A 72089-nucleotide genomic window follows, 5' to 3' on the forward strand; every position below is an offset into this window, starting at 1 on the left:
CTGATTTTCTGTTGGGCCACACACTTAGCTACTTTGCTGCAGATGAACACACATCTTGTAAGACTTTACTACTGCCCTGATAGCTGATTCTTTCTCTGGAAACCTCAACCTCTGGATTGGGAGAGTCTCTGTGATAGAAACCTCTGCCCACCAGGTGCCAGTCATACCCTGCCCCCGTTGTGACAATCAAAGAAAGGTTTTAGATATTACTAAGGAATCTCAGAAGAGGGGTTCCAAGCTCCCTTACCCTCTAAAGTGATACTCAAGAGGGTGCTGTGATTTACAAAACATGAGAAAGGTCCCCTCTTTTATGCCACTTTGGTGGGTTTTTGTTAGACTGAGTGAAAATGGCTAGATTTAACCAAAGGTCTGTGGATATTTGTTGTCTATCTTGATTGGTTGCATGGCTACAGAGAAAAATTCTTTCAGCTGGAAGCAGAGGCAGTATGGCAGGGCTAGGTTCACTTCTTGCTAAGATCCTATCGTAAGCTCTGAAAACTATAGCCATCTCCCATCAATCAGTGGTTTTGAGAAGATTGACTACTTTTGGTTATCCATATGACCACTCTGTCTTCCTTGCTTAGTCCTTTCCAACCTATAATTGTAACCATATTCAGAAGCATGGATAGAAAGCACTCTTTTCTTGTAGCTCTTTAGAAAGAAGCTCAACTACCCCAGGAGTTAACTTTGAATATTTTTCTGTCTTAATTGGAAGCATAGAAGAGTGCGTAGTAAACTATAGCCCATGGTCAGATTCAGTCTACACCTGTTTGAGAATATAAACCTTACTGGTACACAGCTAGGGTCATCAGCTTATATCTTGCCTACAGCTGCTTGTTCATGTAGTTTTCTCTGTGGCTGTTTTTGTGCCACAGTGGTAGAGTTAAAGTAATTGCAAGAAAAAACTGACCTTTACCCAAAAGTATTGCTGGCTCTGACTTAGAATAAATTAGAGTCAAAAAAAGCTATTAGACACCAAAGAAAAATCTCTCTCTCTTATTCTAGGTTAAAAAAAAAAAAACATGAATAAATGCTTTAAATACAGATGCCAGAAGAGGCATTGTATACTGATGGAATAAAATAAGCTTTTTAAAATGTTGCTTTCCGGGCTGGAGGGATGGTTCAGTGGTTAAGGGCACTGAGTTCACAACCATCTGTAATGAGGTCTGATGCCCTCTTCTGGTGTGTCTGAAAACAGCTACAAATGTTGCTTTCCTCTTTGTCCAACAATTTAATTTGTACCAGAAACACCCATCTTTTGTTTTGTTTTGAGACAGAAGTCTCACTCTGTATCCCAAGCTAGTATATCACTAACTATGTAGCCCAGGCTGACCTTGATCTCTCAATAGTTCTTCCAAGGCTTCTCAAGTATTGGAATTCCAGGTGTGTGCCATGATGTCTGGTGAAACATTGGCCCTGATTTAATGTTCATAGAGGTTTAAATGAGTTGATGTGGCTCATAATCTCAGCACTCTAGGGTGTGGTGGGGGTGTGGTAGGAAGATTGCCTGGGCTATGTTCTGAGTACCAAGCCTTTTAGTTCTGAGGCTGCCATCACTTGCCATGCACTGATCTGGGGAAATGAGAAAGGGGATAAATAAATTCTGTTGGGAGTTGCTGTGCTAAAACAAGCATATACACACAGTACACACACATGAAGACACATGGATAGTTATACCTGCCTAGCTTAAACAGGTCCTGCCACTGGGACATCAACCCTGGGTATGGAAGTGCAGCATAGTTGTGGGAAGGCTTGTTGCAAGCAGGAGTCCAGAAGGATCTGTAGAAGGATAAGCCATGGCAACACAAAAAGAAAACAGACTTTCTCTATGTGCAAAAAAGAGCATCTGCAGGTTTAACTGTCCATGGGCCACACTGAAGGTGTCGGGAAGAATTCATGTATCCACTTTCTCTATTTCAAGTTGGAGATTTGGTTGTTCCTTGTTTGTTTAATTTTCTTTTTGAAATTTTAATGTTTGTCGGTTTTTAGAATCATGCACTTTGTAAAGATGAACATTCCTCTGTGATTAGACGAGGCCCCATCTATTTATAGCCAAAGTCACATTCTTTGCTTTAATTTGATCCCAGGTGCTCCTTTTTAATTGCATTTCATATTCAACTGTGTAACCATCCCCTTCTTTGAGAGAGGGCTGGCCCCTAATCACTACAGTGCTTTTCCCCCTGCAGCTGGGACTTCAAAGGCCCCAGAAGTCATATTGAAATACGAGCTCCAAATTGTCCCTGAGAGGGAGCCCAGACAAGCATTGTCAGTCAGGACTCATCAAGGGGATAGGGGGTGGTGAACAGGGTACCTCTGCATGACATGGAGCTGAAAGAATACAACATCATCCTCAGTCCTCTCGCCTCCTGGTCCAGTGCATTGCCACTGCTGATGAAAACCCCATTGGAGCATACATAATGCAAGGCCATACATCGGTAGCCCAGAGTGTGGGGGACAGCCGCCTGTGCCCAGGGAAGAATGTTTGTTTCATGCAAACGTTCACAGCAGCAGCTGCCAATGGGAGAAAAAAGCAGAGAGGCGGGACTCCCGCAGACTGACATGGGAAAGTATAAACAATGATTACAGGCTCTGCAAAAGGGCTGTTGTTGGGTAAAATCACATCATCTGATTCGGGTTTTGCTTGTGTAATTACCAGACCTAGAGAATGCAACTGCAAAGCATATGCTGTTTCCAGAATGGGCAGGACCACGTGAGCTCCTGATGGTTTCAAGTCTGCACTTTGACATTCCTGTTGGGCTCCAAGAGCTAACAAGAGTAGGCCCTGCTTTAAATAGAAGCTTCATTTTAAGTTCCAAAGCACGGGCCCTGAAAGCAGATGGGGCAACTTACACTTCTATTTGCTGTCTTCAGCCTGGAGCTAATACAGAATATTGATTCCTAATGTGCAAGTTCTGAGAGTACAGAACTGGGATCAGCTTTCTTCATCAAATTGAAGAGTTTCTCAAGGGCAAGGAACTATGCTTTCAGTGTTAGCTTTAGCATTTCATATATGGCTGATTATCAGTGCTTGGTTTTAAAGGATGGATAAAATGTTGAACTCTTGTTCTTTAGCTGTGACCTTTTTTGATACATCAGGGAATCCATCTTGGCAGAGTTTTCTGGAAACATGGTCTACTTTCCCCAAAGAGTTTCATCTGCCTTCATGTAAAATATCACATAAAGCACTAAATTCCAAAGGAAAATGAGATGGGCTTGGTATTGCATGGTCTGAGAGTAATTCCTTAGTTGAGAACCTGGACTTCCAAAGGATAACTATTCCAGTGGAGCCTGAAGATACTCTGTGCCCTGCTATATGTTTGATCAGAGTCAACCTACAGAAGAGGTATGGAAGGTTCTAAACGCCTCAGAGACTAAGTATTCAGGAAATCCATGCCAGTGACTTTACTGAACATGTCACATCAAAGGCAATAAAAAAGCCCCACTAAAAAGTTCTTTTGCTGTTAAGTGTTAAGAGAGAAAAGAAACAAGATTACATTTCAGTATTTCTGGATTTGGTTACTAGATGCCCCTCTCTATAAGAACTATAAGAGAGTTAATTTTGTTTTACTAGAAAACTTGACAAAAGTACATCTAATAACCAAGACTAAAGAAGATAAAAACTATAGTTGTGCTTTCAAAGAATCAATCATCACCTTCAACGAAGTCACCCAAAACATTTTTTTTTACTTTTATCTGCATTTACCTTATTCTGAATTTATTTCTGTGTCTTAAGTTTTTATTTTTCAAGTTTCTTCTGGAGCATCTTTTACTTTAGTACAACCTTCTCTTCTGGCTTTGGTACAATGTAATATTTTTTTTTAGTGAGGAGCATCTTGGTGTGGCACAGAGAGCTCATGCATGGACTAATCTAGCCATGAACTCTGAAAATACTTAGGTGGACGTTCAGTGCTTTGTTCACAGGTTGTATTCAATGACTGGAGAATATACATCTAAACCTTCGACTTCAGCATTACTCTCTGCATTGTTAAGCATGTGCAGCAAAAATTCAGCACGCTTTTTGGGCCACTGACCCTGTGAATAGCCATCCATTTTGGCTTGATGGTACCTACTGATACCACCATCATACTAACAAACTGCACACATCTAAAGAGACATCTTTCAGATACTTGGTGACTTTTTGTATATACATACCCTTGATGGCCTGGGCAATTTCTTGGGTGTTTTAAATGTAAAATGGGGGTTTGAAACTCTTCATTTGTATGACTTTGTAAAGTTTTCTGGGTCAAGAGTAGTGAACCATCTTCATAGGTTCCCATAGGAGCAGATCCTCAGGAGTCATTTTCTGCTCAGATCACCCAGTGCCTAGGGCTCATTCCTGTCACCCTGTCCCTTTGCTCGTGCTGCTCTCTTGCCCAAAGAGGCAACTGGACTTGGGACTCCAGGTCATACTCAAAATGTTTTTCTTTTTGTTGTTGTTTGTTTGTTTTGTTTTTTAGTCTTCAAATATCTTTTATTGGAAGGTCATGCGTGGCCTTCATTTCTTGTATTTGAAATCACTGTACAGCTACTTTTGTGAAAACACTGCCTGCATTTTCTAGTACAGAAAAACCTAAAAATTGTTTCAGGGATGTAGAGAAATATCCAACTTAAATAGCAAAAAAAAAAAAAAAAAAAAAAAAAAAAAAAAAAAAAAAAAAAAAGGCATCATAAATACTGCTGCATTGCAGTTATTTCTGCACTTTCTGTGTTTCTTAAATAACTATCTTGTCTGATAACACACAATATAAAGATCAATTATGAAAACCAGACATTTACATATACCTCTAAAGTCTTAGTGAGAATACCCTGTTGGCATTGGATAGCCAATCATAGGCACAGCAGCTGCAGTAGCAGGTTATGCATATGCTTTTGGTTCATACCATTTTGCATATTTGCAACATTACTTCCATGTTGCTGAGTGCTATCATAACCATTCTGGTAAGTCCCTGTTGGATTACCAGTCCTAAAACTGGTCTGTATACCAGCAAATACAAAATTATTTCCAAAGCTCCCTTTGGTGTAATTGGCAGCACTGTAAACACCATTCTGAGTTTCAGCCCCCAAATCTCTCTTAAGTAGACTAGCGTAGCCTCTGTCATAATTATTCTCCATGTTTCTAAAGGTATTAAATCCACACCTTTTGCCACAGAGTATCTTTCACGATGTTCATCCTTCATGGTTCCTCTACCCTGAGAACAACCTGAACCTCTGTTTTTGACCAAATGAAGCAATTTGAGATTAACGGCTTGATTAGCTTCTCGAAGCACAGAGATAAAGTCACTCACTTGTTTGATGTTATTAGGTGGAAAGAAAGCGTATGCTGTGTGTGTCTTGGTACTGGGAGCACTTCTTTCAATTCTATGAATATAATCATATGAGGAGTTAGGGTAGTTATAATTGATGACAAATTTCACATCTTCCACATCTAGCCCTCTGGAGGCCACATCGGTAGCAATCAGAATAGGAGTTTTTCCATGTTTCAATTCATTTAGAGCCCAGTCACCTTCCTGCTAACTCTTATCACCATGGATGTTCATGGCAGACCACACATCTCTCCCCATTTTGCTGATAAGTTCATCACATCTTCTTTGGGTTTCAACAAACAGTGGTTTTATTCTCCTTTTCACCATGATTTCTTCCATTAGATGAATCAATTTTTCATCCTTCCAGACATCATGGCATATGTCCACAATCTGAAGAATGTTATAGTTTGCACTAAGTTCCAGTGCACCAATATTGATATGAATGTATTCTTTCAAGTAATCTTCAGCGAGCTGTCTTACTTCTTTTGGCCAAGTTGTAGTCTGCATTAGTGTTTGCTTACCAGGTCTTATTTGATCTACAGTTTCCCTTATTTGGGGTTTAAATTCCATATCAAGCATCCTATCAGCTTCACCAAGGACAAGGTAAGTTGTTCTCAGATTGGTTTCCCCACACTCTAAAAGGTCAGTCAGTCTTCCAGGTGTCGCAATACAAATCTCCACATCTCTTCCATTTTTCAAGAAAAAATTATTGGATGTTCTCTGTACATTACAAATGTTATTCCCGTCCCGCCCCACTCCTATTCCCCTCTCCTCTCCTTGCTTCCATGAAGGTGCTCCCTCTCCCAACCACGTTCTCCCAACTCAGTGCCTTGGGGTTCCTCTACACTGGGAAAACACACCTTCACTGGATCAAAGGTCTCTCCTCCCATTGATGCCAGAAAATGCCATCCTCTGCTACATATGCAACTGCAGCCATGGGTCTCTCCATGTGTACTCACTGGTTGGTGTTTTAGTCCCTGGGAGCTCTGGAGGGTTTGGTTGGTTGATAATTTTGTTCTTCCCATGGGGTTGCAAACCCTTTCAGTCCTTCCTCTAGGTCCTTCATTGGGGACCCTGTGTTCTGTCCGATGGTTAGCTGCAAGCATCCTCAACTGTATCTGTATGAGTCTGGCAGAGCCTCTCTGGGGCATCCATATCTGGCTTCTGCCAGTAAGCACTTCTTGGCATCAAAAAGTGCCTGGGATTAGTGGCTGCATATGGGATTGATCCCATGGTGAAGCTGTTTTTGGATGATCTTTTCTCAAATCCCCTGCTCCTTTATTTGTCCCATTATTTCCTCCTGTGATGATTTTGTTCTCCCTTTTAAGAAGAACTAAGACACCAACATTCTGGCCTTTCTTCTTTTTGAGCTTTATAAGGTTTATGGATTGTTTCTTGGGGATTCCAAGCTTTTTGGGCTAGTATCTGCTTATCAGTGAGTGCATACCATGTATGTTCTTTTGTGACTGGGTTACCTCACTCAGGATCATAGCTTCTAGTTCTATCCATTTGCCTAAAAATTGTATAAAGTCATTATATCTAGTAGCCGAGTAGTACTCATTTGTGTATATGTACCAAAATGTCTGCATCCATTTCTCTGTTGAAGGACATCTGGGTTCTTTCCAGTTCTGGCTATTATAAATAAGGCTGCTATGAACAAGGTGGAGCATGTGTCCTTGATAGATGTTGGAAACTCTTTTGGCTATATGCCCAGGACCCTACTTATTCAATATAGTACAATATAAGTCCTAGCCAGAGCAATTAGACAACAAAAAGAAGTCAAAAGAATACAAATTGGAAAGAAGTCAAAATATCACTATTTGCAGATGACATGATAATATAATTAAGTGACCCCCAAAATCCCACCAGAAAACTTCTACAGCTAATAAACAACTTCAGCAAAGTGGCTGGATATAAAATTAACTCAAACAAATCAGCAGCCTTCCTCTACTCAAAGGATAAACAGTCTGAGAAAGAAATTAGGAAAATGACACCCTTCACAATAGTCACAAAGAATATAAAATACTTGGTGTGATCCTAACCAAGCAAGTGAAAGATCTGTATGAAAAGAACTTTAAGTCTCTGAAGAAGGAAATCAAGATTTCAGAAAATGGAAAGATCTCCCATGCTCATGGATTGGCAGGATTAATATAGTAAAACTGGTCATCTTGCCAAAAGCAATCTACAGATTCAATGCAATTTCCATCAGAATTTCAACTCAATTCTTCATAGGGTTGGAAAGAGAAATTTGCAAATTCATTTGGAATAACAAAAAAATCCAGTATAGCGAAAACTATTCTCAGCTTCTAGGAAATCACCATTCCTAACTTCAAGCTATATCACAGATCAATTGTGATAAAAACCGTATCGTATTGGTACGTAGATTGGCAGACTAGATTAATGGAACAGAATTGAAGACCCAAAAATGAACCCACATACCTATGGTCACTTGATCTTTGAGAAAGGAGCTGAAAACATTCAATGGATAAAAGACAGCCTCTTCAACAAATGGTGTTGGTTCAACTGGCACTCAGCATGCAGAAGAATGCAAATAGACCCTTTCTTATCTCCTTGTACAAGTTCAAGTGGATCAAAGATCTCCACATAAAACCAAGTACACTGAAACTATTAGAAGAGAAAGTGGGGAAAAGCTTAGAACACATAGGCACAGGAGAAAATTTCCTGAACAGAACACCAATGGCTTATGCTCTAAGACCAAGGATCTACAAATGGGACCTTGTGAAGTTGCAAAATTTCTGTAAGGCAAAGGATATTGTCAATTGGGCAAAATGGCAACCAATAGATTGGGTAAAGATATTTACCAATCCTACATCTGATAAAGGGCTAATATCTAATATATACAAAGAAATTAAGAAGTTAGACTCTAGAGAATCAAATAATCCTATTAAAAATGGGGTACAGAACTAAACAAAGAATTCTCAACTGAGGAACATGGAATGGCTGAGTAGCACCTAAATAAATGTTAAACATCCCTGGACATCAGGGAAATGCAAATCAAAACAATCATGAGATTCCACCTCACACCAGTCAGTATGGCTAAGATCAAAAACTCAGATGACAGCAGATGCTGGTGTGAATGTAGAGAAATAGGAACATTCCTCCATTGTAGATCAATTGATCATTGTTCAAGCTAGTACAACCACTCTGGAAATCAGTCTGGAGGTTCCTCAGAAAATTGTATATAGTACTACCTGAAGACCCAGTTATTCCACTTCTGTGCATATACCCCAGAGCCACTCCAACATATAACAAGGACACATGCTCCACAATGTTCATAGCAGTCCTATTTATAATAGCCAGAAGCTGGAAAGAACCCAGATGAATGGATACAGAAATTGTGGTACATTTGCACAATGAAGAACTGTTTCTTAGTAAGTTTTTCTCTGTCTCGGTAAGTCTATCTGTCCATCTGCCTTTATAAGTCTTTTTGTCTGTTCATCTATATCTGGAAGTCTGTCTCTTTATATGTCTGTCTGTCTCTGGAAGTCTGTCTGTTTGCACAAAAAGTCTGTCTGTACCTGTTTGTCTCTGTAAGAGTGTCTCTAAATGTCAACCTCTGTTAGTGTCTGTCTTTCTTTTTGTCTCTCTGTAAGTCTGTCTATATTGTGTGTCTGTCTCTGTAAATCAGTCTGTCTCTATCTAAGTCTGTCTGTAACTGTGTTTGTCCATCACTCTGTAAATCTGTCAGTTTGTCCATCTGTCTCAGTCCGTCAGTCAGTCATTCAGTCTGTCAGTTAGTCTGTCTGTCTGCCGCTACGTCTGTCGGTAACTTTCTGTTTGTCCATTTGTATCTGTGAATCTGTTTCTGTCCCTGTAAATATGTTTGTAATTGTGGTTCTCCATCTGTCTCTGTAATTATGTCTCTAAGTCTCTCAGTAACTGTCTTTTTGTCTGTCTATCTGTAAGTCTGTAATTTTTTGTTTTTCCATCTCTCTGTAAGTCTGTCTGTTTGTCCATCTGTTTCTGTGAATCATTCAGTCTGTCTGCCTCCTTAAGCCTATTTGTAATTATACGGTTGTCCATTTGGTTCTGTGAATCTGTCTGTCTGTTTCTGTAATTCTGTCTGTAATTGTGGTTGTCCATCTGTCTCTGTAATTATGTTTCTATATCTGTCTATGACTGTTTGTTCATCCGTCTCTGCAAGTGTGTCTCTCTGTCCATCCCTCTGTCAGTCAGAAAGTCTGTCTGTATCTTCCTGTTTGTCCATCTGTCTCTGTGAGTCTGTCTGTCCATCTCTGTGTCTGAGTCTGTCTGTAACTGTCTGTCCATATGTCACTGTAAGTCTGTTCATCTAAGTCTGTCTTTAACTGTCTGTTTGTCCATGTCTCTGTCTGTCTCTAAGTCTGTCTGTAACTGTCTTTTTGTCCATCTGTCACTTTAAGTCTACCTGTCTTTATGTCCCTGTAAGTCTGTGTGTCCATCTGTGTCTAATTCTGTCTCTGCCTGTTTGTCAATATGTCTCTGTAAGTCTATCTGTAAGTCTGCCTGTAACTGTCTGTTTGTCCATCTGTTTCTGAAAATCTGTCTGTAATTGTCTGTTTGTCTGTCTCTTGCAATTTGTCTTTCTGTCAGTTTGTAAGTCTGTCTGTCTCTTTAAGCTTATCTCTAATCGTCTGTTTGTCCATGTGACTCTTGAAGTCTGTCTGTCCATCTTTCTGCAAGTCTGTCTAACTCTGTTACCTTAGTCTGTACCTAATATTCTGTTTGTCTATCTGTCTCATTATGTTTGTCTCTCCATCTGTCTGTAAATGGCTCTATCTCTGTAAGTTTGTATCTATCCATCTTTCTCTGTCTGTTTTTAATGGTTTGTCCATCTGTCTCTGTAAGTCTGTCTGTAACTGTCTGTACATCTGTCTGTCTATAAGTCTGTCTATCTGTCTGTCCATCTGTCTGTAAGTCTGTCTGTAACTGTCTGTTTGTCCATCTGTCTTTAAGTCTGTATGTAACTGTCTGTCCATCTGTCTGTCTGTAACTGTTTGTCCATCTGTCTGTATGTCTGTCTGTAACTGTCCATCTGTCTGTCTGTAACTGTCTGTTTGTAACTGTTTGTCCATCTGTCTGTAAGTCTGTCTGTAACTGTTTGTCCATATGTCTATCAGTCTGTAAGTCTCTATGTAACTGTCTGTCTGTCTATCTCTGTCTGTCTGTAACTGTCTGTTTTTCTGTCTCTCCATCAGTCTGTAAGTCTGGCCGTAACTGTCTGTCCATCTGTCTGTAAGTCTGTCTGTAGTCTGTTTATCTGTCTGTAAGTCTGTCTGTAACTGTCTGTCTGTCCATATGTCTATAAGTCTCTCTGTAACTGTTTTCCATCTGCCTGTCCATCAGTCTGTAAGTCTGTCTGTCTGTCTATAAGTCTGTCTGTAACTGTTTGTCCATCTGTCTGTCTGTCCATCTGTTGGTAAGTCTGTCTGCAACTGTCTGTCCATCTGTAAGTCTGTCTATAACTGTCTGTCTATCTGTCTGTCTGTCTGTCTATAAGTCTGTCTGTAACTGTCTGTCCATCTGTCTGTCTGTTTGTCCATTTGTCTGTAAGTCTGTCTGTAGTTTTGTTTATCTGTCTGTAAGTCTGTCTGTAACTGTCTATCTGTCTGCCTGTAAGTCTGTCTGTAACCATCTGTTTGCCCATCTGTCTGTCCATCAGTCTATAAGTCTCGCTGTAATTGTCTGTCTGTCCATTTCTGTCTATCTCTCTGTAAGTCTGTCAATCTGTCTGCCTGTCTTTAATTGTAAGTCTGTCTGTAACTGTCTGTTTGTCCATCTGTCTGTAAGTCTGTCTGTAACTGTCTGTCCATCTGTCCATCTGTCTGCCTATAAGTCTGTCTGTAACTGTCAGTTTGTCCATCTGTCTGTAAGTCTGTCTGTAATGGTCTGTCCATCTGTCTGTAAGTCTGTAACTGTTGTTCATCTGTCTGTCTGTCTGTCCATTTGTCTGTAAGTCTGTCTGTAGTTGTTTGTTTATCTGTCTGTAAGTCTGTTTGTAACTGTTTGTCCATCTGTCTGTATGTCTGTCTGTAACTGTCTGTCTGTCCATCTGTTTGTCTGTCTGTCCATCTGTCTGCAAGTCTGTCTGTAACTGTCTGTCCATCTGTCTGTCTGTCTTTAAGTCTGTCTGTAACTGTCCATCTGTCTGTCTGTATATAAGTCTGTCTGTAACTGTCTGTCCATCTGTCTGTCTGTCTGTCCATTCGTCTGTAAGTCTGTCTGTAGTTGTTTGGTTGTCTCTCTGTAAGTCTGTCAGTAACTGTCTGTCTGTCCATCTGTCTGTTTGTCCATCTGTCTGTAAATCTGTCTGTAACTGTCCATTTGTAAGTCTGTAGTTGTCTGTCTGTCCATCTGTAAGTCTGTCTGTAACTGTCTGGCCATCTGTAAGTCTGTAGTTGTCTGTCTGTCCATCTGTCTGTAAGTCTGTCTGTAACTGTCTGGCCATCTGTCTGTCCATCAGTCTTTAAGTCTGACTGTAACTGTCTGTCTGTCTATAAGTCTGTCTGTCCATCTGTCTGTCTTTCTGCAACTATCTGTTCATATGTATGTGTAAGTCAGTCTGTCTGTAAGTCTGTCTGTAACTGTCTATTTTTCCATCTATCTGTAAGTCTGTCTGTAAGTCTGTCTGTATCTTTCTGTTTGTCCATCTGTCTCTGTGAGTCTGTCTGTCTTTTAGTCTGTAACTGTCTGTTTGTCTGTATGTATCTGTAATTCTGTCTGTCCATCTGTCCCTGTAAGTCTGTCTATCTGTGTATATGTCTGTCTGTAACTGTTCATATGTCTCTGTAAGTCTGTCTGTCTCTAAGTCTGTCTGTAACTGTCTGTTTGCTCATTTGTTTGTAAATCTGTCTGTGAGTCTGTGTGTCACTGTCTGTTTGCCCATTTGTCTCAGTAAATATGTCTCTGTAAGTCTGGCTCTGTAAGTCTGTAACAGTGCTTGTCTATGTAAGTCTGTAACTGTATGTCCATCTGATTCTGTGTTTCTTTGTCTCTGTAAGCCATTCTGTAACTGTTTGTTTCTTTAAGTCTGTCTCTTCACTGTCCTTTTCTACACATCAGTCTCTGTCTGTTTATGTAATTCTGTCTGTCTGTCTGTCTGTCTCTGTAATTCTGTCTGTCTGTCTTTATGTCTGTCTCTCTGCTGTTTACTATCTGCCCCTTGCTGCAAGTCTGTCTCTGTCTGCCTCTATGTAAGTCTGTTTGTCTGTTTACTTCTCTGTATGTAATTGTGTCTGTCTGTCTCTGTCCCTTTCTGTTCTCTCTTTCTTTCTCTCTCCCCCTTTCTTCACCCCCCCCCTCTCTCTCTCTCTGTGTGTGTGTGTGTGTGTGTGTGTATCTTCCCCTCTCTCTGATGGTCCTGGGTCCTTTTTTTTTTTCAGAACTCTTAAATTTACCTTCATGTTATAAAAAGGCAAAGATAACAAATCTTTATTATGTCTAGTGATCTAAGTGAATTAAAAGGAGTTCCTGCTTAACACTGAGTAGCTCAGAGGAGTGATCTCATCAGTGGAGAAGACAGTAGTTTTTTTCTGTGTTCTTGCTTCCCCACTTTAGTTCTAATTTGAATTTGCCTTTATGATGTAGTCTTACTCTGATGCCTAGGTGATCTGATGACTGGAGAACCTTCACAGACATCAGAAATGCCTTCTTTTTAGGTTAGAGGGCATAATGACAGCACAGCATTTCTTTTATTGAAAATCCTGGGACCATCTTGTTTCTTTTTTTTTTTTTAACGACTTTATTTTACAAAACAAAGATAAATGTACAGATTTTAATCATTTTTTGCTTAAAATTATACATTTTTGTCAGTACTGTTTTTTCAGATATTAAAATAATTTTTACATAAAACCATGTGAATATATTTTTTAGTCAGTACTTGATTTTTTTCAAGGGCTTGACAGTATGCATTGAAAACCTAATAGTTACAATAAGCATAAAGTACATGCAAAACAAAACGCAACATGGAAATAGTCAAAGTCTTCTTGTTTTGTAAATATATATATATTTTTGTTTTCTTTATTTCTTGGACTTCATACAGTCTGTGAGTTGTTTCTGGGGGAGTGCAAGCCTCTGGGGTTAGCATCCCACTATCAGTGACTGCATATTATGTCTGTTCTTTTGTGACTGGGTTATCTCACTCAGGATGATATTCTCTAGATGCAGCCATTTTCTTAAGAATTTGGTTAAGTCATTGTTTCTGGTGGCTGAGTAGTATTCCATTGTGTATATGTACCACAATTTTTGTATCCATTCATCTTCTGAAGGACATCTGGGTTACTTCCAGCTTCTGGCTATAATAAATAGAGCCGCTATGAACATTGTGGTGCATATATCTTTGTTGTGTATTAAAGTGTCTCTGGGGTATATGCCCAGAAGTGGAATAGCTGGGTCTTCAGGTAGTACTATATCCAATTTTCTGAGGTATCGCCAGACAGATTTCCAGAGTGGTATTATTAGCTTGCAACCCCACCAACAGTGGAGAAGTGTTCCTCTTTCTCCACAGCCTCGCCAGCATCTGCTGTCATCTGAGTTTTGGATCTTGGCCAATCTGACTGGTGTGAGGTGGAATCTCAGGGTTGTTTTGATTTGCATTTCCCTGATGGCTAAGGATGTGGAGCATTTCCTCAGATGTTTCTCGGCCATTTGCTGTTCCTCAACTGAAAACGTTTTGTTTAGCTCTGTACCCCATTTTTTAATAGGGTTATTTGATTCTCTGGTGTCTAGTTTTTTGAGTTCCTTGTACACCTTGGATATTAGGCCTCTATCTGCTGTGGTGTTGGTAAAGATCTTTTCCCATTCTGTTGGTTGCCATTTTGTTTTCTTGACGATGTCCTTAGCCTTACAGAAACTTTGCAATCTCATTAAGTCCCATTTGTTAATCTTTGACCTTAGAGCTTGAGCCATTGGTGTTTTGTTCAGAAAATTTTTTCCTGTGCCTATGTGTTCTAAGGTTTTCCCTACTTTCTCATCTAATAGTTTCAGTGTATCTGGTTTAATGTGGAGATCTTTGATCCACTTACACTTGAGCTTTGTACAAGGAGAAAAGAAAGGGTCTATTTTCATTCTTTTGCATGCTGAGTGCCAGTTGGACCAGCAGCATTTGTTGAATAGACTGTATTTTTTCCATTGAATGTTTACTGCTCCTTTGTCAAAAATCAGGTGACCATATACATGAGGGCTCATTTCTGGATCTTCTATTCTATTCCATTGGTCCACATGCCTATTTCTGTACCAGTACCATACAGTTTTCAGCACAATTGCCTTGTAATATAGCTTGAGGTCAGGGATAGTGATTCCCTCAGATGTTTTTTTGTTGTTGAGAATGGATTTCGCTATTCTAGGTCTTTTGTTATTCCAGATGAAATTGCACATTGATCTTTCCAATTCCATGAAGAACTGGGTTGGAATTTTGATGGGGATTGCATTGAATCTGTAGATTGCTTTTGGTAGGATGGCCATTTTTAAGATGTTGATTTTTCCAATCCATGAGCATGGGAGATCTTTCCATTTTCTGAGATCCTCCTCAATTTCTTTCTTTAGAGGTTTGAAGTTCTTGTCATACAGGTCCTTCACTTGCTTAGTTAGAGTCACACCAAGGTATTTCATAGTTTTTGTAACGATTGTGAAGGGTACCTTTTCCCTAATTTCTTTCTCCACATGTTTGTCCTTTGAGTATAGGAAGGCTACTGATATGTTTGAGTTAATTTTGTATCCAGCCACTTTGCTGAACTTGTTTATCACCTGTAGGAGTTCTCTGGTGGAATTTTTGGGGTCACTCAAGTACACTATCATGTCATCGGCAAAGAGTGATGTTTTTATCTCTTCCTTTCCGATTTGTATCCCCTTGATCTCCTTTTGCTGTCTAATTGCTCCGGCCAGGACTTCCAGTACTATGTTGAATAGGTAGGGGGAGAGTGGGCAGCCTTGTGGAGTCCCTGATTTTAGTGGGATTGCTTCAAGTTTCTTGCCATTAAGTTTGATGTTGGCTGTTGGTTTGCTGTATATTGCTTTTATTATGTTTAAATATGGGCCTTGGATTCCTGTTCTTTCCAGGACTTTTAACATGAAGGGGTGTTGGATTTTGTCGAATGCTTTCTCAGCATCTAGTGAGATGACCATGTGATTTTGGTCTTTAAGTTTGTTTATATGGTGGATTACATTGATGGATTTCCTTATGTTAAACCATCCCTGCATCCCAGGGATGAAGCCTACTTGGTTATGATGAATGATGGTTTTGATGTGTTCTTGGATTCGGTTTGCAAGGATTTTGTTGAGTATTTTTGCATCAATGTTCATAAGTGAGATTGGTCTGAATTTCTCTTACCTTGTAGGGTCTTTGTGTGGCTTAGGTACGAGGGTTATTGTAGCCTCAAAAAATGAGTTGGGTAATATGCCATCTGATTCTATCTTTTGGAATAGTTTGGCGAGTATTGGTGTTATATCCTCAATAAATGTCTGATAAAATTCTGCACTGAACCCGTCTGGACCTGGGCTTTTTTTGGTTGGGAGGCTTTTAATGACTTCTTCTATTTCTTTAGGTGTTATATGGTTATTTAGATGGTTTACTTGGAGCATTTGTAAGTACCCGGGACAGTTTTGATTGTCACTCTGGAGGAGGATGCTATTGGCATCTTAGTGTGTGATGCTGCTCTCTTGATATTGCCAAATTTGTCAGAGAATCAATGGCAAATCCTTTCTGTGGCCCCTATCTTAGACTCTGACAGCTGTAGGAAGTCTTTGATATTTATTCTGTGGCATGTGAAAGCCCCACTTTGAGTTTTCATGCCTTTTTCTGTCTTACATTTTAGATCCCCTCATGATTCTTGTAGAAAGCCACCTGTCACTGAACTTTATTAAGATCTTCACTCAGTTCAGAATAAATGCATTCCAAGATTCTTAATTTGATTACATCTGCCGACAAATGCTATTTCCTAATAAGCTCACACTCACAGGTCCTTGGTCTTAGCACTTGCACTGATCTTTTGAGAGGTTATTCCTAAATTGCTGTATAAGAAGAGGGCAGAGATACAAGAAACATTCTTCGTTGCCCAGTTCAAGTACATAGCAAAGAGATTGGAAAACTGTTCTGCCTTGAGTGAGAAGTTTGACTGTATTCAAGAAAGCCTGTCACTAAGCCTCTCACTAAGCCTCAAGCGCTTCAGCCAGTTGCCACTTCCAGGTTTTGGAGTGTGAATTTTTTCCAGTGTGTCAAGGCTGTTTGTGCCAAGTAGGTGGTGTTCACATTCCCAGTATAACTGAGCCTGGTAGGTGGCATTCACATTCCTCCTATAACTGAGCCTGATTTGCAGATGACACAATGTCTCCAAAGTGTATGTGTTCTGGTCTACAGATCTAAGACCTGCATTGCTCTTTTGAATGCAGATTAAATCAGAGCCTCCTCTGATTTCTTGGCACAGACTCTCATTTCCCTTTCTCTGGGTTCCCTGATCATAGATCATAACAGTTAATCTATTTAGATAGTGTATTGTAGACATTTATTTTGGTGTAGTCCCAAAATTTAATGGAAAATGATAGAGAATAAGTATTTGGTGTTTTTCTTTCCCAAAGGCAACAGAGAGGAGTTTGTATGGTTTACTGAGGGAGAGAACCTATTCACCCTGTCTCCTTTGCCTAGGATGTTTGGTCATAAGAGCAGTTGCTACTTTATATGACTTATATAGACTTCCTCAGAAAGAAATGTGCTCATATGGTTTGGTACCAGTTCCATGAGTGACAGGTGGTAAGTGGGGTTAGGAGGATCTAATCTAGATCAGTTTTACTCTTTCTTGTTAACACCCACTGTCATTGAACTTGGGCAGCTAGCAAAAAGGATCCTAGACTGCTTTGTGTCCAGAAGTTGTCAACAGCAATGGCCTCAATGTACGCATGGTCAAACAACAGCAATTAGTCTGTGAAGCAGGGTCTTGGAGTAGAAGCAAAAGAAGGGGTGAAGGGCAATGGCCTGATTTTTCTTCTAGACCACAGTGATAGCCGGTTGCAGCAGTGTCTTTAGGTTACAAAAACACAAGCTCTGGGTTGTGTTTTGCCTATAGGCCATAGTTTGTCAGGTTCTCCACCTGTTGACTTGTGTCCTCTAGAAGAACACTACATGTTCTTATCCATTGAGCCACATCTCCAGTCCCTTGTCTATGATTTTCCAAAACTAATACATCAATTCTCAGGAATATGTACTTCTCATCATTTCTCTGCAAATTCATAGGTAGGCTAGAGAGACACCTGTAAGCAAAACGCCAAAGGAGGCTCTGGTCCATTGTCTGTTGGATTTTCATTTCTGTCATGTACATTGTCATGTGCATCGTGCCAGAGTACAAAATATTGCAAATACTGTATAATACAATGGATTCTATTGATTTTGCTCTCTCTCTCTCTCTCTCTCTCTCTCTCTCTCTCTCTCTCTCTCTCTCTCACACACACACACACACACACACACACACACACACACACACATAAAATTTTGTTTGGGCAAACTTATGATTTGGCAATGGATAAAAATGAGTTTATTTTCTGTTTTACTATATACTCCTCAGAGGCAATATGGTGAACTCCAACATTTGAAGTTTTGAGTGTCAAGAACTGTATATTGCACAAGACAGCCATCTACTGCTTTAAATCCACACATGTTGGGTAAGACAAAATGTCATCCTAGTCAAACTCCAAAAAGCTGTCTTTTCTCACAGTATCAACCCTTGTCTGCCAGTAAGTGCTCTTCTCTGGATTAGAAATGCCATTGAAAACCTCCTGAAAATGAGATGTCATATGCTGTTTTAATTTGATGACCCCATATTATCTATTTACTCTTTCAGGTACCAGCTTGCCTGCTAGCTCTGAGGCAGGTCATGAAATATGTGTGCTTGTCCCCTTTCATTTTTGGTATCATTACAAAGCCAAGGGAGATCTTCCCAGAGCCCTTTGACTTTTTTTATTGTTTTTTGTTTGTTTGTTCTTTTGGATGTTTCACATGTACACACATCAGTGTACTTTGCTATATTCACCCCTGCCATTCATTACCTTGTATTACTAAACTGTGTACTAACATATGACTGAATAACTTCCATGCCTTCTGCTCTGCAATGGAGTTCTTTAGCCATCAGAAAACAGATGGGTTTTAATTGAAACCTAGTAAACTCAAGATAGTAAGAGAGAGATCTAAGTCTGTAAAGAGGACAGAAGTTGTTTTTGTTTTCAGATTTCCAAAGCCACATTCTTACCCTTTTCAGCAACAGTGTTTAGGATCTGATTGGCACTGATGAGAAATTTCTCAGAGGAGACCTCTATGTGCCAAGACAGGGCTAGACATGCTAGAATGGCATACTTGCATCTGAGGCTTAGATTTTTGCCAATGCCAAGATTGATGGAGTTAGCAGGTCAAGTTATAGGGCTGTAGGACACACTTCCTGGGCCATTTAGAGTGGCCCTTGCTATTTGGCTGATAACCATTTTGTGGGCCTCAGCAACAAACTCTGGGTCAAGTAACAATGATCTGTGTCTGACTCCCACACAGACAGCTGCTGAGCTCTAGCTTTGGACTTGGTTTTACAAGCTTTAATAACTGTATCCAGGCTTTTGATATGGACTATCTCCTCCCATCCTCTATCAAAGCCTAATCCTGAAACTTTGTTCAATGTGTTTTTAATCAAAATATAATTACATCACTTTTTCTATCCATTTTCTCCATTGAGTCTCTCCTAGCTAGCCTACATGGCATCCTGAAGTTAATAGTTTATTTTTCTTTGATTATTATTGTTATATACATATGTATATGTGTATGTATGTGTATGTACAAATATATATTTATTACTGGGTGAGCTCATTTTTAATGTGTGTATATTCAGGCTGAACACCCTTCACTGGGGTTTATCTGTAGGAGATGCTAATATCCTTCCTCAGCAGTCTTTAGTTGACTACAGTTCTTTGTCTAGGGTGGGACACTGTGAAATTTTCCCTCTTCCACGTTAACATGTCTGTGTTGTTCTGATATAGAAAAGACTGTTTCGTATCAGACTTCCTGTATTTTGGTTCTTACAATCCTTTAGCTCTCTTTCTCTGAGCTCCTTAACTCCAAGATACAAGAGCTGTGATGTAGGTGTATCTGATGGGGCTGGAATCATCAAAGTATGTTGATCTCTGTATTAGCTCCTGTTGTGTGTTTTTTTTCTCTCCTTTTTCTTTTTCTTTTTTTCTTTTTTTTTTATGATGGTCTCTATTTTCTACAAAAGGGGCTTTTTTGATGAGGGGTAGTAACTACATTTGTATGTGAATATAAGATTAAAATTTAATTGATGATAAGGAATTACACTGGTCTAGAAAAATTAGCCTAGAACTCTTGATTAACTTCTTATTGGGATGTAGCTGAAGGTTTGTAACTACTAAAAATTCAATGTTCTGCCTATAAGAGATACCTTTTAGAAAAGAGACACTGTCAAGTTGAGATACTTTTTGTTCTCATACTTTTGAAAGAGACAAATGAAGAGGAGTGAGTGAGGTCCTTTCATCTTACTGGGTCTCACTATGAGAGTGCAGAGACATATGGAAGATGCAATTAGTGTGAGGGGAAGACGGAAGAAAATGAGGTTGGGTTAGTAAGCTTTTTTTGGTCTCAAATCTCAAACACCCAACTCCAGCTAGTTTTGACACATATAACACAGAGACAGAAAAGAAATTTTATGACCTTATTATCCCAATAGTAATCCTGGGAAGCTTGTTTGAGGAGGAGCTGGATCTAAGAATTGCAATGGTACTATTAGTTATAGAGGTAGGTTTCCACCATTCAGGAGACTGAGACAAAGGTGTATATGTGGATAGTTTATTTGGGAGCAACAATTTGTAGAGAACTAGGAGATGTGTGATTTGATGATTTGTCTGGTACCATGGGAAACTTCAGCTTGGTGCTGGGGTATCTTTGATAGCATCTTATAGAATGTATATTTTCTAGGATGTGTTTTCTTTCCAGAAGACAAAATAAGAGGAAACATTGATTTTTTTCTGGTTCTGTCTTCCATTCATCAAATATGTCCCTATTTTTGTTGACATGCTCACATTTATGGGTTTTGCACTTGAGTACTGAGTTAGTTCCTCATGAGTCTCTCAAATCGGCAGCCTTAGGGCAGTAGGCAAATTTTATTTCATCATGATTTTTATTTGTATAAATATTTGCCTGCATATAAATCTGTACAAAACAAATATGTCTTGTGCCTGTGGAGGCAAGAAGAGTGTTGTATCTCTTGGAAATTAAGTTGGAGATAGTGGTGAACTGTCATGTGGATATTGGAAATTGAACCCGATTCTTAGTGAGCAGTCAGTATTTATCATCATAACCAGTGAGCCATCTCTCTTTCCCGGATACTCTCAGCTCTTGATGTAAGGTCATTCCCTTTTGAGGGTGTTTTTTTTGATTAATAAATGACTAAAGGCCCTGGATATTTATGTCCAACACACATCTGCTCTAACATCAGTCTTTGATCTGAGATATCCTGGTAATCTTCTAATCCTAATGCGCTCTCTCTCTCTCTCTCTCTGTCTCTCTCTCTGTCTCTCTCTCTCTCTCTCTCTCTCTCTCTCTCTCTCTCTCTCTCTCTCTCTCTCTCTCTCTCTCCTTCTCCCTCACCCTCTCCCTCTTCCCTCTACCTCCCTTCCCCCCCCGTGTATGTGTTATTTTCCAATATACCTGTTACATTCCACCTCAATGCATACTTTCTATTCAGCCCACTAGCACACAGGAAGTTGAGAAAGGATCAACGTTTTGTTTTGTTTATCTCCTCAATCTTGACCATAAGAAAACTGGAAAGATAAAGGGGAAATCTGAACCCCACTCCCATTTTCTGTGAAATCCAACAGAAGCCTATACTAGCTCCTTCTCATCCTGGAGGGTTAGGCCTTGCACAGAACTTCAACAAAAATGCATAGATTCTCTAGATGAACTTCTGTCTCCAGTTAATGGGAACAATACAGAAGGCAATGAACCTCCTTAGGAAATTTGCTAAATTTGAAATCTGAAATTTGAGCAAGAGTAAGGAAACATTCTTAACTTTGAGTTGAGTGGTGATTTTTCTGAGACTATTCTGTTTTATGTGTCTCCAAATCAACTGGTTTCTGTATCACTGGCCTTATGTTTACAAACGGGAAGTGAATTTTATTAAGAGGTGTTACATAAAATAATAGTCTACAGACAGCTGTCATAAGCCAGCCAGGTAAAATACATAAATTTTAAGTTACATGGTATGAAAAATAAGGAAGGGTTAGTCAACCATCCCATTATATTAGATACCTGGTTAGCACAGAAAACATGTGTAAGCTTTGACCTTGTGCCACTCACCCCAAAGCCTTCTCTTGTCCTGATCTTTAGTTATTTGGGAAGTTGGATCAGAAATGGGAACAGTAGAAGATAGAAAATTAGAACTGCAGCTGATATATGATACTAATGGTTACTCAAGTTCATGATGACTTTGAATAGATAATACAACTTGATAGGACTCATCTCATATTAATGAGCATGGTGCTCATATTTGCCAGAGTCAATACTTATCTCTATCCTTTAAACAGTAACATATTTTGCTCTTATTATGTATGTTTTAGTAATCTTCAGGCAAATCAGCATCATCTTATTTATTAAGAAATAGCCTGATGTGGGGAATGGAGAAGAGGTTTAGTGGCTCCCAACACCCACATGATGCTTACAACCATCCCTAACTCCAGTTCCAGGAAATATGATACCCTCTTCAGGTCTTTGTAGGCAACAGGCCTACTATATGTGGCAAAAATATGTATGTGCAGACAAAACATATATACATAAAAATCTAAATATAAGAAAAGTTTTTATATCATTTCAAAGCATTTTGCTATGACATCATCAAATTTTAATCATATATTAATCACATCAAGTTGTCCTTTTGACCATCTACTGGTGAGATTTTTTTTTTTTTTTTTTTGTCTTTCAAAGGTTTGAACTGGGCATGGCTGTCCTGAAGTGAAGGGCTAGAAAAATGGAGGCTTATCTGTCATTGTGGTAGTTTCAATGAGGATGGCTACCATAGGCTTATATATTTGAATGCTTAGTGATCAGGGAGTAGCACTATTTGAAATAGATCAGAAGGTGTAGCTTTGTTGGAAGAAGTATTTTACTGGGCGTGGGATTTTTCAGGCCCAGTTCTCCCTCTCTGCCTGTGGATCAGGACATAACATTCAGATATTTCTCCAGCACCGTATCTGCCTTTGTACTACCATGTTCCCTGCAATAATAATGAACAGACCTCTGAAACTGTACGGAAGCCCCAATTCAACTCCTTTCTTTATAAGAGTTGCCTTGGTCATGGAGTTTCTTCAGACCAAGACCAACAGTAAGTAGAATCGTCATCAAGCATGAAACCAATGAGTATTGTTGCAATAGGAGCAGAAGTGATTGAAATAGTAACATAAGCTTATGATTTACTTTGCTTACTGAAAGCACAAAAGGCCACGTTTTCATTCTTTTTGGCAATACCATAGCAACTCAAACTGTTGGAACACAGGAATCTTTGTTTCAGTAATTTCATTATTTTATCTCTATTTTTCCTTCTGTAGCATGTTGAAATTAGACTTTGGGTTAAAATAAGAATCTTGTAGCACCTTGCAATAATAATAAAAATATCAATTTAGATATTTTTTTTCATTGCTGGATGGGTAGACATATCACTGGCGAGCCTATGTTCCTCTAATCTCTATTAGCCAATAGCTTTTCAGAGCAGCACTGTACTCATCATTTTGGATATATCCTACATTCTTTCATCACTCATTTATGCACACACTCTTTCTGACTTATTAAATACACTCATTTATGCACACACTCTTTCTGACTTATTAAATACATCCATGATATATGGACATTGTTTGTGGACCTTTCTGCAAATAATCTTATTTCCCTTATAAGGCAAAGATGATTGTTTTCATCAAACTTAGAGTGTGCTTCCTTGTTCTTCCCAGATGCTTTTAAAATGGCATATAGGCTATCTAGTAAATTCTGTTAAAGCAATTGTGCATGAAAATGGCATGAATTACTTATGGGCCAACTAAGTATGGAGCTGGTGTGTCTCTTCCAGTCCTCTCCTTTCCAACCATCACAATCTGGGAATTTACATCTTGAGAGGGCAGCTGTACCAGATGGAAGAAACTTGGATTACCCAAGTCACCAGATGGAGATGAGCTCTGGCCAACTTGTTTCAGACTTCATGCAACTAAGAAGTAAACTAATGTTTAAGCCTTTGAGACTTTTATTATAGCAACATACCTTATCTCAAGAAGAATAAATGTTATTTCTGTGTTCTTGTAAAAATGTATAGTCTTCTCTAGGAACTAATTACACATATATTGAAGACATGAAGATCTCATCTCCAAACATCTGTGCTGGTAGAATACGTGAGGTAGAGAAAGATTCTAATTAGCCTCCTTTAACTCAAACATAAACAAAAACAGATAAGCAAATACACTCCCAAGTTTTAGGCTTAAAACATCTATACTTCTAAACTATGCTTGATTCCAGAAATAAGGAAGTTTGTCATGCACAATTATAGAATATCATATCTTTAGTAATGTTTAAAATATGCCTATGAATTAGTAGTAGTGAATAATGTTAAGAAGTGGATTCAGTGGGGGAGGAAGTAGAAGGTTCTATGGGAAGTTTTATATTTCAAAAAGTTTTCTATACTGTTTTATTCTTGTGTTCCTTTTCCACTGCATATAAGCAAGTTAACTATTTCTAGTATCCAAAAAAGGACTTCTACAAATGGCAAAGGTATCCAATCAAATAGCATAGTGATCCCATGTTATTAGACATTATATTTCACAAGTGCACTTTCTTATAAGTATTCAGGGTTAAAATTTACTGTTTCCTGAAATATTAATTTCTCACAAAGTAGCCTCTGTCAATAGAAAATATTGTGGTGTTTCTTTCTTCTTTTTCATCCCTTCACCTTCTTTGCTTTTCTTGTTCTTCATCTTCAACAGGTTCTCAATATGTAGACATTGTGGACCTTAGATTTGTAATTTTTCTGCCTCCGTTTCTAGAGTATTGGTATTATAAATATATACTTTTTCAATTGGCTCTTTCTTTTATCTTCTGACATGCATTGTCAGTTACTAGGCTAAATTTGTTTATTTATCAAACTACACACACACACACACACACACACACACACACACACACACACACACACACAAATAACCCAGGGGAATGAACTATTTTGAAAAGATAACAAGTCAATAATTAAATAATCAAGGGAGAAAACAGAAATATATCTTTTTATTATTTTTAGCTCAGTATATTTCAAATTTTAATTTACAATGGGAAAGGAAACGAGATTTAAATTTGGTTTATGTCATGTCTTTCTGATCCTAAGGCTTTTAACTTTCTTTATAGGATTCTGCTTAGGAATCTTCAAATTTGTGTCATGCATCCAGTTCTCCCATTTCTGACATCAGGCATTAATAAATACAAGTGAAGAAACTGTTTATTTTTTCTTGAACTTCATATAGTTTGTGAATTGTTTCTGGGGTGAGCTTTCTGGGGTTAGTATCCCATTATCAGTGACTGCATATTATGTCTGTTCTTTTGTGACTGGGTTATCTCACTCAGGATGATATTCTCTAGATGCATTCATTTTCTTAAGAATCTCATAATGTCATTGTTTCTGATAGCTGAGTAGTACTCCATTGTGTAAACGTACCACAATTTTTGTATCCATTCATCTACTGAAGGACATCTGGGTTCTTTCCAGCTTCTGGCTATTATAAATAGAGCTAATATGAACATTGTGGTGCATGTGTCTTTGTTGTATGTTGTAGCTTCTCTGGGGTATATGCCCAGAAGTGGAATAACTGGGTCTTCAGGTAGTACTATGTCCAATTTTCTGAGGAATCGCCAGATTGATTTCCAAAGTGGTTGTACCAGTTTACAAAATAAAAAAAATAAAAAGAAAAGAAAAGAAAAAACAATTATGCTTAATTTTTACACACCAAGAAAACTTTGACTAATTCCAGGTTATATCCTGTTTTACATGTACATTATGCTCATTGCAACTAGCAAAATCTTAATGCATACTATTAAACCTTTAAAATAAAAAAAGGAATAAAAATAAGCTATGTGTATTTGTTTTTTTTTTTTTTAGTGAAATGATGTGTAAATGTCTGATAGGTCCATTTAGTTCATAGTAATATTTAGCTCTAGCATATCAGATTAGTTTTTGTCTGCATGATGTGTCTATTGGTGAGGGCGGGTTTTCTCACTCTTTATGTGAGAGCCAATATGTGATGTAAATTGCAGTCATGTTTCTTTTATGAACTTGTTTGCTCTTGTGTTTGATGCATAGATATTAAAAATGTTTCTTTTATGAACTTGTTTGCTCTTGTGTTTGATGCATAGATATTAAAAATTGTAATGCCCTCTAGGTGGATTTTTTTCTGTGATATATGTGACATGAACTTCATGTCTTTTGATTAGTTTTGGAGTAAAGTGCTTTTCGTCAAATATTAAAATTGCCATACCATTAAAAAAAAGAAAAGAAAAGAAACTGTTTGATAAGAGAATGCCTTCATACTTCTATATGGCAGAGTTAGGTAAGTGGTAAAGTCTGGTGAATAACTGAACCATTTTCTTTCTCTCTAAGGTCATAACAGTTTGACCTCATTTCCCAGAGTTCTTTTACAGTTGGGTATGGAATGTAGTATACAGCATCTCTAGGCCTGGCTTATCTCCAGTCTTTATTCAATATATATTTTGCTTTGTTTTCTTTTCCCTTCCTTGATGAATGACCTTTTGCAGAGCTTCCAGTGGAAGAGGATGCCAGGGTTTTATTTGAGTTTAGACAGAAGGATCCTGGGTCCCTAAATGACTGTGTCGAGCAGATTATACCTGCTAACCCATGTATGACTAATACAATGAGAAATATATAAACATATTTTACAGCATAAACACAATGACATTTGGGGGTTATTTACTGTAGACATCAAGAGACTCTGCCTAATATAGATGTTTTAAACAGCAGCAGGCAATTCTTTTTGAACTGCATATGGTAGGAAAAAGTTCTCCAGATGCCATAAGCACCCCAGTTCAAGAAGCTCAAGGGTTTGATTACTACTCCAGGTTGATGCCTTTGTGAAGAATTTCTAGTTGCTCTTTTCCCAAAAAAGTGTTATTACCTCATTAGTGACATCATGACAACAAACTTCAAAAGTTATTTTATTTATTACCATCCACCTTCCTACTCTCTGTTTTCAACTCCTCTCAAGCACCTCCTCACATCTTTATGTCTTTCATATTTTTATAACTCCAATTAGTGATTTCTGTATGCATAAGGATACAAGACCTGTTAGTGGAACACAAACAATGTACCAGAGGCCACAATCTTGAAGAAAAATGACTCTCCTTCTTCCTTTAGCTATCTTTTACAAATATCTCCTTAGACAGAGGTACTCCTTATAGGAGCTCCTCATTAATCTAATGGCAACAATTTTTTTATGTATTTGATATAATATTTCACACAAATTTTAAATTATTATTGTTAAAATATGACCACCCTAGGTAAAGGGAAATTTAGTCCATGTTAGAAAGTGGGATTGGTAGTATCCGAAAATGATCATCTTCCGTTCCTCTCTTCTACATGCATGTTGCTCCACTCATTATAGGTGGAATGTATTCCATCCCGAGTCCCTTATTACTTCTGTGATCAGTACGTGACAGAAAATACACTTTTGGTATTCTAGGTTTAGTTATTAGTATGAATAATGGCTCCCTTGGCATTGTCTTTCTTAGAATCTGGCTGGAATTTAGGAATTCTGGAGAATGGGTATGCTCTGTTACCTGTTACCTGAGGAAATAATTTGCCTCAGTAATGCCTTTCTGCCATCACATTTTCTGTCAAAATGTTCCAGAAGCAAAGGTACCAGTCACCTATGGACTAAAACCTCTGCGTCTATGAAGTGGATATGTCAACTCTTGCAAATTTTAAGAATTACCATGGCTGTGGCTTCAAGACTGAGTTCAATGTTACTGATGTGTATGTAGCTTAATTTAGCTTGGGCTGATGATCGACAAGAAAGAAAGATGAAAAACAAATATTCCAGAGACTGTATTAAGCCATATATATGCCTTGAGAATCGTTTAATTGTTGTACATGCAACAAATGTACATAAAAATGAAAGCCAGAAAGAAAGGTTAAGGTTCTTAAAGAAGTTTGAAGACATGATTGTGAAATTTTAAGCCTGAGTGTAAAAGTTAGATTAATTCCTTCTACTTTTATCACCACTTCAATTTTCTTAAGAATTGATGGGATTGGTTATCAGAATGAATGACCCTAGGCTTTATCAGAGGCCAACATGATCTATGAATTATGTATGATACAGATCTCATGAGAACAAATTTCTATTTTAGTGCATGTCTCATGTGTCCACTTCACAAAACTAATAAAACATCACAATATTTTCTAATGAAAGAGGCTACTTTGTGAGAAATAAATATTTCAGGAAATAGTAAATTTTAACCCTGAAGACTTATAAAAAGTACGCTGGTGAGATATAATGTCATATAATATGGGCTCACTATGCTATCTGATTGCATAAGTTTGCCACTTGTAGAAGTCATATTTTGGATACGAGAAATAGTTAACTTGCTTATATGCAGATTTCTATGTCGCTAGAAAAAATGGGGTTGTGGTAGCCAGGTTTTATTTCAGGAAAAAAATGACTGTGTTGAGACCACCACGCCAAGAGAGAACCCAAGCTAATCATGTGGAAAATCCACATGGTGAAGCACTTAGACATCAGAGCCAAGAAGTTTTCTTGAATGCTTGTGTTCATCTAACTGAACATAGCTATGTAGGTGACTCCAGACAGGATTAAATGAACCTGAAGAATCATCCAACTGAACCAACTCACAAAATCATAAGGGAAAAATAAATTGCTTCTGACTCAAGCCATTACATTTTGAGTGGTTTGTTACACAATAAATATAGATATATTGTATATATGTTATATATATATATATATCACATTACATATTATATGTATAAATATTTTGCATTATATATAATATATATGTATATAAAGAAAGCTGTAGAAATTCTAGGTATAAAATTTTGATTTGTTAAAGAAATAATTAGAATTGTACATTGCTGTATTTTAGTCTTTAGGATGACACCTGAATTTCCTTTACCTTATCTCATTTTAAAATCTTTTTGTATCTGGTTTTGAATCCAAGGTCTCCCAAATGCTACTCAGATACTGTACCACTGAACTATATCACTAATCTTCTCTTAATATATTTTTATTAACTAAGGTCTCCCTTAGTCCTCCAGGTTTTTCTTGAATTCACCCCAGGCTATCCTTGAACTATCGTCTTGTCATTGCCTCTGAGAAGCTGAGATTACATGCCTGAGATGGCACTCACACTGCTTTCAGATAGTTCCAAGAAAGGCCATATGCTCAGGACCAAGCAGTGATCACATTCCTATGATTATGCCTGGGTCTTGGCTAAGGTTTGCTTAATTAAAAGGTTTTAAATGAAAATAATTATTCACTTAACCCCCTTTTCTCTATTTTAGTCTTTGAGCTCTTAATGCTGCTGCAGCCATGCATGTCCTAGGCAGAGAAGACTGTCTCAATAAGGCAGCAGCAGTCCTGAAGGATTTATGGACAGAGGTAATGCTGGGCAGGGTGAAAGAAAGGGTGAGGGTTTCATCCTTGGAGGAAATAACGAAGCTTTGAGGAGTCTTTGTTTTGACTCTAATATCACACCCAAAGGTCAAAGGATGGATCAATGGAAAAAGTTTTGGTGCTTGTTGACTTCTGTCAGTTTCAGAAAGTCAATAAACTTTCTAGTACATGTTGTAGGAGAAAATTCAGTTGCTACTCATTTTTTTTTAAGTACTAGGTCAAAAACCACTACGTGAGGAGAAAGATCAGTTAACTACTAATTGTAAACCTTTATTTTGCTATCAGAAATAATCTTTTCTTTAAACAGTAATTTAGCTCTCCTTACCTGGTGTTATGATCTCCAGGATCAAATAACATAAATGACCTAGCACCAGGAAAGGTAGATATGAAAGGCCGCATGCCTGAAAACAGATAATGGAAACAAAATATGCAAGGGCTGTTGTAGGTTGATGTCAAGGTGATACATGACTGGACAGTAGAGAGTGGGGCAGGGACAAAGTTTTTGTAAAGGAGAGAGAGAGAAGGAAGTAGGGGGAAGCAACATAGAGTCAGACATGGATGTTTCTGTGCATCTCTGTATGAATCCAGTTTGTCAGTTTAAGAATATTTTATAAGAGACAGAATTGTACAGGATGATCTGGATTATTTAAGTAGGCACATTATATTATTCCAATTGGATCAGAGTATTTTGGTATGCTCTTTGATGTGGCAACTTAATTAGTTTTATAAGAAGGTGTAGTGGTGGGATACATAAACCCCACTGCTGAGTTGGGATGTGAATATGTGTGCCAGGTGTGGCAACAACCTGCCAAGGGAAGGTGAGTGAAAAAAGCACGCTGGAGCAGTCATGGACCACCTGGATCAGAAAGTGCTAGTGCAAGTAGAATGGACCATGTGGTAGAGAAAGAGCCTGGGTGCACAGCTTCACACTGGAACGGCTCCCATGGAGTGAGACTACACAGGACCAGTAGCAACAGATTAATTTTTAATATTTACAGGCTGTTCATTATCTGTTTTGTCCTATACTCAGAGTACAGCTGTTTTTATTTTAATAGCCAGGTATGGATCATTCATATGTGAATTTATAATGTAGCTATTAAAGCCAGGCCTCTATGGAAATACAAATGGATTAGCTCTGGAGAAATGAGCCATGATACAGAAAGAGGACTGCATCCATTTTAATATTAAGTTGGGCAAATATTTGCCACAAATTCTTGGGAGTTTAATGTAGGGTTTTCATATAGCTTAGAGTGACTCTCAGTTTTCAGGTGTTGATAACGTTTTTAGTTCATTTGATCAAGAAACACAGAGTTTTAGCCCAAGGATTTTCCTAGTGTCCATTGATCCATCCATTCACTTCTAAGTTGTTTACACAAGCACCTGCCACCTGGTTGGTTCTGTGAACACCACTAGAAATATAAACAAATACTTTGAACAGACTGTGACCACTGATTTTGATGTGAAAGCCCATGAAAATGTTACCATGACAACCTCAAACTGCTTTGATCTTTTCTTATTACATACTAGTAAAGATTTAGTAGGTTATTTGTAGAATCCTATTTTCTAATTTTTTTTCTGTTGATATTGATCAAATATTTTTCTTTTCCTATCTACTTTAACTATTTTTTGAAATTAGCACATGGGTTGGTTTGAGAATGATCTCCATAATTTTAATAATTGGTCACGAAGGCAGTAGCACTATTTGAAAAGATTAAGAGGTGTGACCTTGTTGACCTAGATGTGGCCTAGAAAGTATGTCACTGGGGGTGGGGTTTGAAGTTTCAAAAGTTCAAGCCAGGCCTAGCGTCTTTCTCTTCCTGATGTCTGATTATTCAGATGTAGAATTTTTTGCTACTTCTCCAGCACCACATCTTTCTGCATGCTCCCATGCTTTCTGCCATGAAGACAATGGACTAAACCTCTTAAACTGTTAGCAAGCCACAATTAAATGCTTTCTTTTACAAGAATTGATGTAGTCAGTGGGCATGGTAGCACATGCCCTTGATTCCAGCACTTGGGAGGCCAAGGCAGGTAGATTTCTGTGAGTTTAGGGTCAGAATGGTCTACAAAGCAATTTCCAAGACAGCCTTACACAGAAAAGCCTTGTCTTGAAAAACAAATAACAAACAAACAAACGAACAAAAGTCAGTTGCTGTATTCATGGTGTCTCTTCCTAACATTAAAATACTGACTCAGATAGCAAACAAAGTATTAGATTGTATTTAAGAATTTTCATATATATATTTCTTGTTGACTTCATCTTTATTCCCTTCCGTTGTCTATCTGATCTCCTCCTGCTGGTCCATTTCCTCCCTACAGTAGCTCGTCTTCTGCTTTAAGTCACACACATCTTTTTACAGGGAGGTATTCGTGTTTTCAGTCCACTGTGGTAGAGAAGGTATGGTAATTCAGTTTGGGACAGCAGGAAGGTATTGATAGAAGCTGTTCACATCATGGCTGACCAGGAGGTATAGTAAAGCAGGAACTAGGAACAAGATATACTTTTCAAAGTACTGCCTCTAGTAATTTACTTCCTTCTTCAGGGCTCTGACTCCTAAACATTTTAGAGCTTCCCAAATATTGTAACCAGCTAGGAACAAGTATTCAAAATATAGGACTCTGGTGAACATACTGGATGGCCATGGCAAAAAAAATGTATAGTAGATCAGAAAGCTGCATACCTTATGTCTAGCAAACAAAGAGAGAGGAAGAAAGGGTACTAACATCTCCTTCAAGGACCCAGCCTCAGTGACCCAAGGACCTTCACCAAGGATTTTTACTTCTAATGGTTTTACCACAGCCCAGGACCACCCCCGAAAGGACCAAGATTTTAACCAATGAGCCTTGGGGGTGGTGGTGATGGTGGTTAGGAGTGCATAAAACAGAAATTATAGGAAAGAGATTGTGTTTATTTAGGGGTCTTTAGCTTGTCCTTCCCCTCAAAGGAGTGTGAGGGAGACTGAGGTAGATTAAAGAAACTAAATAAAGCACCTTGTACATATATATAATTATTCCTGCATGCTTGTAAAAAAGCAGAAACACATTATATAGCCATAGCTCCAAGAACAGAAGAGAACTTGGAGTGAAGGTTTATAAAATCTTATCACGGGATCCTTAAAGCTCACAGGGTGCACAGACTGCTCTCTGACCTTTGCCCAGTGATGTTTGAATTTGTGGGGCTAGAAATTTCTGGAATTGCAGGGAAGACAGAGAGGGTTACCACAGGAACAGTTTAAAGGCTGAATGTCTTGTTTCTCAAAGGGATGATTTCCAGTGATTCAACTAGATATTCAAGGAGGGATCCTCTCAAGAAAGCAGCCCGACTCTGATAGAGCCTCTCAGGAGACAGGTATATCAGGCTCCTGTCAGCATGTAATTCACAGCCTCAACAATATTGTCTGTGTTTGGTGGCTGTATATGGGATGGATCCCCAGGTGGAAAAGTCTCTGGATGGCCTTTTTTTCAGTGTTTTTTTTTTTTTTTTTTTTTTTTTCTCCCTTCTAAAAGGACTGAGGCATACACATTCTGGCCTTTTTTTCTTTTTGAGCTTCAAATTGTATCTTGGGTATTCTGAGCTTTTGGGCTAATATCCAGTTATCAGTGAGAGCATACCATGTGTGTTCTTTTGTGACTGGGTTACTTCACTCAGGATGATATTTTCTAGTTCAAGAGCCTAAGAAATAAAGTGGCAAGTGCTCGCAGCTATCCACTGGACTGAGAATGGGGTCCCCAATGGAGGAGCTAGAGAAAGGACTGAAAGAGCTGAAAGTGTTTGCAACCTCATAAGAAAAACAAAAATATCAACCAACCATAACCCCCTCCCTCCAGAGCTCCCAGAAACTAAACCACCATCCTAAGAGTACACGTGGACAGACCCATAGCTCCAGCCACATATGTAGCAGAGGTTGGAATTGCCACACTTAAAATGTAAATAAAAATATTCATAAAAGAAAAAAAGCAGCTTGACTAGTTGTGTGTGGGGGGGCATAAGGAACCCATGTGGGGTGATAGTCAAGAGTAGAGCTATCCATAGAGCAACAGAGAAACAAGTTGCAAGTTTTCACAAGAAGGAATGCTGTAGCTTCAATGCGCTTTCTCAACTCCACACACTGAAATTTGATCAACAATGTGAATGTATTAAGAGGTGGGAATATAGGCTTGTGGCAGTTTTTGGTATTCAAAGTTCATTATTTTTAATCTATACACACCAAGAAAACTGAGTGTTTCCATGTTATGTTCTGTCCTACATGTACTTTATGCTTATGGTAACTAGTGGGATTTCAATGCATGCTATCAAACCTCTAGAAGAATTAAGTACTACCAAATTTATATTCATATAGTGTTATGCCAAAATGCTTTTAAAAATCTGTAATGTATCTCTCTTTTTAAAATAAAGTTGTAAGGAAAAAATTCACATTAAAAAAAAGAGGTGGGCCCTTTTGTGATTCAATTGAACTGTTTTCTTCTTTCTTTTTTCTTTTCCTGAAATACTGAAGATTGAACTTGATAGTTCCTACAGTTCTAGGCAAGTACTGTACCACTTACCTACAAACCTAAGCCAAGGGTTGAGCCTTTTTGAGGGCTGATGAAAGGGCTTTAAGAAGTGGCCTTTTTCTTTCTATCTGTGCTAAACAGGGCCAAAAGATTTCTTTCTCTCTGTAGAAAGCAACAATTCAAGATACTTGACTACAAATGCCTTTGAAGCCAAATGGGGCTTCCCTACATGTTGTGGTCCCTGCAAATATCAGGTTTGGCAGGAAAATAATTCAATAAGCTAAAGAATTAAACTTAGACTGGCACCACTTTAGCAGGTATCATGCCAAGAAATTCTAGAGTCTGGCCAAATGGTTTATTTCTCTTACATATTTAAAGACAGTAAAAAGACAGGAAGTCTCCCTGTGACAGTTATCATAACAAAGATTCAGGGATGATTACACAGAAAACTCCCTTGCAAAGTACATTTCTATAGCAAAGTGCCTGTGAGCTTCACCATAAGTATGAGTTCCATTGACTAAGATGTAGTGCTCAGAATTTGGCCTAAGGAAGAAGCATTTGTAATAAGCATAAAGATGGGTTCCATTAGTTGGGAATTCAAAGTACACGGGACCTCTTGTATAAGGATGGGTTTTTATTCACTGAGAGGCAAATCTCAGGATTAGACCTAAACAATGTTCAAGATTTGGGGAGATTCAGGTGAAGGCTGGCTCTACAGAATAACAAAAGTTTGGAGTTGTTAAACAACTCTAGCCTTCTTGGTGAACTGATGTCTTCCCTTAAGGAAAAAGAAGCCTGCTTGCTCAACAATTCTGGATTTTCTAATACCTTCTGCAAACTATACCTCTTACACACCTTTGCATACCCAAAGGGGCTGGTACTTTTATCTTCCTCTTCCTTCCCTCTAGAACTACAAAACAAATGTCTAGTTGTTTATAAAGAACCAAATCTTGGATATTTTGTTACAGCAAGGTAATGAACTTAATTTCAATAGGAAACACAGCAAGCCATATTGTGAGAGAAGGAACTGGCTTTTGTACGTTTCTGACAGGACCAGGTTAAATATGCTTTAGGATTAGATGGCTAGGGTTGTTTGGGGTCCTGTTCTGCCACACTGGACTCATAAAGCAGCAGAAAAAAGCCCTAGATCATTTCCTTGCAGCCCTTTCTTTTAGCCCAACTGTAGTCCTGAAGGTCAACCTTGTTCCCAGGGGGAATGTCTCCTTTCTGACATTTATTTTGAGTTATTATGTTGTGCTCCAAAGAGCAATGTCAAAAGAGACTCAAGAATGAGATTTTTTTGTGGGAGTGGGACAGAAGCAATCAGGAGTAGGGACTGACAGAGCTAAGGTAACACTAAGGTGATATTACTTTTCATATGCTCAGTCCTTTGTTATGTTGTCATTTTCATCATTTAAGGTTTGTGGATTAGAGAGGGCAAATTGTTATAAAGAGAGTTGATCTATATCATTTCCCTTTTAATAGTATCTGAAAATTTCCCCAGAACTCAGGCACAAGGTGCTGTGATCTTGCTGGAAATAACCTTTAATTTCCTTTGCATAGGAAAACCAGGTGGGGTTCTTTCTGATAGTTTTGGGAAGCTTCAGTCACCTCCACGACGCCCTCCATCACACTCGTTTCTACTGTATGCAATTTACATGGCCATTTCTATGACTGTTTTGCAATTGTCTTGAAATACATGGCAGCAATTCCTATTTCCTAACTGACTCTCCATCTTCTGGCATTGTGCTGGGCATTAGGAAACACACAATAATCCTTTGCAAACAAATTCTTGGTTTAGTGCCCTTTGTGATATTTTTCTTATCTCCTAATAATATAGTTTATTTTAATCATTATTTTACTACCTCTAACCCTAAAATTTAAGCTCTAGCTTCTCTTGATCTGAGAGGGATTTGAAGTTCATTTTAATCAGATTTTTGTATTTCAGGGAAGGAGGACTCAGATATCCCATGTGACTCACTCCAGATAGTTCTGGTTCTCTGTGAGCACAAGCAGGGAACTTTAGTGCACATTAGATTGGAAAGCATTGTCAATCTTTATTTTTTTTATTTATTGCTTGCCAAATTACATAACAATGACAATGAGAAGCTAAAATCTAAAAATCTCATATGCTCAAAAAAAAAAAAAAAAAAAAAAAAAAACCAAAATGGATTTGGGTAATTATATCTCCTTGTGATATGGTGAGTATTTTTATATAATGTAATGCTGAAGGCACACACTCAATGATTTTTATTTTGAGATAAGGACTCACTTTCTAGCACAGGCTGACAGAGTGTTTCCCATGTAGTTCATAATAGACCAGAATTTGGAACAATCCACTGCCTCAGCCTCTTGACTGCTGGGATTATATGTATTATGTATGATCTACCATGCCTTGTTAAATATTCAGTTTAAGTTTTTCATTTACCTTTCAAAACAGCAAGGCAACTTGTACAAAAGGGGTCCTATCTCTGAATCCCAGTTATGACTAGTGAGAAAGAACAAGGACTTAGCAATAGAAATGAATTCACATGCCAAAAGCTTTATTTCTATGGTTCATCATCAACCTTCACATGAGAGAGATGCCCAGGAGTCCTGCACCTCTCCCTGAGGAACCAGGGCAGTTCACTATTGTTATAGGAGGATCCAAGGAACCATACTTTCCTTAAGGCATCCTGAGGTTCAATCTTAACCTGAAAGGCTACTACCACTTAGCTGTTGCTAGAGGAGATGCTCATGAGGACTCACCACTCCAGGAGGGTCTAGGACAGTTAACTGCTGTTTGAATAAGACACAGGTATTTGAAGTCCTCCCTGCTCAATAAGGAACTCATGGAGCCTACCCCTCCCTGAAGCCAGTTAACTGTCATTGGAGGAGAGGCTCATGAGGCCTCACACCCCTTGAGAGTTTAGGACAGTTAACTGTTGTCCTTTAAGTCCCTCCTCCTTCCATATACAAGGAACTCATGAGGCCTATCCTATCCTGAACTGTTATTGGACTGTTGTTGGAGAGTTTCATGATGCCCCACCCTTTCCTAAGGGTCTAGGACAGTTAACTGTTGTCAGAAGGAGGAGCACATCAACACTTCCACTTCCCATGAGGGGCTCAAGATTTCCATCCTCCATCATGGTTGTTGTTCCTTTTATCTTTTTCAGTAGTCAAAGATAAGTTGTCCTTGCTCTAGTAAATAACTTCCTACTCATGCTTAAGCAAGAACACTCTAATTAAAAACTCAGTAGATAACACAAAGATAAAAGTAGGAATGGAACTTGGAGAGAACAGTTCTAGTGAGAAAGGATGGAGAACAAAGGGGTGTGAGTAAACTGTTTAAATGTTAAACAAAACATGACTTCATAGTTAGGAAATTTACTCAGTGTTTCTGGACATTTTCTGTTACATGAAGACAGACTATAATGAAAAGAAAGGAAACAGCCTGTCTGCAGATCACCTGGTAGTCAACTATATGTTCAAAGGAAACCTCAAGAGAGGTAAAACCTCCATTATTTCTGGATGGGAAAATAATGAGTCATCGTGTCCTAGTGATAACTAAAATGATCAATTCACAAATTCTGAATACTAGGTTTTCACTTGTTGGGAGTAACCAAACATTATTTTACTTTCCAGCTCCCGAGATATGCAGCTGCCAAAATGCCATGTGTTGGCATCATCTGGCCCTCTAATCACATATGATAAATGTACTTGGCTCCTGATTATGCCTCAGAAAAGAAAGAAATATTTATACCTTCAACCAACAGTTATAGATGTTGAGATCTTCTTCAGGAGAGAAATGAATTTTTTTCAGTGCAGTCTGTGCCTAATAATATGTCAGGAGTGTGAAACAAATTTTCTGACCTTCTTGAAATAGCAAAGGTCACCAGACCTTGCCTGTGTCACAGTTAAGCTGGCTTCAGTCTATTAAAGATAGAAAGGCGTGTTTTTCCCCATTCAGTATGTAGAATGTGAATTACATCCCAGGTTACTATTTATTTGAGACCTCAGCTCAGAGCTAAATGTATTTAATGATATTAAACCCTGTAATTTCTCATCCAAGAAATTTATTCTGGCCATGAAAATCTTCCAAATGAACCAATTTCATTTTCATTTTTGAGCATATTTGCCATGATAAATGCCAATACACTATATATACACCTTAAGAAGAATGAACTCTAAGTTCACAGGTTTTTAATAAAGATAGTTACATATCAAATGGTGAATCAAGGGGGTGTGATATAGATGTCTTCTTTATGACTGAGGACTCCACAGATTTCTATTCATTGTATTTTGACCAATTGTGAGTTTTTATGTTAACTGATCTCCATAGCACAATGAATATCTGTTGAGAATAACTGCTACCTAGGGTCAGTAACCCTGGATTATAGCTACAAAGGCCTAGAGAAGTAAGTCTTCTAGTCTGGGTCATGACGTATAGGCACATAACTAAGGAATCTTCCACCAACATCATCCTTCAATTTTTTAAAATATAATGTTGGATGTGGTGGTACATGCCTTAAATTTCCACACTTAGGAAGCAGAGACAGACAGAGAACTATGAGTTCCAGGCCATTCTAGTTTTTGTAGAAATTTCTAGTACAAGCAGGGTGTGGTGGTATTTTAGTCACTGTTTTATTTCTCTGAGAAAAACCACGACAAAGGAAACTCTTATAAAACAAATATTTAATTGGAGGCTTGCTTATAATTCCAGAGGTTTAGTACATTACCATCATGACGGGGAGCATGGCAACTTGCAGGCAGGATCTAAAGCTGAGAGCTACATCCTGATTTATAGGACAAGAGAAATACTCTGGGCTTGGTATACGCTTTTGAAACTTCAAATCCCACCACCATTGACACTTACTTCAACAAGGCCACACATCCTAATCCTTGTAATCCATGAGCCAATGGGGGGTCATTCTTATTCAAACCATCATATTCTACTTCCCAATTTCTATAGGCTCCTAGCCATGATATAATGTAAAATGTATTTAGTCCAACTTCAAAAGTCCTGACAGTTTTTCACAGTCTCAAGACAGCTTTAAAAACTCAGTCTCTTCTGAGACTCATGCAATCTCTTACTGTAACCTGTAAAATCAAAATGGAAAAGCAGATCACATGCTTCCAACATGCAATGGTACAGAATATATAGTACTATTCCAACAAGGAGGAAAGGAAGCATAGTGAAGAAATACCTGCCCAAAGCAAGAAAACAAAGCAACCAAACAAATAAAATACCCTGACTGATGGGAGGAGACATCCAAACTGTTGAGCCCCAAATAGAAAAAAAGAAGTATGTAATGTGTAATTCTTTCAGTCTCTAATGAAACTGTGATGTCTGTCTTCTCATCTTGTATATCAAAATATGTGGCTCTCAGTTCTTTGCATTCAGGCTGAATTACATCTCTATTTTTCTAATTTTCCTACTTGAAAAAGGCATCATATTGTGAAACTTCACAGCTTTCATAATTTTCCAAGCCCATTCCATCATAAATCTTCCCTTATCTATCATCTATATCCTATTAATTCTCCTTCTGTGGAGAACTTTAATATTGATGACAACGAAGATTTTCCCCCAAATGTGCTAAGGATGTTGAGATGGGGAAATGATTCTGATGATCCTAACTTAGAACACAAAGTCCTTATTAAAAACAAAACAAAACAGAACAACAACAACAACAACAAAATAAACAAAACAAGAATACCAGCTTAGAGAGGTGGCTCAGTAATTAGGATCATTTGTTGTTTTTTTCAGAGGACTCAGGCTTAAATCCCTAAACCAACATGGTGACTTGCGACAACATTTAACATTAGTCTTTGGGGACCTGATACCTTCTTCAAACCTGCATGAGTATCAGTCATACACATGGTACCCATATGTACATGCAGGCAAAACACTCATAGACATAAAAAAAAAATAAACAAATAAATTATTTTTTAAAAAAGCAAACGCACAGAAAATCCACAGGAAACCAATGAACATACCAGAAATACATCTATTCTGTTTTGTAGTACCATGTTGTAATATAGTGTCATTTTCTTTTATCTTAAAAACTATCTTTAGCATTTCCTATAGTGTAGGCCTTTATAATGATGAATCTTCTCCCCGCTCCCCCCACCCCTGTCTGTCTCTGTCTCTAAAAGTTTCAGTATGTAACCCTGTATCTTATACTGTTATGCTGCCATGAAGGGATACCATGACTAAGGAAACTTAAAACGGAAAGCATTTAATTCTGAGCTTATTTACAATTTCAGAGGATTAGCCCATGGCTGTAACCATAGGGAGAATGTCAATAGGCAGGAAGCCATAGTTCTGGAATAGACCCTACATCTTGATCCTCAGAGACCAGGCAGAGAGAGACTAGGCCTGTTGAAAACCTCTAAGCCCACCCCCACCCCTATAGCATACCTTCTTCAACAAAGTCATACCTCTTATCCTTCCTAACAGTCTAGCAACTGAGAAACAAACATTCATATGCATGAGGCTATGGAGTAGCAGTGGGCAGGTGGACCTTTATTCAAACCACTTGTCTTAGTCAGTGCTCTATTGCTATGAAGCGACATCATGAACAACGCAACTCTTATGAGAGAATGCCATGCTAAAATTGATGGAGGAATATGAAAGATTTTGAAACGTTAGATTAGAAAATACTTTGGCTGCTTTAAGTGGTGCTTACTGGGTACTCCTAGTAGAAGTATAGAACACAGTGTTGAAGGCAGTTTGAATGGTGCCCAGGTCAAGAAATTTGAGAAGAGATGAATATTTCGAAGTAGCCTAGAGACAATTCTTGAGATATTTTAGCAAAGAAAAAAATGTGGCTGTTTTCTTCCCTTGTCCTGAAATACACTGAAAACTAAATTGATAAGTTTTGAGTTAGTGGCATTGGCTGAGAAGATTTCAAGACAACCTGTTATTGACTCTGTTATCTTGTAATTAGTGGTCAATCTCATGCAGATCTATAATGAAATGGAGGAAGCTGATCAAATAACAAGACAAAATACACAGTTTGAAGAAAAAAGGAGCACCAGGAATGTAATGTGGAGGCAAGTCTAGTGATCATGGGGATAAAAGGTTTAAAGATCAACCTGGTAACTAAATGGAATAAAAGGAGCAAGACCCCATACTCAGGGTAAGACCCCATCCAGCTAAGCTTCAAACTTGCAAACATAAATTAAAGGAAAGTCAAGGAAACCGTCAAAAACAGACAGCTGATGGAAATGTACTTGAATGAAGAGCTAAATTCCAGACCCAGCAAGCAGATGAACTTGCCAGCTTCTGCCAAGTAGTTTTGGCTTTAGAGTTAAAAAAAAAATACAAGTAAGGGGATATGGAATCTCCCTAAGGAAAGTCACTGAGGCCAGGCATTTATCAGGGAGTGTTCTTGTGTGAAGGGCCAGAGAGGCTATTGTGTGAAACAGTGAAAGTGAAACCTATGTTGGAGCTGCTATAGCCCTGGGATGCCTACTAAGGGGAGCTGCAGACCAGGTGTGAAACCATCCTAAGGGAGAGACATGTGTTGCAGTCAACAACACTGAAATGAGTTGAAGATCTGAAAAGCAAATTGATATCAGAAATAAAGATGCTGAGTTTGGAGTTTGCTGTTTTTTTTATTTTTTAAATTAAAAGATGCATGTCTAGTGTTCATATATAGGCCACCCCTATACCATGTATGTACTGGATTGATTCAGAGATGGAATATTGGCTCCTATGGGGCTATTCCCTGTAGAAAGACCCCTAATGCTTCAACCTGAGAGTCTGAAGATCCTACCAGCATAGAGAACCAGCAGTGAGCATAAGAACCTACAGAGACTGAAATCCTTGAGAATCTAAAAGGTCTGAAAACCCGCATAGCTTAGAGAGCTAGGATACAACCTAAAAGCCCAGAAAACCCACAGAGTTTGAAATCCTGGAAACTAACCTAGAGAGCTAAGAGGGCTTGGGAAACCTACAAAGCCAAAGAGCCGAGAGAACTGACAGAGTCTAGAGAGCTAAAATGAACCTTGGAGCCTATTGGGCATCAGACACTGAGAAAAGCTACAGAGCCTAAGAACCTGGGGAACCAAACTAGCTTGGCGACAGAAAGTTTTAAGCCTCATCTACAACCCAGGAGCCTAGAAAATATACAGATCATGACAGCCTGGAATCCCTACAGACCCTATGTGCATGGAAAATATAAAAGAGCAAAAATTCTACAAAACAAAGTGCTGTTCTCTATATTGTTACTATGGATACTGCATCTAAATTATACTCTATGATTCTAATCTAACAAAGTACCAGTTGACCGAAATGGGGAAAATGTAGACTAGTAGGTTGTAGAGGTCAGTTTATGTTTAGGCAACATGACCCTGCTAATAGATATCAAATATTAAAAAGTTAAAACATAGTTGACACTGGATATTCAGGGGACTTTGAGTCCGCACAAAAATAATTTAGTTTGGTAACCCCATATGTATTAATATATAAATATATAAAATCTGTTATATACACATTTTCATCAGAAAGAAATTTTATATAATTATCTATAAATATAGCCCTGAGATTAAAAGCCTAAATCCTTGAGTTTATTAGCTAGCCTGTGTATTTGTAGGCCAGCGTGTATATTTTCATATGGCCTATGTGTTAGAACCTTTCTGTGTCTTTGCTTACTTGTATATTCTGGCATCTGTCTCAATAGTGGTATGTGTGGGGTATTTTATCAGAGTAAATAAAATATGTACTATCTGCTTATAACTCCTTGAATTCCCCTCAGCCCTTTGGTTTCCAATGATCCTACCCTTCTGTCCTAACACTGTAACTTGCCTCCCCATGATGGTTATATTGTTAATGCTTTTGTGCAACTATTGCTTGGCTTTGTCTAACCCAAACCCCTGATACCCACAGGGAAACATAAATATCCAGAACTTGAAGGCAGACAATTGCTACTGCAACTTCCCTACTGCCATTTGTGCCCGGAGAAGATGTCAGATAAGCAATTATTTTCTATTGCTACTTGTGGGTGCTTTAAAAATAAAAGCATGTATGGTAGAGTAGAAAATATATGACAGAATGACTGTCAGCAGCCAAAGAAGGGGAAGAACATTTAGTTCATGGGCTTTTAGCTATAGATGCAATTTATGATCCCCAGGGGAGATTTGAACAGTGTTCTTACTCAGTCTAAACTACCAGGGATTACAGTGTATCTGGGCATCAGATTTTAAAAAGCTCTCTAGATGACTCTAATGTTTAGCCAGCTCTGAGAAAATGGTGTCAGAAATACTAAGCAAGTTACGCATAGTCCCAGGTGAGTATTCAGAGAGGAATCCCTAACAGGATCACAGCAGTTTTGTCCAGAGCTCTTATAGAAAGCAGATCCTGAATATGATAGTCATATATAGAATGGTGCTTGTGGTTTTCATTCTTAGCAAGCTTCTAGTGACTGTTAATGCTATTGGTCTACATGTCACACTTTAAGTAAGGAGGATACCCCAACTTGATGGAGAGAGCTAAGTCTAGGGAACATGGATAATTTAGCAATTTGGAACCAGGATCAAACTGTCTTTCTCCCAGTGAATATTTCATATCACATGTGAAAATAATTCAACTATGTAAACCACCTACAAATGCAGAGCACTGACGGATTAGACAGAAGAGTTCAAGAGCCCCACTCCCCCACATGCCAAAACAAACAAGCAACCAACCAACCAACAGCAACAACAACAAAAAAATAACTATAGGTTATTGCTATTATTCTTGGTTGCCCACCAGAATTTAACAGTAAGGCCTTAGTGCTGAGGACACAACATACTTTGTTCACAGTACATAGAGAAATCAAGCTTGTATTGACATGGAAGAATCCTTTCGGTTGGTAGCTTTCATAGTGTTGGAAGGTGCTATGTAGGCTGCAGTTTGAGAAAATCATCAGCCTTACCTAGTTAAGTAACTCTTTTAGCTACAATAATAACTGACCTAGTAAGGTAAGGTATTGCCCATTGTTGCAATAGTGGCATGAATGTAATGGGAGTAACAAAGAGTTTTCTGATTGTATTTAAGGCATGCTCTATAAGGAAATCACTTATGTTGTGTACTATAAATATAGGTAAAACCCACATCTGAGGAAGTAGTAAACCCCAGGAGATGGCCTATTACTAGGATTTTGATAAATGGATCAATTTTAGGGCCATCAAAATGCTTAATTTTATAATCATAAATTACTGCAGCTCTCAAGCCCTCATCAGAGAAACTTTGCACTGGACTGTAGTTAATGCAGAGACTCGCCACTGGTCAAAATGCAGAGAATAAACATCTGTGGAGTGATCAGCCTCAAATGAGACACACATACCACAATGTGTGGTGGTGTGAATGAGAAATGTCTCCCATAGGCTTAGGCATTTGAATCCTTAGTACCCAACTGGTGGTACTGGATTGAAGAGGTTATGGTGAGCTACGGCCTTGCTGAATGAAGTATATCTGTGGGGTGATGTTTGAGAGGTTAAAGTCTTCTCCAAGTTTTAATTTTCTCTGTGATTTTTGTTTGTTCTTAAAATGTGATCGCTTAGCAAGTTTCTTGTTCCTGCTACCATGCTTGTCACTTGCTGTCATGTCCTACTGCTATCCTGGACTTTCTTTTATTCTCTGGTATCATAAGTCAAAATAAAACCCACCTTCTTTAAATTGTCTTTGGGCATGATGTTTTATCTCAAGAATAGAAAATAAACTAGCATAAACGTTGATACTAGGAATAAAGTGTTGCTGTAAAGAACCTGACCATATTGTTCTTTTAGAGGAATTCAGACTTTGAAGCTTTGGACTAGAAAAGTGGTTGAATGCTGTAAGCAAGTCTCAATGGGCCATTCTTACAGGAGCCTGGAAGCCAGGAGTGCTGACAGCAAAATGGACAATAGAAGCTCAGCTCAAACTTTTAGAGAGGGAATCAAGGACTTTAACAGCTTCTGTTCTTGTCCTAATAACTTGCCTGAGGCTAGTTTAAAAAATATAATAGATTTTATTTTTGGCAGAGAAAATTTCAAGACAACATGACACTGAATATATAACATCATTGTTAATGATAATGCTTAATCGGGTCTACAGGGGAAAAAAGGAAGTACAGAAAATATGGTACAAAAATATGCAAAAAATGCAGATTGGAGAAACAAAGACCATCAAGAATCTTAAGGTTACAGCCAAGGCATCTGGTAAAAAAAAAAAAAAAAAAAAAAAAAAAAAAAGGTATAATTTTTTTAAGGGAATAGAGCCATTAAAGAGTAGCCTGGTCTGCACTGGATCAGAGGGAAGGTTTCCGTCAGGACAGAACTCTACCTAGCTATGTCTGCTGGCTAATTTTATGTCTACTTGACACAAGCTGGAGTCATCTGAAAGGAGGGAACCTCAATTGAGAAAATGCCTCCATAAGATCCAGCTAGAAGGCATTTTCTTAATTAGTTATTGATGGGGAGGGCCCAGCCCATCGTAGGTCCTGGGTTGTATAGGAAAGCAGGCTGAACAAGCCAAGATGAAAAAGCCAGTAAGTATACCCCTCCATAGCCTCTCCTTCCAGATTCCCATCTTATTTGAGTTCCTGTCCTAACTAACTTCCTTCAACAATGAACTATGATGTGTATGTGTAAGACAAATTAAACCCTTTGTCCCACTACTTGCTCTTGGTCATGGTGACTCATTGTAGCAATACTAACTAGGACACTAAGATTCCAATTTGTCAAAAGAAAAGGCCTAAGGAGTGCTATGTTCTAGAAAGCAAGTGCAAACAAAATCTGTGTAATTCAAGATGGTGAGGGCCTATCCCCAGATGACAGCTGAACTTGACAGTGTTATCCATCTGGTATTGGCTTCAAAGGCATGAAGGATACAAAAGCAACGGGACTGTGGAATCTTCTCCAGTGGGTTGAGAGCTGCTCATGCCAGATAGTATGTGACAAAAGAATCTCTGCACCCAGAAAAGGCAGGGAACCCTGAGGTGTCGTTGTTTGACACTGCAAAAGTGCAGTCTCATTTGCAGTGAAGACAGCAAGATATTGGAGATGCCAGAGCCATGAGTTTGCTGCCAAGAAGAGTTACATACAGGGAGTGGAACAAAGCCAAACTTTAATTTATATATGTTGCACACACCAAAGCTAAAGGAACAGAGTCATCTAAATCCATTGACACAAAGCTGTAAAATTTAGTGTTTTGCCTGCTGGGTTTTAGTCTTCATTATGTCTTCACTATGCCTCATTTCTCTCTTTTGGAATGCCAGTGTATAATTTGTGTCATTATATATTGGAAGTACATAACTTACATTTTGATTTTACAGTGGGTTATCATTAAGAGATTGCCTTGATTTCCTGTCTTAATTTGCTTTCTATTGCTATGGCGAAACATCATAATTAAAAGCAACTTGGGGAGGAAGGGGTTTATTTTACTTCACAGCTTACAGTTTATATTCCTTTACAAAGAAAGCTAGAGCAACCATTGCTCTAGGCAGTTGAAAGCTGAAGCAGGAACTGAAACAGAAGTCATGGTAGAAGAACGCTGATTGCTCCCTATAGCTTGTTCAGCCTGATTTCTGATGCAACTCAGAATTATCTGTCCAGGAATGGCATTTCTCTTGACTGTGCTGGGCCGTCCTTCATAACTCATTAACCAAGAACATACACTATAAATTTACCTACATGCAATCTGCTGGAGGCATTTCCTTAATTGACGCTCTTCTTCCCAGATAACTAGTTTTTGTCAAATTAACAGTTCACTCCTTCTTTGAGTTTACTGTTAAAGGTGTGGTTTCTTAGCTTTCTGCTCCTGCCATATGCCTGCTACTTGCTGATATGTCTCTACCACACCATTGTAGATTTTGATACCCCTGAATGTACAAACCAAACTGTTTCCTTTTGCAATTTTTTAACAAAAATCACATAACCAGACAAGTAATTAAAACATATCTATTCCTCACAAAGCTCAGGAAATACTGGAGAAGAAAGGGCAAAGAGACTGAAGAATCCAGAGAGTGGGGAGGACTTCTGTGAAATAATGTCTTGTGAACATGACAGGTTCATTGTGTTCACAAAATTACAGCAGCTGTGGTTAACTGAACTAGACCTTTAGAGGATTAACCCAGTCAGCATTCTAGAATGTGGAGGAGAGACTTATCATATCTTTAACAGAAAATCTATGGACAGTTGATGTCTGTTTCAGGAGGAAGAACAGGGACTTATATCTTTAACGGAAAAATCTATTGGCAGTTGATGTCTGTTACAGGGGAAAGAATAGGGGCTGGAGACATGTCTTGGCTGGAAGGAATATTGGTAACTTTTCCAGAGGACCTGGGTTTGATTACCACCTGTTCACAGCCATCCAGTTCCCAGGGGTATAATATGACCTTTTCTGGCTTCCACAGTCACTAGGGATGTACATGGTACACCGGCATATGTGCTGTCAAGACACCCATACACATTTATTTTTTAAATGAATAGATGATTTTAGAAGAGGAACATAATGTAGATGCCGGGGAAAAATTGGAAAGGGGAGTGGTTGGCAGATATGCTCAAATTGCATACATATGTGAAATTATCAATAAATCAACTTTTAAAATAGTTATTTGAAAAAATAAAGAGGATGGTCATATGAATCATTTACCTGAATTTTTTTCTTTTTTTTTATGGTTGTGGGAATCAAGCTCAAGGTACCATGGATGTCAGGCAAGAACTCAACCACTGAGTCACATCCCTAAGTCCTTATATGCATTTATTAACAAAATGAACATGAGTTATCTCCTCCAGGTTCTAAATTATATGTTTGTATTTAAGATATCTATATATCATCTATTTATCACACTTGTCTAACTATGTACCCCTTGAGCTATGTCTATATCTATGCCTGTGGTCCTCAACAGAGGATGATTTGACTTACAAAGGTTTTTCTCTTTCTTTTCCTTTTTTTGAACTTTATAATGGCTTGAAAGTGATATTCATTCAGTAGAAACTACACTTTCTGTATGGACCCTGTTGGTATGTGGATCACCATCTTTCATCTCTTGTGATGCCAAGAAGTCGTACAATCCACAAGTTCCAGTCAGCCCCCTTGGTCACCAAGAGGAAACAATTCATATCATTTAATTTTGAGTATTGTTATTTGGGAATTTTGACAGGTTAGGGATGTTCAATGCATTTCTGATAAGATTTTCAATTTACCATGAATTATTTTAACATACTCCATTCTTAGGAGAGGAAGAGTATCACAAACTTGTCTGTAGCTCAAGAAGTCAGACCAAGTATTTTCTCACAGGACACAGGCATTAATGTGAGGAACACACAGATGAATGTTTGGACCACTCTACTGTTAACAGTTCCCTCTGCTTGCTTTTTACCATCACTAACATATTCTCATCTCTCCTTTCCTTTTCTTTCTTTTCTTCTTTTTTAATCACATCTTTACTTCTCTTCCTGCCTTCCAATTGCTTCTTCTTTATTTCATTCCTTAATTTCCTTCTTTTTATTCATTCTTCTATTGGTCCTTCCTTTCTTTTCAAAGATATTCTATGAAATTCCTAGGCAAATGGATGGATCTAGATAATATCATCCTGAGTGAGGTAACCCAGTTACAAAAGAACAGACATACTATGCAGTCACTAATAATTGGATACTAACCCCAGAAAGCTCTGAATACCCCAGAAACAACTCACAGACTATATGAAGCTCAAAAAAAAAAAAAAAAAAAAAAAAAAAAAAAAAAGGAAAGGTGTCAAAAAGTGGAAGCCTCAGTCCTTCTTAGAAAAAAAATGTATAACATCCTCTCAGAGTATGGTACACCTAGACCTTAAATCATCGATAATTCAAGAGCTAAGATAATAGCCTTGTGGTAATTCTTGGTATTTAAAAATCATTATGTTTAATCTTTACCCACCAAGAAAACTTTGACTATTTCAGTGTTCTGTTTTGTTTTACATGTACTTTATGCTCATCGTAACTAGTAAGATTTCAATGCATACTATCAAACTGTTAAAGAAATCAAATACTGACAAAAATATATTCATATAGTTTTATGCAAAAATGCTTTTAAAATCTGTACATATATCTCTGCTTTAAAATAAAGGTGAAAAACAGAGAAAATACTGTGTGTAAAAATTATTTCAACCACAAATTATTGCAAATATTTTAGAATAGTTAATTCTTGAATCTGGGCAATAAGAAGGCAGGCAGAGTTAATGTCTTCAAATTTACTGGTTTTGTAACAGCCCAGTACAAGATGGGCTCTGCAATGTGTCCTGTATCCTGCCAAAAGACCCTCTACAGGTAGTTCTGAGACTTTTCTTAATTTCAAATTTTATTCTTATTTAAAATGGATCAGTAATATTATATTTTAGGTTCACTGTTAATTGGAATATAGAGAAAGGCTAAATTTCTCAATGAATGGTTGCGCTATTATTACCTGCCTTGGGAAAACTGATCAAGCCTTCCCTTTAAACATTAAAAAACAGAGTAAAAGGTAGAAATGTGGGAGTTAGAGAAGTGAGAGAAGTCTGCCTTTATTTTGTCATTATGTCTTACCTTCTAGGAATACCAAGATGGCTTAGCAAGAAGAGACATTAGAGCTGACAAGCCCTTTCTATTGAATTCAGGGTGCAGTTTGTCAATTGCAACTGGTTCCCCGCACATGGCTGCTTTCTTTCTGCTGGGCTATGAGCATGAGTTCTTAATGATATGCCTTGTCCAATCTCTTCATTATTACTGTTACATTTTAAACAACAATAAAAATTAAACTAATAAAAGGCCCAGAAGTATGTGTGGAGAAGGCTTTTGTAGGATACAGGACACTTAATAGACTCCACCTCCTACAACGCTGTTTCATAACTATTTTTTATTGTCAGTGTGCCTAATAGGTAGAAAAAAACTTTCTGAAAAGAAAAAAAAAAGAAACTTCACATTGTTTGAAAAATTGTCACTTATATGTGTGTTATTGATTAGGAAATAATATCTATGGGAATGTTTGTACTGGAGGGACATATGAATGTCAGGAGGCCTCCCAAACCCTGTCACCCCAGTGGCTACCAATCTCAGTGCAGTGACATCAGAGGAGGCTCTGTTGTTTGATCTATTCTAGCTTAAAACCTACCCTGCACCTGAAAATAGCAATGACAAGAAAACATGATGTTAGATTGAAGATTAATAAAATTGAATGCAGTGCATTAAAATATGTAGAAGGTATCTATATTTTCTTGGGTTTTGTGTATTTTCTATACATATCCCTCTGAAAATGTGAAGTTGAAATTAACTAGAGAAGTGTGTGATGCATTTCTGGATTTTGGAGTAGGTATAGATCAACACTCTGATGGTAACCCTTGCTTATTATTGGAGTCAACTGTATAATCAGGGGCCATCTGTATAATATCTGAACTATTGAAAAGTTTAGGTCCTAGGCTTCTGACCTTGAGGATTACACCCCAGTGGGACTAGGGATGGGTCTGAGATTATATTATAAAGCTTGCAGTGGGGATTGTATTCAGCAGCACAGCTATATAGCACAACTACTGAACATCCTGAAAATACCCGATTACATGATAGCATACAAAATAATTGATAGTGTGCCTGCTATGTAGAAAACAAATTTATGAGAAGAAAAACGAAAAAAATCACATTACATGAAAAATTGCCACCTAGGGATGGCATTTTTTGGGAAAGAATGTCTAAGGAAAGGTTGGTATTGAAGAGGAAATAATGAATGTGAATAGGAAAATTTAGATCAACTGGCATGGAGTTTTTAGAAATATTAATAAACATATTACTTAATGTTAAGCCATAAACATAAATTAATGTTTTAAATATTGCATAATTTTATTCTGCTTTGTTACCGTATGCTAACCCAGTAATATGTGACAGCTCATTAAAAGACCCTCTGAGCTGGTGTATTAATTGTCATAAAAATGTAACATAGAATAAGAGGTCAGCTGGGTAATTGTGGTTTCTTAGCAACTAGGGATATCAATAAAAATGTTATTTTTTGAGAAAATGTTTTTGTTACATTTTCATCCCATAATCTTCATTTTAATGTGAGATGGCAAACACAAAGCTAGGCTTTATACCCATTCCCGGAAGTAATCTTTTAAAAGCTTTCATGGGGTTGTGTCTCCTCTTCAGCACCATCTCTGAGGAGAGAACAGTGTCCTTCACAGATGTGCATCTGTCTCTATACAGTTTTGAATGGATTCAGCCATTTACTGGCTGCCTCATTTCTGGGCCCTAGGAACACTATTACCATAATTTAGTCTTCACCATCATTTATAATATCTTTACTTCAGTCTGACCATTGCAGATTATATTTCTTTTTAAAATGTCTCTTCAGATATCTGTGTTGCAGAATGACAAACGAATCCACTCTTAAAACACACTCTCCTTTAGATTTCTTCTGCTATTACTGTGCAGATTATTTGTCAGTAGACAAATTTAACAGATATTAAATTGTATTTCATGGGAACTCAGTCTTTTAAAAACATTTTTGGCTTTTTGTAGATATTCACCTACCCACTGATTCTTAAATAAGGTCTAATCAGTTTTGGAAGTATCTTAGAACATGCAACTACTAGTTAAGACAAGGGAGGGGGCACACAAACCAGAATGATCCAATAAGTAAGGGTGATATGGGTAATGGTTTGCAGAATCAAGGTTTCATTAAAATCTCCCACCATAATTAGAATTGACTACAGTTGGGCAGGAGTTGTTGAAACAAGCTCACAAAGTGCCTCCTGTATCCAGACAGACTCTTTCCCATACCACAATGCACCCCTTCGCTGAGGTATCAGGATGGTTTCTTCCATTTTCTGAGGTACATCCTGGTTTCTCTAGATGCCCACCTGCATCCAGATAGGTCAGAGGCAGGGCTTTGTGAAGTGTGTTGGTTTCTATTGGCTGGAGGTCTGCGCAGACCAATCAGGGTTTAAGGGTGTGGCCCTCCATTGTTCTGAGTGCTAGATCAGTAGGTGCTCAGAGCTCTGGGTCTGACCTCTGCCTGGCTTCCAGTATGGAGGGTGGGGAAGACCCTGCAGTGCCCAGCACCTCCGGATACTACCAGGGAACTAAAAAGACTAAAATTCCGAGTAGTAGTGACGAAGATTCAAGTGATGAAAAGGTGAGGGAACTACGGCTAAGTACTTCCTCTTCTCCTGTTGAGCAAGTTCCCTTCCCTAGGATGTCTGTCCTGGCATGGGTGCTCACCTCAACCCACACCTTTTCCTCTTAATGTCCCCTTCACATGCCTGTCTCTTTTCTTAGCAGTGACCTCCTATCCTCTGCTGTGCTTTTAGGTAAAAATCAGTTTCAAGAAGTTGCGCAGGAACCGCCAGCGGCGTCGGAGGTCCAAGAGGAAGGTGACCTCTAAAAAGTCAGTGAAAAAACATGTCTCTATTGCGACAAAGAATTCAGAGCCTCAATGCAAGCTTATCGCCATTAAGATAAGTACCGATGATCCTGACCCAGAGAAAGCCATTGACTGTGCCAGAAGTTCCACCAGTAACCCGGCCAGCCCCGAACCTCAGCAAAATGAGGAAGTTCCTGCTGCACAGGAATCTGCCCCAGTCCTGCCTAGCGATGGACTTTAAAAGATTACCACAAAATATTTTGTGGTAAACAATAAACGAACGGATGTAAATAGATGTGTTGTCCTGTGTGTCTGTGGTGGGCTCTTGGGAAGGTGGGTGGATAGATGATAAGAGAGGGAAACTGGTTGCTACAGTTTGGGATCCTGACATCCGGTCTCCCTGTATGTATGAAGGCTGATGCTGAAGGATCTGCATCGTTGGCACCAGCTCAGAAGATGAACTTGTTCTTCGTGCTTTATTTCATGGGGCAGGGTGTGGGGGTAAACAGGGATGGTGATTCCATGTGTATTTGGTTGGGGCAGAGGTTGGGGGAATGCTTTCAGAGTGCATTTAAGAAAACCTACATGGTCTGAGGGGTGTGAACAGCAGGACCAGGCCCATGGTTTCACTCACTGGACCCCTTCCTTCTCCCAGTGCTGTATGTCAACTGTAACATAATACACCTTAAAACCTCACTGTATTCCAAGGTTTAGTCTAAATAAAGATTCCAGTACTACCCAGGGAATGATAAGGAGATTAGAACTCACTATTCTTATATGATTAATGTGGTCCAGTAAGGTTTTTGACATAGAATATGTTCGGGAACCCTGTTTTCTCCCTTCAGTTCTGACCACAAGCAGTCAACAGTTTCCTTTAGACATTCTATAAACACGTATCTTCTCTACTATGCTATTATTTCATTTTACTTTTCAGAAATTTCTTTTTTTAAGATAATATAATTCTGAAATAGCTTTGCTAATAATCAATTTTGTTCATTTATACACATTTCAGTGCCTAAATATGGGTTTGTAAATTATAAATCATAATACAAGTAGTAAGATAAATGAGGAATTAAAATAAAAAAAATTTAAAATTTAATTAGTAATCTCATCAGGAATGAATAAGGGCTGTCTACTCTCTACATTCCTTTTCAAGATAGGGCTGACTTCTCTAGACAAAGCAATAAGAAAAGACTAAAAGCGATACAAAACTAGAAAAAAAGGCAAATTATACCTCTGTAGATCATATGATATTATTTATAAAAGATCGAATTTAAGCAGAAAATATCTAAAATGATGAACACATTGATTAAAGTGGTGTGTTAAAAAATGTCTCAGAGATTAGTAAAGTTTCTGTACACCCATACAAACCATCTGAGATCATAGAAAAACTCTTAGGCATAATAGCGTCATAAATATCTAAAAATAATCCCACTTAAAGAGGTGACTAATCTTTACAATGAAAACTTTTTAAAAAATTAAAAATTTTTAATTTATAATAAATACTCTCTGTATTTACATGTGAGATGTTATCTTTTACTCTACCCTGCTCCTCTCCCCTTCCCCCTCCACTTGTCTTCATGAAGGTGCTCTTACTCCTGATCATCCTCTTCACCCCATTGCCCTGGCATTCTACTACATTGGGAAAATGTGTCCTCCCTGGACCAAAGGCCTCTTCTCACATTAATGCCAGACTATGCCATCTTCTGCTAAATATGCAACTGGAGCCATAAGTCTCTCACTGAGCACATGTGTGCTCAGTGGTTGGTGTATTAGACCCTGGGAGCTGTGGAGAGTTTCTTTGGTTGATAATGTTCTTCTCATGAGGTTGCAACCCCTTTTGGCTCTTTCTTTAGCACCTTCATTGGGGTCCCCATGTTCAGTCCAATGGTTAGCTGCAATTATGCTCAGCTATATCTGTATGACTCTGGCAGAGACCCTGAGGAGGCATCCATATCTGGTTCCTGCCAGTAATTACTTCTTGGGATCGGCTATAGTGCTTGGATCTACTGGCTGCATATGGGGTAGATCCCCAACAATGAAAACTTTTAATCTGTGAAGAAATAGATTGCGAAGACAGAAGAAGATTAAAAGACGTGAAATGCTTATGTATAGATAAAATTAATATTATGATAATTAGCATTATACCAAAACTAATTTATAGAATCTACCCAACCTCCATAAAAATTCCCAAGTCTTTAACAAAAATAGAAAAAATATACCCTGGATAACCAAGGCAACCCTGAGAAAAAAGACCACTGATGGTGCAGTTATCATTCTATATTCCATACTATGTAACCAACAACATTTGCACAAATACTTAGCTCTAGAAAGAGGACACAGGTACTATAATATAGGAATCAGGAAGAACAGGGCAGAGAAATTGAACTGGGTAGTGGGGAGAGCAATGTGGAGAGAAATGAATTGAGGATAGATTAAACAGTTCTAACAATGTTGGGGAAAGCCATAGAGAAATAAATTTTTTAGTTAATATATATGTATTCATTAATATATGCATATATAGTGAAGCCATTTGGGGTTATAATGCTCCCTGAAGAGTTACAGACTAAGAAGGTCCCAAGTATATAATAAACCATCCCCTCAAGATGAAGGTTGTTGAAAGGTCTCCTAAAATAAAATAAATATAAGCTGTTGCCATTGTCCTTGGCTGCCTCCCAGAACATGAAGATAAGATCCTATTTCTGAAGATACTACACACAGGCTTAGAGAAAGTGAATAATAAATGACCTGTTAGTATCCTTCCTGAGCATTGGCTCGCACAAAGTGCTGTCAAGAACCTAAGGTGGGAGGATCTTGGACAGTTGTCAAGAAAGAAACCAACCAACAGTCAAAGTAAGCTGTGAAATCTATGAAGCGCTGGCAAGCATAGCAAAATATACCTAAGCATTCAATCAGGGCTCTTATATCTTGGAGGAAACCATGAGGTATCTAATTGGACTGCTTAGTAAAAGGGAATTCTAATTACTAGCTAATTACTAGTAAATGGTAAGATCTTGGATGCCAGAATAGAACCTACTACTGCCAATTTTCTATACCAGTATAATTCTTAGCTACATTCTAATATATATTCTTATATCCACAGATGTAAGTGTAGTCCTTACTCCTCAATAAAGAAGCTTCTCTTTGTAGCAGACAGAGATTGTTACAGAAAGCCACAACTGATAAAAATGCAGAGGACAACTTGGTTCTGGGGTGCTGTCTTAGTCAGGGTTTCTATTCCTGCACAAAGAATCATGACCAAGAAGCAAGTTGTGGAGGAAAGGGTTTATTCAGCTTATATGTCCACATTACTGTTCATCACCAAATGAAGTTAGGACTTGAATCCAAGCAGGTCAGGAAGCAGGAGCTGAAGCTGAGGCCATGGAGGGATGCTACTAACTGGCTTGCTTCCCCTAGTTTGCTCAGCTTGCTTTCTTATAGAACACAAGACTACTAGTCCAGGGATGGCACAACCCACAATGGGCCTTTCCAACCTTGATCACTGATTAAGAAAATGCTTTACAGCTGGGTCTCATAGAGGCATTTCCTCAACTGAGGCTCCTTTCTCTGTGTTAACTCCAGTTTTTGTCAAGTTGACACAAAACCAGCCAGTACAGGTGCCTAGACTCAAATAATACACCGACGGCACAACTTTTACCTCTAAAACTCTGGGGACATTGCAAAAATGGGGCCAAAACAATTTTAAGAGCCAGAAAACCAAGATGTCTGTTCCAATAACAGTGTTTTCTGTACATGATAGGAAAGTTGTACTCACAAAAATCTCAAAAATATGGTCACTTAAATGAGACACACACAATGAAAACACCAGGTGACATGCCTGCATCAATGGAGGAAATCAATCTCACAAAGTCCCAAACAAAGATGAAGAGTTACAGGCAATTAATGACTGCTAAAAGAGGCAAAATTTGTCATCCTTAAGGTTGTCCCTGGTAGGTCATCCAATCTCAAGTGGGCATCCCTAAATACATAGTAACATAAACAACAACAAATAGTCTCATCAGATAGTATTCATATATACATATGCATGTATATATACACATATAATATATGTAACATTAGTCATAAGAAAAGGAAGCCATGAATTTGAGAGGTATTATGAGGATATATGAGGAGCTGGCAGAGAAAAAAGGAGGGGGAAAAGATACAGTAGTCATGTACATAATTTTCAAATAAAAGGTAAAGAAGATAAAAAGAGAAATATGTAATATTAATTTCTTTTTCTTAAATTTTATTCGTGTGTGTGTGTGTGTGTGCGTGCATGTGTGCAATGCATGTGTATGAGCATGTCAATAGCACAAGTGTGGAAATAAAAGAGAATTTTAGGGAATTTGTTCTCTCTTAATAGCTTAGGATCTAGGCTTTGAGTTAAGGTCATAGGGTTTGGTTGTAGGCAGTATGACTCACTGAGCTACCTCTCAACTCAGTGTTATGTTCTTTTAAATGCTTATTTTATCACTTCACACAACATCTAATGTATCATTTTGTCTAATCAAGTATAAGTGAAAATTACAAATACAAGTACAAGTGAAAAAATACAGATATTTGATAGATATAGGTCTACATATCATTTGGCTTAAACAAAAGTTTTACTTAAGTTAAACTACTTTCAAGAAGAAAATTCATTTTTCAATTTTCTAATGTTTATTTTTAAAGCACAGGACAATATAGGCATTATAAATATTACATCAACTGCATGAATTATTGCACCAAACTGTTACATTTGAAATCATACTTGATTTTCTGTTATAAAAATATTTTCTTTGAGAATTTCATAAAATATATCTCAATCACATTCATCCCCCTCTAATACCGTCTCCCATGTCTCCCTTCTAATGTCATGTCCTCTTTTTTCCCCTTATAATACAATGAATTTCATGAAAGCTACTTCATATACTAATTGGTTGTGGGACAATCTGCTTAAGCATGGTCAACCCATCAGGGATCATTCCAATAAAGGAAATTGATTCTTCTCTAACTGTCATCAACTGCCACTAGCTCCTCTCGTAGGGATGGGGGTTCATGTGCCGTTCCCCTGTCTATACTGGAATGTTGACTGGCTTATTCTTATGCAGGCAATCATAGCTTCATTCCTTCATGAGTGTAATAGTCCTTGTCATATTCAGAAGAGTTTTGTTCCATTCTTCCCCTACTATTGTATCTCACAATCTTGACTCCCCTTCTTCTACGGTATACCTTGAGTTTTGTTGGGAAAGAGGTGAGATGGATGTTTGAGTGATTGGTGAGCAACTCACCAATAGTTGTACCCTTTGACCACCTGTAAGCTTCTGTAATAACCATCACCCTCGTCATGAAGAAGCTTCTCTGATGAGGTTTGACAGTTGCAGTAATTTGTGGGTATAAAAATTTATATTTAGACTTTAGTTTGATATTATCTACATTTTGCAAAACAATAGTAATAGATTCACCCCTAGTGCCTATGAAGTCCCCTGAAATGGGTTCTTTTCCTGATTCATTGTAAGAGGCATGTGTTTCTTCCTGTGGAGTGGTCTGTAAATCAATCAGAATGAATTGGGGTATCAACAGAACATTCATGTTACTATTGCACCCATAGGCATGTCTTGTCATGCTGGTTATTATTGTAGCTCATTTGGTTCACAGATGGATAAGACTGTTGGTTACATATCCCCTCTAGTAGTCTGAGCTTTCAGCACTATAAAGGCTAGCCAACAGAAAGGAAATTCACATATCATTATCAGCTTAATTTTTCCAAGACATGTGGTCAAAGCATGTGGCTTCTTTACCAATAGGTTCTTACAATAATGTTCTGGTGTGCAAATTATGTGTATGATATGTGTGTGTGTGTGTGTGTAATATATGTATATATCATATATGTGACAGTTGATATATATATAAATATAAAATATATCATAAAAATAAAGTATAAATGGTTTAACTGAAATTAGTTTACATGAGCTGGAAAGAGCATACAATAGCAGCTTAACAGCATATCTGAAAACTCTAGAAAAAAAAAAAGAAGCAAATACACCCAAGAGGAGTAGATGGCAGAAAATTGTCAAACTCAGGGCTGAAATTAACCAAGTAGAAACAAACAAACAAACAAACAAAAACTATACAAAGGATCAACAAAACCAGGAGCTGTTTCTCTGAGAAAATCAACAAGATAGACAAACCCTTAGCCAGACTAACCAGAGGGTGCAGAGACAGGTCTATATACCTATCCATTTATCTATATCTATCTAGTCTCATTGATTAACTCTCTGGTTCATTACCACTTCCCTATCTTTGTCTGTACCATGTTCCAATTTGTTTGACACAGAATAAGGATTAAATAAACATGATCAGAAACCCTTGGTTTCCAGGAATTTATAAATATATTACTATTTTAAATTTAGTTTCAAATTTTCTTTCATTCCCTAGTTGTTGTTGAAGGGAAAAAGAAACTGAATTCTTTCCATATTAAGGCAAATTTTCTTAAATAGGGTCTTGGGCTCTTTTTATAAGTGAATTCTTTAAATAGAAACTTAAATAAGTCTTCAAATTAAATGTGGATATTTATGAAATTAAATGTTTGTCTAGATTATATTGTATTCTCTACTCTTTGACCAACAAGAGAAAAAATACAGCCAGTATACTTGACAATTTAATCATTTCTGGCTATTCACTAAGAATTGACCCAACTATAAATATTCTTACTATCCTAGCTTAAATAGGCCATGACCATTAGTGCTTGACTAGATTAAATGATTTCTACATTGCTTATAGTTTTATTGTACAAGTTTCTGAATCATACATAAAAATATACTTCTATATCTTTGTCACTACATATGCCTGCCAACATAAATTATAATACATATTAGAATGAATTTTGTGTATTATCTTCTTTAGACTTCTCTCTGGATCCTGAATATTAAGTACATGTCCTATTATATGTTTGAATTTTTTCTTTTTATTGAATATTTTATGTATTTATATTTCAAAAGTCATCCATTTTCCCTGTTCCACTGTCTTTCCACTCTCATTCCTCTCCTCCTGTTCCTATGAGGATGCTACCCTTCCTACCCACCACTCCCACCTCACCACCCAGTAATTCCCCCACACTGGGAAAACTAGCCTTCACAGGACCAAGGGCTTCTCCTCCTATTGATGCCAGACAATGCTATCCTCTGTTACATATGCACCTGGAGCCACTCCATGTGTACTCTTTGGTTAGTGGCTTAGTCCCTGAGAGCTCAGGGATTCTGGTTGGTTGATTTGTTTTTATTTTTTTCTATGTGTTTCAAAACTCTTCAGCTCCTTCATTTTTTCTCTAACTCCTCCATTGGTTCCTGTGGTCAGTCCGATGGTTATCTGCAAGCATCCTCCTCAGTATCAGTATAACTCTGGCAGAGCCTTTCAACAGACATCCATATCAGGATCCTGTCAGCAAGCACTTCTTGGCATCAGCAATAGTGACTGGGTTTGGTAGCTGCATATGGGATGGATCCCCCGGTGAGACAATCTCTGGATGGCCTTTCTTTCAGTTCTGCCTCCATTCCTTTTCCAAGTATTTCCTCCTGTGAGTATTTTGTTCCCCCTTCTAAGAAGGACTGAAGCATCCACATTTTGGTCTTTCTTCTTCTGGAGCTTCATGTGGTCTGTATCTTGGATATTCCCAGTTTTGGGGCTAATATCCCCTTATCAGTGAGTGCACAATTCACTCCGGGTCATTTCATAAAATCACTGTGTCTAATAACTAAGTAGCACTCCATTTTGCAAATGTACCACAATTTCTGTATCCATTGCTCTGTTTTAGGACATCTGGGTTCTTCCCAGCTTCTGTCTGTTATAAATAAGGTGGTTATGAAAATAGTGAAACATCTTACCTTGTTATATGTTGGGGCATCCTTTGGGTATATGCCCAGGAGTGATATAGCTGGGTCTTTAGATAGTACTAGGTGAAAGTTTCTGAGGAACCACCAGACTGATTTCTAAAGTGGTTGTACCAGCTTGAAATCCCACCAACAATGGAAGAGTGTTCCTTTTTCTCCACATCCTCACCAGCATCTGCTGTTATCTGAGTTTTTGATATTAGCCACTCTGACTGGTGTGAGATAAAATCTCAGGGTTGTTTTGATTTGTATTTCTCTAATGATTAAGAATGTTGAACATTTCTTTGGGTGCTTCTCTCAGCCATTCAATATTTCTCAGTTGAGAATTGTTTGTTTAGCTCTGTACCCCATTTTAATAGGGTTTTTTGGTTCTCTGGAGTCTAACACCTAGAGTTCTTTGCATATATTAGATATTATCCCTCTATCATATGTAGGATTGATAAAGATATTTTCCGATTCTGCTGGTTGCTGTTATGTCCTATCAACAGAGTCCTTTGCCTTACAGAAGCTTTGCAATTGTAAGAGGTCCCATTTGTCAATTCTTGATCTTAGAGAATAAGCCGTTGGTATTCTGCTCAGAAAATTTTCCACTGTGCCCATGTACTCAAGGATTTTCCTCAGTTTCTCTTCTATTAGACTCAGTGTATCTGGTTTTATATGGAGGCTGTTGATCCACTTGGACTTGAGATTTGTACAGGTAGATAAGAATGGATCAATTTGCATCTTTTATATGCTATGGTGACTGGTAGTTATCAAATATTATTTCTAATTCTGTGGTTGGAATGAGAAATGCCATTCACAGGCTCTGGTGTTTGAAAATTTGGTGTTTCAGTTAGAAGCACTATTGGGCAGGTTGCAAAACCATGACAAAGAAAGTATATATCTTTTGGCATAGCTTTTAAAGTTCAAATCTTGCTCTACATCCAGAGCACTTTGCGTTCTACTTCCTGGTGGTTAAAGATGTGAGGTCTCTATGTTTTCTGCTCTGGCTCTTGGCTGTCATGTTATCCTCATGATTATAAACTGTAATTGTTTAGCACCATAATCTCAAATAATCTTCCTTAAATTGTCATGGAGTTTTATCACAGTAAAAGTAATGGATAGAGAAGTTGTTACCGGAAAGTAGACTGTTGCTGTGATAAACCTGAATTGCATGCGGAGAAATGGGGGGAAATTATAGAACTTTGGATTAAAAAGGCAGTTGAAGACTAAAAACAAAGTAAACAGCCACAGTAGTAGGAGTCTGGAGGCAGTAGTACTGACAGCAATGTAGAAGTTGGAGGTCTATAGCCTAAAGACTATATCTGTAATATTTTGGCAAAGAATATAGTTGTTGACTTCCCAAGTCCTGAGAAATTGCCTGAGGCCAAGGCCAAGTTCTGTTTGTTTTTATTTTTTTAAAACAAACAACGTTATTTTAAAAAACAGAGATAATTGTACTGATTTTAAAAATATTTTTGCATAAAAGTATATGAATACATTTTTGTCAATACTTGATTTTTTTAAATGTTTAATTGTATGCATTAAAATGTTACTAGTGACAGTGAGAATAAATTACATGTAAAACAAGATGTAAACTGGAAAAGGTCAAAGTTTTCTTGGTATATAAAGATTAAGCATAATGATTTTTCATTTTTTTTGGTCATGGTTTTCTTGAACTTCATATAGCCTGTGAGTTGTTTCTGGGGTGTTCAAAGCTTTCTGGGGTTAGTATCCCATTATCAGTGACTGCATATTATGTCTGTTCTTTTGTTTTTTTTAATTTATTTTAAAAAACAAAGATAAAAGAAAAAATTTTTAAACATTTTTGCATAAATGTATACAAATACATTTTTGTCAGTGCTTGGCTTTTTTCTTTCTTTTTTTTTTAAGGTTTGATACTCTGCATTAAGGTCTTACTAGTTACAATGAGCAAAAAGTACATGTAAAACAGGGTGTAACCCGGAATTATTCAACGTTTTTTTGGTGTGTAAGGATTGAGCATGACTTTTATTTTGTTTGTTTGTTTTGTTTTGTTTCCTTTTGTGTTCTTTTTTTTTTTTGAACTTCACACAGTCTGTGAATTGTTTCTGGGGCAGTCCGAGCCTCTGGGGTTAGTATCCCACTATCAGTGACTGCATATTATGTCTGTTCTTTTGTGACTGGGTTATCTCACTCAGGATGATATTCTCTAGATGCATCCATTTTCTTAAGAATTTGGTTAAGTCATTGTTTCTGAAAGCTGAGTAGTACTCCATTGTGTAAATGTACCACAATTTTTGTATCCATTCATCTACTGAAGGACATCTGGGTTCTTTCCAGCTTCTAGCTATTATAAATAGAGCTGCTATGAACATTGTGGTGCACGTATCTTTGTTTTATATTAAAGTGTCTCTGGGGTATATGCCCCAGAAGTGGAATAGCTGGATCTTCAGGTAGTACTATGTCCAATTTTCAGAGGAATCGCCAGACTGATTTCCAGAGTGGTTATACCAGTTTACAACCCCACCAACAGTGGAGAAGTGTTCTTTTTTCTCCGCAACCTCGCCAGAATCTGCTGTCATCTGAGTTTTGGATCTTGGCCAATCTGGCTGGTGTGAGGTGGAATCTCAGGGTTGTTTTGATTTGCATTTCCCTGATGGCTAAGGATGTCGACCACTTCCTTAGATGTTGCTCAGCCATTTGATATTCCTCAATTGAGAACGTTTTGTTTAGCTCTGTACCCCATTTTTTAATAGGGTTGTTTGATTCTCTGGTGTTTAGCTATTGAGTTCTTTTTATACCTTGGATATTAGGCCTCTATCTGTTGTGGAGTTGGTAAAGATCTTTTCACATTCTGTTGGCTGCCGTTTTGTTTTCTTAAAAATATCCTTAGCCTTACAGAAACTTTGCAATCTCATTAAGTCCCATTTGTCAATCTTTGACCTTAGAGCTTGAGCCATTGGTGTTTTGTTTAGAAAATTTTCTCCTGTGCCTATGTTTTCTAACGTTTTCCCTACTTTCTCATGTAATAGTTTCAGTGTATCTGGTTTAATATGGAGGTCTTTGATCCACTTACACTTGAGCTTTGTACAAGGAGATAAGAAAGGGTCTATTTTCATTCTTTTGCATGCTGAGTGCCAGTTGCACCAGCACCATTTGTTTAATAGGCTGTCCATTTTCCACTGAACATTATAGCTCCTTTGTCAAAAGTCAGTTGACCATATACATTATTGTGGCCTCAAAAATGAGTTAGGTAGTATTCCATCTGATTCTCTATTTTGGAATAGTTTGGAGAGTATTGGTGTTATGTCCGCAATAAATGTCTGATAAAATTCTGCACTGAATTCGTCTGGACCTGGGCTTTTTTTGGTTGGGAGGCTTTTGATGACTTCTTCTATTTCTTTAGGTGTTATAGGGTTATTTAGATGTTTTACTTGGTCCTGGTTTAACTTTAGGATCTTGTATCTGTCTAGGAATTCACCCATTTCCTCCAGATTTTCCAACTTTGTGGAGTATAGGCTTTTGTAGTAGGATCTGATGATTTCTTGAATTTCCTCAGTTTCAGTCGTTATGTCTCCACTCTCCTTTCTGATTTTGTTAATTTGGATACTCTCTCTTTGCCCTCTAGTTAGTCTGGCTAGGGGTTTATTAGTCTTGTTGATTTTCTCAAAGAACCAGCTCTTGGTTTTGTTGATTATTTCAATGGTTCTTTTTGTTTCTATTTGGTCTATTTTTGCCCTAATTTTGATTATTTCTTGCTGTCTACTCCTCTTGGGTGTAACTGCTTCCTTTTGTTCTAGAGCTTTTAGCTGTGCTGTCAAGTTGTTGATGTATGCTCTCCCCAGTTTCTTTTTGGAAGCACTCAGAGCTATGAGTTTTCCTGTCAGTACTGCTTTCATTGCATCTCATAGGTTTGGGTATGTTGTGTTTTTGTTTTCATTGAATTCTAGAAAATCCTTAATTTATTTCTTTATTTCTTCTTTGACCCTGCTATCATTTATCAGAGCGTTGTTTAGTTTCCATGTGTATGTCAGATTTTTGTTGTCTTTGATGTTGTTAAAGACCAGTCTTAGACCATGCTGATCTGAGAGGATGCATGGGAGTATTTCAATCTTCTGATATCGATTGAGGTTCGTTCTGTGTTCAATTATGTGGTCCATTTTGGAGAAGGTGCCATGGGGTGCTGAGAAGAAGGTGTTTTCTTTTACTTTAGCATGATATGTTCTGTAGATATCTATTAATTTCAGTTTGTTTATAGTCTCTGCTAGTTTTATAGTGTCTTTGTTCAGTTTCTGTTTCCATGATTTGTCCATTGGTGAGAGTGGGGTATTAAAGTGTCCCACTATTATTGTGTGAGTTGAAATGTATTTTTTGAGCTTTAGTAGGGTTTCTTTTATGAATGTTGGTGCATTTGTATTTGGAGCATATATGTTAAGGATTGAGATTTCCTCCTGACAGATTTCCCTTGTAATGAGTAAAAAGTGTCCTTCCTTATCTTTTTTGATAAATTTTGGTTCAAAATCTACTTTATTTGATATTAGAATTGCTACTCCAGCTTGTTTCTTGGGACTGTTTGCTCAGAAGGTTTTTTTTTCACAATCTTTTAATCTGACATAGTGTCTGTCTTTGTCTCCATGATGAGATCACGTATGCAGCAAAATGCTGCATTCTGTTTATGTATCCAGTCTGATTGCTTATGTCTTTTTATTGGGGAATTGAGTCCATTTTTCTTGACAGATATTAAGGATTAGTAGTTGCTGTTTCCTGTTATTTTTGCTTTTAGAGGTAGAATTGTGCCTCTTTGTCTTTGTTATTTTGATTTTCTTGCATAGGTATTTTCTTGTTTGTACTAGGATGCAGTCTTTCTCCTTGTATTGGGTTTTCCACCTATAATTCGTTGTAGTGCTGTATCTTGTGGTCATGTATTTTGTGAATTTAGTTTTGTCTTGGAATATCTTTGTCTTGCCATCTATGGTGATTGATAGTTTTGCTGGGTATAGCAGCTTGGGCTGTCACCTGTGCTCTCTCAGGGTCTGCATGATGTCTCGCTAGGATCTCCTAGCTTTCATAGTCTCTGTTGAGAAGTCAGGTGTGATTCTGATTGGCCTGCCTTTATATGTTACATGACCTTCTTCCCTCACTGCTTTTAGTATTCTTTCTTTGCTTTGGGCACTTGGCATTTTGTCTATTATGTGTTGGGAGTAATTTCTTTTCTGGTCCACTCTATTTGGAGTTCTGTAGTCTTCTTTTATGCTCATGATCATCTCATTCTTAAGGGTAGGGAAGTTTTCTTCTACGATTTTGTTGAAGATATTTACTGTGCCTCTCAGTTGATATTTTTTGCCCTCTTCTATTCCTATTATCCTTAGGTTTGTTCTTCTCATTGTGTCCTGGATCTCCTGGACATTTTGAGTTAGGTGGTTTTTTTTTTTTTTTGTTTTGTTTTTTCATCTTTCTGAATGTTTTCTCTATGTTTTCCTTGTTGTCTCCGTCCCCGAGATTCTCTCTTCCATCCCCTGTAGGCTATTGGGGTTGCTTGCATCTGTGACTCCTGATTTCTTTTTTAGATTTTCTACCTCCAGGGTTGTCTCTTTTAGTGTTTTCTTCATTGTTTCCATTTCCATTTTAAATTCCTTCTTCAATTTCTGCATCTGTTTCATTCTGTTTTCCTCTAGTTCTTTGATTTCTTTGAGTGTTTTTCATGTTTCCTCTTTAAAAGCTTCTATTTCCTTATGATTTTCCTCCCATTCTTGTTTAAAGAACATCATCATGTTTTGGTATGATTTCAGGTCTGAGTCTTCTTTTTCTGGAGTGTTTGCCTTACTGCTGTTTGCTGTGATGGGAGAGCTGGGTTCTGATATTGCAGGTTTTCTTGGTTTCCATTGGGTAATTTCTTTTGCTTTCCCCTTGCCATCTTGTTTTCTGTGATTATATGTTGTATTGTTGTCAGTGCTTGGTTCTCGTCTCTCAAGTTTACCTGACCTCTGTCCCTGCTGTTTTAGGTGGCAAATGGCTTGAGGGTTTGCTCTGCATGAAAGGGCCTTCCATGTGGACCAGAGTCTCTATGGCATAGTTCCTGTTCCCCTGGACCAAGTGGAGGGCCGCACCTACCAGGCGCTAGGCCTTTCCCTCTCTATGTCCTGGCTACTCGCAGCACATCCTCCCCCAGTCTGTGTCCCTAGATCTCCACTGTTCCCCGAGGCAAATGGCCTGAGTGTTTGGTCTGCCCACAAGGGCCTTCCGGGTGGAAACCAAGTCCCTATGGTAGAGGTCCTTGCTCTTCAGGACCAATCAGGGTGCAGAGATTTCTGTGTGCCAGGCCTAGCCCTTCCTGTGCCCAGGCTCTCACCAGGCCTGCATCCCTGGATTTCCACTGTTCCCAGTGGCAAATTACCTGAGCTTTTGGTCCACACACAAGGGCTATCTAGGTGGAAACCGAGTCCCTATGGCAGAGTTACTGCTCCCTGAACCAATTGTTGGACTGTGATTTTCAAGCACCAGGCCTAGCCTGTCTGCATCCCGGCTACTGCAACAGAGTCTCTCGAGTTTTTTTTTTTTTTTTTTTTTTTTTTTACAGTGGGTTAGTTTCTTAGGTGGAAATGCCAAGACAGCTTAACATTGCATCTATTGCTCAGTTTCTTCCAATTTTCCTCATTTAAGTATACAATAAAAATAGCAAATGGAACAGAAAGAAATACAATTTGGACAGAAAAAGAGGACTATGAAACTTAATGTTTCCATCAAAGTGTAAGTTGAAAGAGGGACTATAATTGATTGATTACAGTTGATTACATCATGAAGAGGCTTTATTTGTACTGGATTAATAAAACAGTGTGCAGAGTTCAAGACTACACCTAGCCAAACCTCCAAAGTATAAAAGAGAGCTAATAGCCTTTTATTCTCTTAGAAAACAATTGCTTCAATAACAAAAGCTGATGGTAAAGTGGTTGCAGGAAATCTGAGTACATACTAATGTGGCAGCTAAAAAGATTTGGAAATAGAAAACATACAACAATGAGGAAGTCATAGGTTTTCCGTGGTTTCAGAGAGTGACTGAGACCAGGCACCATACAACAAAGGCGTCCCTGAAAGAAAGAAATCAAGAAACACAAGAGGCCTTCAAAATATCACATGAAGATGTGGAAGTAAAATCTGGGTTGCTGTGGGGATCCTAAGAAGTCGAAAATGCCAGAAGCCTAAGACATCTGTCAAGGAAAGCTGCATATAGGGAGTTCAAGCAGCCTGTGAGAGAGATAAAAATTATAGGCAGCAAAGTCAGAGAGTTAGATTCCTTTGAAATTAGCGTCTTTAATATTAGACATGAAGCTACAAGCATTGGACTTTGACCCATGTGGATTTAGTATCATTTGGTCCAGTATTTCTCCACCATCTCCCATTTTTACCCTCCTGTCCATAATGACAATGTGTATTCAGTGGCATTGCATGTTGGAAAAATGTATTTTTTTTAATTCAGGGAAAGATATTTTTAATTCAGGGAAAGATAGTAAACTGTTGTAGTTTGAATGAGAATTCATAGACCTAAAATTTTGAACACTTAGTTGCTAGGTGGGGCCGTTGTTTTGTCATAGAAAGTACATCACTGGAAGCAGACTCTGAAATTTCATAGTCTCACTCAACTTCCATTGTGATCTCTCTGTTTTATGCTTCATGCTTGTGATTAAATGTGAGATTTTTCAGCTTCCTGATCTAGCTATCTGTTGCGATACTGTACCTGACATTGTGGACTCTAAATTTGTACCTCAATAAACCTTAAATAAACATTTTTATAAGTTGCATTGGCCATGAAGTTTTATCACAACAACAGCAGCAGCAACTGAAACAACAACAAACTAAAATATTAGTCTCACTCTCACACTTATTTTGTTCTGACACCTGTAACTAGAAAATCAAATCTTTTATTTTTCACAATACATTACTATGGTTTCTTAAAAGTTCATAATCTCTCTGTCATCATTAGATAAATTATACTCAAATTTCCTTAAGTGCACTGATCATTTCTTTCCTTCACCCCGGGTAAAGTCAGTAAGGTTAATTTACTTTTACTTTTTGCAGTTCTATAATTTCTAATTAATGGTAACTTTTTGTTTAATTTTAGGGCAAATATGTAATTACTATTAAAATACTTGTGTAACAAATTTAAACGTTCTCTAGCTATCTTTAGTTTATAATCAATCTCATGTTGGCTTCAGATAATTTTGTTTGTATCCAATACCTTTCTAAGAGAAAGGAGTACAAGTTTAAGTCACTAGTAAGTTTCCTTGTTTGGTTTTTAAATTTGAATTTTTTGAGACAAGGTTTCTCTTCTACACCTAGCAATTCTGAAAGTTGATTTGTAGACCAGGTTGTCCTGGAACTTGCACAGATCTATTTGCTTTGTCCTCCTGTGTGCTGGGATTAAAGGTGTGCTGCACCACTACCTTTGCTGTATTATTCAGTTTCTTTGCTTAGAGGATTCACAAAACAACAGGGCCACCTTACTTTTAGTAGAAGAGCTTCTTTCTGTTTCTTGAGAAACCCAGGAAGGGGTTATTGGAGAGCAGATTCACATGACTTTATTTTGTTTGTTAGGAAATATCAACTCAACTTCTAGTTCAGTTGATGTGGCAGAAAGAGTGAAGGGAGAAAGTGAAGCTAAAAATTAATTTTGTCTACTAGCCCATGATGCCTTCTTGAAGCAGGAAGATGCAGGCATTCAGCTCACAGGAAGTCTCTGAATAGTTCAATCAAGAAGACTAGATTAAGGCATGATCAGGAAAAAGGTATTCATCATAACTGTTCCTTGCTGGCACTATAATTTCAACTGTATTCTTAATAATAGTAAGGAATGTCTGTGTTGTAGAAAGAACACAATATATAGAATAGAACCTTGTTATAGGAACCTAAAGTAAGACAATTATCAATAATCTGAGATCAAGACATCCTCTTCGACTTTGAACCAACTAGAATTAATAGATATATACAGAACATACTATCCCAAAGTAAAAGAATACACCTTCTTCTAACCACCCCATGGCACCTTCTCGAAAATTGACCACATAATTGGACACAGAACGAGCCTCCATCGATATAAGAAGATTGAAGTACTCCCATGCATCCTCTCAGATCACCATGGTCTACGGCTGGTCTTTAACAACAACAAAGACAACAAAAAGCCCACATACACATGGAAACTAAACAATGCTCTGTTAAACGATAGCAGGGTCAAAGAAGAAATAAAGAAAGAAATTAAGGATTTTCTAGAATTCAACGAAAATGAAAACACAACATACCCAAACCTATGGGATGCAATGAAAGCAGTATTGAGAGGAAAACTCATAGCCCTAAGTGCTTCCAAAAAGAAACTGGAGAGAACCCACATCAGCAACCTGACAGCATAGCTAAAAGCCCTAGAACAAAAGGAAGCAGATACACCCAAAAAGAGTAGACGGCAAGAAATAATCAAAATTAGGGCAGAAATAGACCAAATAGAAACAAAAAGAACCATTGAAAAAATCAACAAAACCAAGAGTTGGTTCTTTGAGAAAATCAACAAGATTGAAAAACCCCTATCCAGACTAACTAGAGGGCAAAGAGAGAGTATCCAAATTAACAAAATCAGAAAGGAAAGTGGAGACATAACAACTGAAACTGAGGAAATTCAAGAAATCATCAGATCCTACTACAAAAACTTATACTCCACAAAATTGGAAAATCTGGAGGAAATGGATGAATTCCTAGACAGATACAAGGTCCCAAAGTTAAACCAGGACCAAGTAAACCATCTAAATAACCCTATAACACCTAAAGAAATAGAAGAAGTCATCAAAAGCCTCCCAACCAAAAAAAGCCCAGGTCCAGACAGGTTCAGTGCAGAATTTTATCAGATATTTATTGAGAATATAACACCAATACTCGCCAAATTATTCCAAAAGATAGAATCAGATGGAATATTACCCAACTCATTTTTTGAGGCTACAATAACCCTCGTACCTAAACCACACAAAGACCCTACAAGGAAAGAGAACTTCAGACCAATCTCACTTATGAACATTGATGCAAAAATACTCAACAAAATCATTGCAAACCGAATCCAAGAACACATCAAAACGATCATTCATCATGACCAAGTAGGCTTCATCCCTGGGATGCAGGGATGGTTTAACATAAGGAAATCCATCAACATAATCCACCATATAAACAAACTCAAAGACCAAAATCACATGGTCATCTCACTAGACGCTGAGAAAGCATTCGACAAAATCCAACACCCCTTCATGTTAAAAGTCCTGGAAAGAACAGGAATCCAAGGCCCATACTTAAACATAATAAAAGCAATATACAGCAAACCAACAGCCAACATCAAACTTAATGGTGAGAAACTTGAAGCAATCCCACTAAAATCAGGGACTCGACAAGGCTGCCCACTCTCCCCCTACCTATTCAACATAGTACTGGAAGTCCTGGCCAGAGCAATTAGACAGCAAAAGGAGATCAAGGGGATACAAATCGGAAAGGAAGAGATAAAAACATCACTCTTTGCCGATTACATGATAGTGTACTTGAGTGACCCCAAAAATTCCACCAGAGAACTCCTACAGCTGATAAACAAGTTCAGCAAAGTGGCTGGATACAAAATTAACTCAAACAAATCAGTAGCCTTCCTATACTCAAAGGACAAACATGTGGAGAAAGAAATTAGGGAAAAGGTACCCTTCACAATCGTTACAAAAACTATGAAATACCTTGGTGTGACTCTAACTAAGCAAGTGAAGGACCTGTATGACAAGAACTTCAATCCTCTAAAGAAAGAAATTGAGGAGGATCTCAGAAAATGGAAAGATCTCCCCTGCTCATGGATTGGAAAAATCAACATCTTAAAAATGGCCATCCTACCAAAAGCAATCTACAGATTCAATGCAATCCCCATCAAAATTCCAACCCAGTTCTTCATGGAATTGGAAAGATTAATGTGCAATTTCATATGGAATAACAAAAGACCTAGAATAGCGAAATCCATCCTCAACAACAAAAAAACATCTGCGGGAATCACTATCCCTGACCTCAAGCTATATTACAAGGCAATTGTGCTGAAAACTGCATGGTACTGGTACTGAAATAGGCATGTGGATCAATGGAATAGAATAGAAGATCCAGAAACGAGCCCTCACGTATATGGTCACCTGATTTTTGACAAAGGAGCAGTAAACATTCAATGGAAAAAGGACAGCCTATTCAACAAATGGTGCTGGTCCAACTGGCACTCAGCATGCAAAAGAATGAAAATAGACCCGTTCTTATCTCCTTGTACAAAGCTCAAGTGTAAGTGGATCAAAGATCTCCACATTAAACCAGATACACTGAAACTATTAGATGAGAAAGTAGAGAAAATCTTAGAACACATAGGTACAGGAGAAAATTTCCTGAAAAAAACACCAATGGCTCAAGCTCTAAGGTCAAAGATTAACAAATGGGACTTAATGAGATTGCAGAGTTTCTGTAAGGCTAAGGACATTGTCAAGAAAACAAAACGGCAACCAACAGAATGGGAAAAGATCTTTACCAACACCACATCAGATAGAGGCCTAATATCTAAGGTGTACAAGGAACTCAAAAAACTAGACACCAGAGAATCAAATAACCCTATTAAAAAATGGGGTACAGAGCTAAACAAAACGTTTTCAGTTGAGGAACACCGAATGGCCGAGAAACATATGAGGAAGTGCTCGACATCCTTAGCCATCAGGGAAATGCAAATCAAAACAACCCTGAGATTCCACCTCACACCAGTCAGATTGGCCAGGATCCAAATCTCAGATGACAGCAGATGCTGGCGAGGCTCCGGAAAAAGAGGAACACTTCTCCACTGTTGGTGGGGTTGCAAGCTAATACAACCACTCTGAAAATCTGTCTGGCGATACCTCAGAAAATTGGATATTGTACTACCTGAAGATCCAGCTATTCCACTTCTGGGCATATACCCCAGAGACACTTTAATACACAACAAAGATATATGCACCACAATGTTCATAGAGGCTCTATTTATAATAGCCAGAAGCTGGAAGGAACCCAGATGTCCTTCAGAAGATGAATGGATATAAAAATTGTGGTACATTTATACAATGGAATACTACTCAGCCACCAGAAACAATCACTTAACCAAATTCTTAAGAAAATGGCTGCATCTAGAGAATATCATCCTGAGTGAGATAACCCAGTCACAAAAGAACAGATATAATATGCAGTCACTGATAGTGGGATGCTAACCCCAGAGGCTTGCACTCCCCCAGAAACAACTCACAGACTGTATGAAGTCCAAGAAATAAAGAAAACGAAAAAAAATACACATATATTTACAAAACAATAACACTTTGACTATTTCCATGTTGTGTTTTGTTTTGCATGTACTTTACGCTTATTGTAACTATGAGGTTTTCAATGCATACTGTAAAG

The 72089-nt window shown here is 38.0% G+C and overlaps 1 pseudogene across 1 annotated transcript; it reads right to left on the reverse strand.

Annotated features, from left to right (window-relative positions):
* Positions 1-4792: 4792 nt before the first annotated feature.
* LOC308414826 (putative ATP-dependent RNA helicase DDX5) lies at positions 4793-29402 on the reverse strand (annotated as a pseudogene). Its single transcript has 2 exons — positions 29329-29402; positions 4793-5988 (listed from the first exon to the last, which is right to left on the reverse strand). The product of its transcript is annotated as a putative ATP-dependent RNA helicase DDX5 (transcript).
* Positions 29403-72089: the final 42687 nt, after the last annotated feature.

The sequence above is a fragment of the Micromys minutus genome (assembly GCF_963924665.1).
Source record: "Micromys minutus genome assembly, chromosome: X".
Taxonomy (NCBI): Eukaryota; Metazoa; Chordata; class Mammalia; order Rodentia; family Muridae; genus Micromys; species Micromys minutus.